Source organism: Marmota flaviventris, chromosome 6 (assembly GCF_047511675.1).
Source record: "Marmota flaviventris isolate mMarFla1 chromosome 6, mMarFla1.hap1, whole genome shotgun sequence".
Taxonomy (NCBI): Eukaryota; Metazoa; Chordata; class Mammalia; order Rodentia; family Sciuridae; genus Marmota; species Marmota flaviventris.
The window spans coordinates 125,667,530-125,722,291 of NC_092503.1; the positions used below are offsets into that span (position 1 = coordinate 125,667,530).

At 36.9% G+C, this 54,762-nt stretch overlaps 1 protein-coding gene and 2 pseudogenes across 1 annotated transcript; 1 reads left to right on the forward strand and 2 right to left on the reverse strand.

Moving 5' to 3' along the window:
- The first annotated feature begins 23,013 nt into the window (after window positions 1-23,013).
- Window positions 23,014-23,957, forward strand: LOC139706146 (olfactory receptor 1G1-like; annotated as a pseudogene).
- A 2,201-nt stretch (window positions 23,958-26,158) lies between these two features.
- LOC139706148 (olfactory receptor 11A1-like) lies at window positions 26,159-27,130 on the reverse strand. Its single transcript, XM_071613844.1, has one exon. The coding sequence runs from the start codon at window positions 27,128-27,130 to the stop codon at window positions 26,159-26,161; it is 972 nt and encodes a 323-aa protein (XP_071469945.1).
- Window positions 27,131-30,521: 3,391 nt separating this feature from the next.
- LOC139706149 (olfactory receptor 11A1-like) lies at window positions 30,522-31,507 on the reverse strand (annotated as a pseudogene).
- Window positions 31,508-54,762: the final 23,255 nt, after the last annotated feature.

Below are 54,762 nucleotides of genomic sequence, written 5' to 3' on the forward strand. Positions count from 1 at the left end.
CCCCTCAAATCAGCTGTAGACATCTATCTTGGAAGGACCCAGAAGGACACAATGGCACCTTTCAGCCTTATGTACTTGATTTACCTATCTCTTTATGGGGCCGTGATCTGATGAAAGACATGGGGTTCGCTCTTAGTAATGACTATTCCCCAGTGTCTCAACAGATTATGCAAAATATGGGGTATAGGCCAGGTCTAGGACTAGGAAAACACCTACAGGGGCGTAGGCATCCTGTGCAAGGTCATCAAAAGCTTAACAGATTTGGTCTGGGTTTTTCCTAGGGGCCACTGGGGCTCAAATACCCATAACATGGCTCACCGAGGAGCCTGTTTGGGTGCCTCAGTGGCCTCTTCCCTTGGTTAAATTGGCAGCAGCCCACGATCTAGTCAAAGAACAACTTGACTTGGGTCACATCCAACCTTCTACTTCTCCATGGAATACTCCCATATTTGTTATTAAGAAAAAATCAGGAAAGTGGCGCCTACTGCATGATTTACGAGCAGTTAATGCTCAAATGCAACTTATGGGGCCCATTCAAAGAGGGCTGCCTCTCCTCTCCTCTGTTCCTCAGGGCTGGCATATTATTGCTATTGACATTAAAGACTGTTTCTTTTCTATTCCTTTGCGTCCTAAAGACTCACAGCGTTTTGCCTTCACCCTTCCCTCGTGTAACCACGAGGAACCAGATCAAAGGTTTGAATGGGTAGTGTTGCCGCAGGGAATGGCTAATAGTCCCACGATGTGCCAGATGTATGTGGGGAAGGCACTCGCACCTCTCAGACATAAGTATTCCTCCATCAAGATCATTCATTATATGGATGATGTGTTATTGGCCGCTAAGTTAGAACAGACAGTTAATGAGGCCTATAAAGAATTAGTAAAGCTGTTAGCTCAATATGGGCTACATATCGCACCTGAAAAGGTTCAAACAGGGAATTCTATTGAGTATTTGGGAGCGATAATTGGGTATGACAAATTAAAACCACAAAAAATCACCATAAGAACTCAGGATCTCCAAACTCTAAATGATTTTCAAAAACTGCTGGGAGATATTAATTGGATAAGGGGATATTTACATATTCCTAATGGTGTGCTCCAGCCTTTGTATGCTACCCTTAAGGGTGATCCAGATCTTGCTTCTCCTCGTAGCCTCACCAAAGAGGCTAGAGCGGCCCTTATAACAGTAGAAGAAGCTATACAACATGCTACTCTATGCAGGCTCCAGAGTAATAAACCTTTCCAGTTATGTGTGCTTGCCACGATGCGGCAGCCTACTGGAGTACTGTGGCAAGATGGGCCTTTACTATGGATCCACCCACATATATCCCCAGGAAAATCCTTAGAATACTATCCTGATGCTGTTGCAGCGTTAGCACTTAAAGGGATTCAACAAAGCATTCAATTTTTCGGACAATCACCTTCTTCTCTTATTATACCCTATACTAAAGCTCAACTTAATGTTTTGTGTGCTACTCTAGACAACTGGGCTATTCTATGTTGCTCGTTTCAAGGGGATATTGATAATCATTACCCTTCCCATCCATTACTCCATTTTGTTAAAGAACATCCCATCATTTTCCCTAAGGTAACTTCACCCAATCCAATTCCGGGGGCTGTTAATATTTTTACTGATGGTTCCAAGTCTGGAATGGGAGCTTATGTAATTAATGATTCTCCCCCTGTTCAGCATCAATTTGCTCCTGGAAATCCACAATGGGTGGAACTGCAAATTGTTATTGAGGTTTTTAAACAGTGTTCTTTTCCTTTTAATCTTATTTCGGACTCCATCTATGTGGTACAAGCACTAAAAGTCCTGGAGGCCGTGGGAGCTATTAGTAATGCCCATAATGTATCTGCTTACTTTAATCAGCTTCAACAGCTTATCTGTAGCCGCACTGCTCCTTTTTATCCAACGCACATCCGGGCTCATACCTCTCTTCCTGGTCTGTTATCACAGGGTAATGCCTGTGCGGACTCAGCCACTAGAGGTCAGTTGATATGCTTGGCTTCCTCCTTAGAGGGGGATAAATTATTTCACCAGAATTTCCATGTTAATGCTTTAACGCTGCGCAGGCGTTTTTCCATTTCAAGAGCGGATGCTCGTCAGATAGTATTACAATGTCCCCATTGTGTCACATTTCTTCATCCCCCTACTTATGGAGTGAACCCACGGGGATTGAAGCCATTGGTTGTCTGGCAAATGGATGTGACGCACATACCTGACTTTGGTAACCTCAAGTATGTACATGTTTCTGTTGATACGTGCTCTGGAGTTATTCATGCTTCTGCTTTATCGGGAGAAAAGGCACGTAATGTTATTACTCATTGCCTAGAAGCATGGGCAGCATGGGGTGCTCCTGCATCCCTTAAGACTGATAATGGACCTGCTTATACTGGCAGACAATTTACATCCTTTTGTTCTACCATGGGAGTGCAACTTACTCATGGTCTGCCTTACAATCCTCAAGGACAAGGCATTGTTGAGCGTGCTCATCGCACCTTAAAGGAAACTTTACAAAAACAAAAAGGGGGAATAGGAGCTGAACACACTCCTAAAGAACGCCTGTCCTTAGCTCTTTTTACCATTAATTTTTTGAATTTGGATATTCATGGTCGCTCTGTGGCTGATAGACATGTGTCCCCTCAGCCCTCTGTGATTGGCTATGTTAAGTGGAAGGATGTTCTTACGGGCCAATGGAACGGCCCCGACCCCGTGCTGACATGGGCGCGAGGATCTGTATGTGTTTTTCCCCAGGATCGCACGGAACCGTTGTGGGTCCCTGAACGCCTGACAAGAAGAGTCTTGACATCAACCGACCAGCAACAAGAGATACCACAGCAATCCCGTGATGAGGATCTTCACTCTGCTACGTGTTCTGGTTCTGGTGCTGGTGCCGATGGCACAGACGACACCAATGCAGTGGTGGGCAGTGGCACGGGCTTGGCCAATGCCGATGCCGGTTCATGGTAATTCTAGTGTCCTCCCCACTCTTTTCTCTACCTCATGTGAGATGTCTGCTCCCTGTGCCTCTCCTAGAGGGGACATGGAGAGCATTTTTAATCAATCTCAAGTTAATCTCACAGGAGTTTTTTGTTTCAGCCTTGGAAACGCTAATTGCATTTGCCTTAAGACCAAAAATTTGACTAACTGGGAGGACCCATTGCGATCCAGTCAGGTCTCAGGGAGCATTATCAGTGCCGTACTGAGCCAAGTAGTTTCGGGGAAGCAATCAGGTTCAGGGACCCCCGCAAATAGCTCTGCTTTAAACATAACTACCTTGGCTATTATTTCCAAGGTACTAATCCCAGTGCCTCCTTCTTCTAATAGTACTTACAATGCCACTCATTTCAAGGCCTCCCCTTACTGTACCCCTAATCTTGGTTCCCCCCAACATTTACGCCTTGTCAGGATCATTCTTGGGAGAAACATCAAGTTTCTAAAGGTTTCTCCTTTTCCCCCTCTCTTAAGAGGTATGTTTATAACTTTAATAACAATGCCAACTCCTCTACAGGAGTAGGTTGGTCCTGGTTTCAATGGCTGATTTCCAATGAGAAGGGGGCTTCAGCTGATATTTTTGCATTGGCTCAATTGCTGGGAGCCAAAAGCTGGCTGGCTAATGTTTCTGGCACTGTTAGGGAGAGTGAACGAGGTAATAGACTTACATCTGTCTCGTTCAACTCTTTGCTATATAATGCCACATTGCCCCCTGCAATGGTCTGCGTCCAATCCCCGTTCTTGCTCCTTTTGGCTAATGACACCTCGTCGGGGATGCTGGATTGTTCTAGTATTACCTGTCTCTTATCTGAGTGTTGGAATGGTTCTTGGACTGTGGCAGTGGTTATGAAAATTCCAACTTTTGTCCCAATCCCAGTCACTGCGGACCCAGATAAATTCCCCATTGTTGAGCTACTTAGAGTCCGCAGGGATTTTGGAATTATGGCAGCTATAGTGACAGCTGTGGCAGTGTCTGCTGCTGCAGCGGTTACGGCCGGAGTGGCCATGGCCAGTCAAGTACAAACTGCTGCCACCATTAATCAAGTTGTTCAACAAACTTCCACCATACTTGAATCCCAAAATACAATTAATCAACATATTTTGTCAGGGATTTTAGCTGCCAACCAAAGAATAGATTTACTCCAAGCTCAGGTAGAAGAATTGGCCGACTTGGTGCTTTTGGGTTGTGTTGACCAACGTGCACATTTATGCATAACCTCTGTCAGATTTAATGATTCCAGGAATGCCTCCCGCATCATTGGCGAATATTTGGCCGGAAATTGGTCCATGGCAGCGGAAGACATGATCCAGTCTCAACTAACCCAGATAGCTGTCTTGAACAGTACCCGTGTCGATCCCGTGACTTTGGGTCAATTCACCGATTGGATATCTTCTGCTTTTTCCTTCTTCAAAGAGTGGGTGGGAGTAGGCATTTTTGGTGCAATGTGTTGCTTCGGTATGTTCCTCTGTTTGTGGTTTCTCTGTCGCCTTAAGGCCCACAGTACTCACGATAAGGCTATGATCATACAAGCTCTTGCAGCTTTAGAAAATGGCAACTCGCCTCAAGTCTGGCTTGCGCATCTTAAACAGTAAACCTTTGACATGGTCGTTACACCCCAAGTTATTATAACATTGCACTGGGATCGACATGACTTTCCTTGTTATTCTCTTAGTGTTGGAAAGCCCTTGCACTCTGCCGGTCTTACTGCCATTGCACGCAGATGGGTTTCCACACTAGTACTTTTCTATTGTCTTAAAGTCTGTGCCTTTCTTTCAGGGTGCTGTCAACTTGTTTGTCGTTATAAACAGCCACAGTTCAGCCTCAGCTATCCCCCTTCGTCCACCATCGTCACGATACAGGATGCGAGGCAAGGCACTGCACTTGAGTGATCCTTGACGTGGACCTCAAGGAGAGCATGTCCTATTGCATGCGGGTTAGACGCGTCCACGCCCCGCCCCACGAAAAAAGGCGTCGGCTGATATGGCCTCAGATCTGGGGAAGGGCCCTCCTTAGGACTGAGTCATACTATGCAGCCACTTCTGCACAGTGGGATAGGACCTCTACTCTCGCCTGTATTGTTTTAAGAAAACAGAAAAGGGGGAACTGTGGTGAGCTGCTTCTGCTGTTTCTGCAGACTATGGTCGCCATTACAAGATGGCGCTGGCTCCGCTGTGGTCTGTGACAAACAACTCCTTATTTGGGAGAGTTGGCACATGATTTTTCACCACCCTATGAGAAAGCTCCACATGGCAGCTTTGCATTGGGGCTTGAGATGCTTTATTAAGGCTGGGAGGGGCATCCGAAGGTAAGAAGAAGAAATATCAAGGGCCTGAATAAACTGCTGAAAGAAGATTCCTGAGTTGCGTCTTCCTTGCGGGCAAGGGGTATCGACAGTAAATGACACTCATACATTGCTAGTGGGTGGGACTGCAAATTGGTGTAGCCAATATGGAAAGCAGTATGGAGATTCCTTGAAAAACTGAGAATGGAACCACCATTCAACCCAGCTATCCCATTTCTCCATCTATACCCAAAGAACTTAAAAACAGCATACTACAGGGACACAGCCACATCAGTATTTATAGTCGCACAATTCACAATAGCTAAACTTTGGAATCAACCTAAATGCCCTTCAGTTGATTAATGGATAAAAAATGTGATATATATATATATATATATATATATATATATATATATATATATATATATTATTTATCATTCAAAGAGAATGAAATCGTGGCATTTGCAGGTAAATGGATGGAGTTGGAGAATATAATGCTAAGTGAAGTTAGCCAATCCCAAAAACAAAATGCTGAATGTTTTCTCTGACATAAGAATGCTGATTCATAATGGGGTTTGGGGGGAATCATGGGAGGATTATATGAACTCTGGATAGAGCAAAGGGGAGGGAGGGGAAGGAAAGGGAATTGGGTGTAGGAAATAAGGTGGAACAAGATAGACATTATTACCCTAAGTACATGTATGAAGACATGAATGGTGTGAGTCTACTTTACATACAATCAGAGGTATGAAAAATCGTGCTCTTTATATATAATATGAATTGTAATTCATTCTGCTGTCATATATAACAAATTCAAATTTAAAAATCTGGGTCTTTTAGGAAATTCATAAATTTTATGATAATTTTTTCTATTTGTAGAAAAAAACTGAATGCCACTGAGATTTTGATAGGGAGTCCCTTGAATCAGTAGATTGCTTTGAGTAATGTAGACATTTTAACAATAATAATTATTCCATTCCATGAACAGAGTATTTCTTTCTATTTGTTTGTGTCTGCTGTAGTTTTCATCAGTATTTTGTAGATGTCAGTGTGTAAATCTTTCACCTTCTTGGTTTACCTTATTCTAAATTTTTATTCCTGATTCAATTTTAAGTAAGATTGATCTCTTATTTCATTTTTTGGATAATTCATTGTCAGTTTATAGAACCCATCTGATTTTTTGTGTTGATATTATATCTTAAAACCTTACTGAATTTATTTATTGGTTCTAAGAGATTTGGGGAGTTTTAAGGCTATCTCCATATAATTTTACTTCTTTTCTGATTTTAATGCCTTTTATTAATTATGATAGTACAGCATAAAGTCAGACATAGACCAATGGAACAAAAAAGAGTACAGAAATAAAACCACATATAATTAATATACATGGGAGTCAAAAACACATATAAGGAAAATGACAATTTCTTCAATAAATGGTGTTGGAACAACTGAATATCCATGTGCCAAAAAAAATAAAATTGGATCCTTATTGTAGGCCACACACATATGGGCACACAAATCAGCTCAAAATGGATTAAAAATGTAAACTGAAGACTTGAAAAAGTAAAATGCCTAGAAAAAAATGAGGAAATGTTTTGGCACTGTTATTGGCAATGATTTCTCAATTTGACATCAAAAGTTCAGAAACAAAAGCAAATATAGACACGTGGGACTATGAAAAAGTAACAAGTTTCTGCTCAGCAAAGAAAAGAGCTAAAAAAATGAAAAGACCATCTAGGAAATTAGACAAAATATTTGCAAAACTATGTCTCATTTACAGGCTAATATTCAAAATACAAAAGAATCTCCTACTAGTCAATATTAAGGAAAAAATAATCCATTTAAGAAATGGGCAGAGGATCAAAACAGTTGTTTTCTCAAAAGAAGATACACAAATGACCAACATGTATGTTTAAAAAATGCTCAACATCACTTATCATCAGGGGAATGCAAATTAAAAGCACAATGAGATATCATCATACACCCGTTAGAAAGGCTTTTAAATTTCTATGCTTTTATTAGTGTATTAAAGTTACACATAATAATTGGTTTCATTTTGATGTAATCATACATGCTTGGGATTAAATTTACTCCATTTCAGTCCCCAGTGTCCCCTTTCCTCTCCCCTATTCTTCCCCATTCCCTTTCCTCTACTCTACTAGTCTTCCTTTTGCTCATTTATATATTTTTAATTGGTGCTTTATAGATATACATATAGGTGGAATTTACTGTGCTATTTTATACATACACATATTATATTTTTTCAAATTCATAATACATTTTCTTCCCTTTCCTGTACTTTCTTCCTTCCCCTCAATATCCCTTTTCTGCTGCACTGATCTTTCTTGTATCTTTATGTTACTCATCCCCCACTTCTTACTTTGCTGTAGCTCTTGCATGTCAGAAAAAAATATTCAACTCTTGATTTTCCAAGTCTGGCTTTTTCACTTAGCATGATATTTTACAGTTGTATCCATTAACCAGCTAATGCCATGATTTCAATTTTCTTTATGATTGAATTAAAATTCTTTTTTGTGTTTGAGTAAATATAAATATACTTGAGTAAATACAAATATATATGGTTATATATGATATATAGGATCTATATAGGATCCTATATATCATATATAGGATCTATATGCAAATATATATATATATATATATATATATATATATATATATATATATATATATATATATGAATGGGACAGGATATGAAATGGGAGAAAATGTATAATGAATTTGACAAAATATACTACATGTATGTATAAAATACACAGTAAATTCCAACTATATGTATATCTACAAAGGATCAATTAAAAATAAATAAATGTTTTTTGTGTGTTTGTGGTGCTTGGGATTGAACCCAGGGCCTTGTGCATGCAAGGCAAGCACTCTACCAACTGAGCTATATCCGTAGTCCTACATACCAAGTCATACATACCAAGGAGTAGGATACCTGAGTCATATGGTGGTTTCATTCCTAGTTAGAGGAATTTTTCATTCCTCTGCTTTCCAGAGTGGTTGTACTAATCTGCAGTACTACCAAAAATTATGTGTATTCCTTTTTTTACCTCATATAGGAAGCAACAAAAAATCTGTAATTGCCTACTTGCAAATTATCCTTCTAATGTGCAAGTAAAAAATTCAAAAATGTTAAAATGAGAGACAAAAAATTACACAGATCAGAAATTTAGACATACATAAGAAATGAGATCATGGAAGAAGGGATTAAGTGAAGGTAAATGAAAAACTTTTATTCTCTTCTTCATTGACCTAACAAAATTTTATCCAAAATAACAATAGTGCAAGGTTTTCAATCATGTATGCTTATAAATGTATCATGTGTGTTGTTGTTACTGTTTGGAGGAAGAGACTGTAGAACCCCTCCATCAGAAATAGAAAGATTCAGCAGTCAGAAAATCAGTAAGGACAAGAGTGAGTATCATAACACCATCAATCAATTGGATATAACTGATAGCTGTAGACTACTTTACTCAAAATACCAGAGTATGTGTTCTTCTCAAACTCACATGGAGAATTCAACAAGTAGCCCATATTCTGAGCTCTAAACGTACATCATAATGAATTTAAAAGAATGCAAATCATCCAATATCTTCTCTCAGACTATAATGAAATTTAGCTACAAATCAATAACAGAAAGATAATTGAAATATGTCTACATTTTGGGGTGAAATAAACATAGCAAAGTTACTTTAAAAAAACAGAACACTTAATGCTTATATATACATGCCAACTAACAAATGAAATAATATGATGGCTCAAATTTGCTTTAAAATAACATAGGCAGCATAGGGAGTAGTGGGAGGAAATACAAATGAAAGAACATTTTTGGCATGTTTGAAATTTAATTAAAATTCATAGCTAACATTATCCTTCTATACCCTGCCTAGTGTATTAGTCAGGGTTCTCTAGAGAAATAGAAGCAACAAGAGGTATGATTTAAAAAGGAGATTTATTAGATTGTCTTATACAACCAGAAGCTGGATAGTCCATAATGGCTGTCCGCAGGCTGGAGAGTTAAAGGAACCAGTCCAAGAGACTGAAGCCTCAGAACAAGAGGAATCAACCCTTGTCTGAGACTGAAGGCTTTGGAAACTCCCTGAAGAATCACTGGAAGAGTCCTCTTTAGAAGAATAAAGGAGTGAGAGTTTGATATCCTCAGGTGATGGCAGCAGCAATCAAGAACCCATTCAAGAAGAATAAAGCTTGCATCTGCTGCTGCTTCCTTGTTATTCCAGTTTTTATTCCACTCAAGCTATCATCCTCTTGGATGGTGCTGCCCATGCTTAGGGAGGGTCTCCATTTCAGTTCACTATCCCACATGCCAATCATTCCTAGACAACCCTCATTACACACACAGAAGCCTCTTAATCTTTGGCATCTCTTAATCCAGTCAAGTTGACAATTCAAATTAACCATTACAACTAGACATTAATGAACTATGTCTTATAACATCTATGAACACCCTTATATCACTGTGATCATTCCCTAGATTTCTTAACAGCTTAAAACAGGTGTGAGAAGTGCTGGGGTGTAATATTGGATAAATTATATTGTTATATTGTGTGCATGTGCAAATATGTAACAACAAATACCATCAAAATTTACAACTATAATATACCAATTTAAAAACTGAGGAATGAGCATTGGGTTCTGCCAATTAGCAATATCATACATGTGGAAATGTCTTCTCTACATGGGGCAGTGAAATCTGGTTCGCCTAGAGCATGAGTGACAGATCTAGAATTTAGTCCCAAGTTGTCTAAAAGCTACTTTTCAATGGCAGAGATATTTTCTCCAGACAGACCCTCTCAACATTCCTTGGTCTAACTTTTAACAGAAAAATTTAGTCTGAATTTCATTATTTCCCAGGACAGTCTGTGAGCTGCCAAATATGATTAAATAAATAATGATCAGCTTACCTTAGGCAAAATGAATTATGTTGTTTGCAACTAAGATCACACCAAGAAAATTCACACTCCTTTTCAACAGCACACTCTTCATTTTATTTACACACACAGTAGATGGAGCCTCATTAATTTTTAGCATAAACATCTGGTTCATTGAACTTGGAACATCTAATAACAATAGCTCTGTCTTATCTGAGAAATTGTATCTCCAGGAGAAGCTTTTGTTGAATCACTGGTCTGCTTCTCAGAGTGCCCTTGTGATGAGTGATTGATTGCTTTTGTCTTAAAAGTGGTCAAATGAAGATATGAAACTGGATGGTGAAGGAGACTGGTCCTACCACTAAAATCTCTAGCCATGTCCTGTTAACTTTATCCTTACCATTGTCACTTCTTTTCCTATCTTTGCCTCACAGATTGAAAAGAATCCCCTGATTATAAGATGGTCCCTGACTTTCAATGGTCTGACTTATGATTTTTTTAATTTTATGATGGTGAAAAAATACACCCTTACAACCATGCTGTTTTTCAGTTTCAGAGCAGTACTTAGTAAATTACATGCTCTATTCAGCACTTTATTATAAAGTAAGGTTGTGATACATGATTTTGTCCAACTGTAAGCAATATAAGGGTTCTGGGTACATTTAAAATATGCTGCTCTGACATCAAAGCTGCGTACAAAATGTATTTTACTTACACTATTTTCAATTTGAGATGGGTATATCAAGATGTAACCCCAACATTGGTCAAGGAGCATTAGTATTTGTTCATGTTAGGTGGAATATCACTAGACACCTGCCATGTGACAGGCCATATCCTCTTAAAGGAGTTAAAAATATACACCCTGGCAGATTGACAATTTTTTGTTAAAGTCACTTGAAAAACAGCAGATATAAAAAGATAATTCTGACCCCTGTAATACACTACATCATATCTATAGAACCAACCTCTGGACTTCCTTTGTATGAAAAAAAAAATAAGCTTTTACTTATTTAAAACTCAACAGCTAAATATGGTTTCTAGCTGACTTCAACAAATGATATACTATAGAGCCATTAGTTAAAATGCTGAATATTGGTGAGAAAGAAGAAAGATAAAAGGGGTTGAAACAAAAGTTCTCATTTAGATAGAATTAAGTTTGAGATGCATCTGATGTCTAAGCATGGATGACAAAATAGGCAACATGAATATTTGAATGTATATATTTAGAAGAGGGCAACCCAAAATATGCACATTAAATAGAGTGGGTTCTATTAAAGTCTATAAAATGTTATGGCCATATGTCCACCATTCAAGTTTTTCTGACTAAAGGAGGCAGTGTATGACCAGAGATAGGCTGTAAGTTTTAAGTAATCTTTCCAATTTCCCTCCTAAATCATCATCAATGTTATGCTTCTGTTTAATTTGAGATTTTACTCCTCAAAACCATCTACAGGCAATTTTTTCAATGGAAAATTCTTCCAGATTTGCCACTAATGAGTAACTCTGGGAACTGGGTCTCAAAGGCCAAGAAATATTCATTCTATATCTAAACCCCTTCTGATCCCAAGAGAGACAAAGTTGGGTAATGTTCAGTTTTCAAACTGTATCATCTCCACCTTCATACATGGTCTCAGCAACATAGGCAAATGGCCTGGCTTCTTGCCTGTTCCACTGGTCCAACAGCAGCACTGGATAAAATTAATATTTCCAAGGTCATCACTTATGAGGTAGAGATTTAGGGAAGTCAGTAGGTAAGTGTCAAATATGGTATTTGACAGAATAATGGACTCATATTTCATAGTAGAACATAGAAGGTGCAAATGAAAGGACATTTTATTTATGTGTCTGTTTCCAAAGTAGTATGTAAGCCAGATCTGCTTTAAAAAAAAAAAAAAAAAATATATATATATATATATATATATATATATATATATATATATATATATATATAAAATATAAAAATATAAAAATATAAATATAAATATATAAATATAAAATATAATAAAAATATAAAATATAAAAATATATTAAAAAATATATATATATATATTTTTTAACATGGTAAAATTGCTTCTGTAGAAATATCTACTAGGAAGTTTTATATGTATATACACATATGTTTTATATATATATATATATATATATATATATATATATATATATATATATATATATATATACACACACACATACATATACATACACATCCAGAGCTAAGGAAAGAAGTTGGAATTAAAAACATAATGGGAGTTATTTGTTTATAGATATTTAAAGCATGAAACTAGATGACAGAGGTAAGGGACTACAGTAATTAAAAAGAGGAACAGAAACCAGCCAAGAAGATTGAGGAGGAATCATCAATGATATTACTAGAAACCCATAAGAGTATTGTGTGTATTCTGAAAATTACAAAGAAAGTGTTTGAAATGGGCTGCGGGTGAAGCTCAATGGTAGAGCACTTGTCCAGCATGTATGAGGTGCATAATGGATCCCCAGTATCACATAAACCCATGCAAAAAAAGATGAAATATAGAAGAATCAACTGCATTCAGTCTTATTAAGAGACCAAATATAGACTGACCATTGAATTTTGACATTAACAAGAGTGATTTCAGAGGAATGATAATTTCAAAAGTTTAACAGGGTTTATGGGAACATGGAAAAAAAAATAAAACAATTAGATTGGAAAGCAATGAGTGCAGGAAATAATTAGGGTTTTGATGTATTTTTTTATGTCACAGAAAAGTGTAGCAAGAGCTGTTGAGGTTTGGAGGATACCTCAGGGTATTCAGATTGGTCCATCAGAGGATGAAATTTCACAGATGGATGCCTAGGATCTCACAACACTTAGATGCTGAAATATTACTCAGCCATCCTCAATACTGAACCACACCTGCCCTGAGATCCAATGTGAACAATATATGTTCTGTACGAATTAGCCAAAGGTGGACATAGAATTAGAGTATTCAAACAAAATCATCAAAATGATCCAATCTACGGAGAAATGTGAAAGCATGAGAGGGACAGAACAGTCTTGGCTGAAGGAAGTATTGTTCTTAAGAGATCAAAGAGTAAGTGTAGACTTCATCTTGCATGAGAAAAAGAAATCTTCCAATTCTCAATAAAATGGGAAGGAAAATGAAAAGAGATGGAAAAGAGTGATAAAGTTATGGTTGATAGAATGCCCTACATTTTTTTCTACATTTTCATTGATGTGTAGTAGTTGTACAAAATTATGGAATGTGTTGCTACATATTTATGCATACACACAATATAACAATATAATTTGGCCAATATCAGAATGCCCTGCATTCTTTTAAAGTTTATTATAATTTTTTATATATGACAGCCAAATAGAATGTTCTACATTTTTAATTCAGCTCAGCTGACTAACCCCATCAGCATCACTGGATGTTAGAAACACAAATTCTCACATCTCACCTCAGGCCTACTAAAACAGTCTCTAAGATGGAACCATATATCCTTGACTGAACTAGGTTTCCATGCGATTCTTAAATACGTGAAAGTTTTAGATTCTCTGCTCTTATATAGTCAAAAATGCCCTGCATAAAGAGGGGAAAGACAATGTCCCTTTATCCTAAAGCACTTGTCCTTTGGAACATCTAAAGGTTGCTACAAACAAGGAGGCAATAAATATATGAATGGAAAAAGAGAAGAAAACTGTGTCTGTCATGAGATCCATCATAAGCCTTCAATCACAGATGCTTCATTTTATTTTATTTTTTTGTTTGTTTGTTTTTTTTGTTTTGTTTTGTTTTGTTTTTTTTTAATTTTTTATTGTGGGTTGTTCAAAACATTACAAATTTCTTGACATATCATATTCCACACTTTGATTCAAGTGGGTTATGAACTCCCACCTTCACCCCATACACAGATGCAGAATCACATCAGTTACACATCCATTGATTTACAAATTGCCATACTAGTGTCTGTTGTGCTCCACTGCCTTTCCCATCCTCCACCCTCCCCCCTCCCCACCTCTCCCCTCCCCTCCCCTCCTCTATCTCTACCTCCTCCACTGTATAACCCTGAGGGTCTCCTTCCATTACCATGCAATTTCCCTTCTCTCTCCCTTTCCATCCCACCTCTCATCCCTGTTAAATGTTAATCTTCTTCTCCTGTTCTTCATCCCTACACTGTTCTTAGTTACTCTCCTTATATCAAAGAAGACATTTGGCATTTGTTTTTTAGGGATTGGCTAGCTTCACTTAGAATAATCTGCTCTAATGCCATCCATTTCCCTGTAAATTCTATGATTTTGTCATTTTTTAATGCAGAGTAATACTCCATTGTGTATAAATGCCACATTTTTTTTTATCCATTCGTCTATTGAAGGGCATCTAGGTTGGTTCCACAGTCTTGCTATTGTGAACTGTGCTGCTATGAACATCGATGTAGCAGTGTCCCTGTAGCATGCTCTTTTTAGGTCTTTAGGGAATAGACCAAGAAGGGGAATAGCTGGGTCAAATGGTGGCTCCATTCTCAGCTTTCCAAGAAATCTCCATACTGCTTTCCAAATTGGCTGCACCAATCTGCAGTCCCACCAGCAATGTACAAGTGTACCCTTTTCCCCACATCCTTGCCAGCACTTGTTGTTGTTTGACTTCCTAATGGCTGCCAATCTTACTGGAGTGAGATGGTATCTTAGGGTGGTTTTGATTTGCATTTCTCTGACAGCTAGAGATGGTGAGCATTTTTTCATGTACTTGTTGATTGACTGTATGTCCTCCTCTGAGAAGTGTCTGTTCAGGTCCTTGGCCCATTTGTTGATTGGGTTGTTTGTTTTCTTATTGTCTAATTTTTTGAGTTCTTTGTATACTCTGGATATTAGGGCTCTATCTGAAGTGTGAGGAGTAAAGATTTGTTCCCAGGGTGTAGGCTCTCTATTTACCTCTCTTATTGTTTCTTTTGCTGAGAAAAAAACTTTTTAGTTTGAGTAAGTCCCATTTGTTGATTCTAGTTATTAACTTTTGTGCTATGGGTGTCCTATTGAGGAATTTGGAGCCCGACCCCACAGTATGTAGATCGTAGCCAACTTTTTCTTCTATCAGACGGCGCGTCTCTGATTTGATATCAAGCTCCTTGATCCATTTTGAATTAACTTTTGTGCATGGCGAGAGAAAGGGATTCAGTTTCATTTTGTTGCATATGGATTTCCAGTTTTCCCAGCACCATTTGTTGAAGATGCTATCCTTCCTCCATTGCATGCTTTTAGCCCCTTTATCAAATATAAGATAGTTGTAGTTTTGTGGATTGGTTTCTGTGTCCTCTATTCTGTACCATTGGTCCACCCGCCTGTTTTGGTACCAGTACCATGCTGTTTTTGTTACTATTGCTCTGTAGTATAGTTTGAAGTCTGGTATCGCTATACCGCCTGATTCACACTTCCTGCTTAGCATTGTTTTTGCTATTCTGGGTCTTTTATTTGTCCATATGAATTTCATGATTGCTTTCTCTATTTCTACAAGAAATGCCGTTGGGATTTTGATTGGCATTGCATTAAACCTATAGAGAACTTTTGGTAATATCGCCATTTTGATGATGTTAGTTCTGCCTATCCATGAACAGGGTATATTTTTCCATCTTCTAAGATCTTCTATTTCTCTCTTTAGGGTTCTGTAGTTTTCATTGTATAAGTCTTTCACCTCTTTTGTTAGGTTGATTCCCAAGTATTTTATTTTTTTTTGAAGATATTTTGAATGGAGTGGTTGTCCTCATTTCCATTTCAGAGGATTTGTCGCTGATATACAGGAATGCCTTTGATTTATGCGTGTTGATTTTATATCCTGCCACTTTGCTGAATTCATTTATTAGCTCTAATAGTTTCTTTGTAGACCCTTTTGGGTCTGCTAGGTATAGAATCATATCATCTGCAAATAGTGATAATTTAAGTTCTTCTTTTCCTATTTTTATGCCTTTAATTTCTTTCGTCTGTCTAATTGCTCTGGCCAGTGTTTCGAGAACTATGTTGAACAGAAGTGGAGAGAGAGGGCATCCCTGTCTTGTTCCAGATTTTAGAGGGAATGCCTTCAATTTTTCTCCATTCAGAATGATGCTAGCCTGAGGCTTAGCATAGATTGCTTTTACAATATTGAGGTATGTTCCTGTTATCCCTAGTTTTTCTAGAGTTTTGAACATAAAGGGATGCTGTACTTTGTCAAATGCTTTTTCCGCATCTATCGAGATGATCATATGGTTCTTATTTTTAAGTCTATTGATGTGGTGAATAACATTTATTGATTTCCGTATATTGAACCAGCCTTGCATCCCTGGGATGAATCCTACTTGATCATGGTGTACAATTTTTTTTGATATGTTTTTGTATCCGATTAGCCAGAATTTTATTGAGGATTTTTGCATCTAGGTTCATTAGAGATATTGGTCTGTAGTTTTCTTTCTTTGAAGTGTCTTTGTCTGGTTTAGGTATCAGGGTGATGTTGGCCTCACAGAATGAATTTGGAAGTTCTCCCTCCTTTTCTATTTCCTGAAGTAGCTTGAAAAGTATTGGTATTAGTTCTTCTTTAAAGGTTTTGTAAAATTCTGCTGTATACCCATCTGGACCTTGGCTTTTCTTAGTTGGTAATCTTTTTATGGTTTCTTCTATTTCCTCAATTGATATTGGTCTGTTTAGGTTTTCTATATCCTCCTGACTCAATCTGGGCAGATCATATGACTTAAGAAATTTATCTATGCCTTCACTATTTTCTAATTTGTTGGAGTATAAGGATTCAAAATAGTTTTTGATTATCTTCTGTATTTCTGAAGTGTCTGTTGTGATATTGCCTTTTTCATCCCGTATGCTAGTAATTTGAGTTCTCTCTCTTCTTCTCTTCGCTAGCATCGCTAAGGGTCTGTTGATTTTGTTTATTTTTTCAAAGAACCAACTTTTAGTTTTGTCAATTTTTTCAATTGTTTCGATTTCATTAATTTCAGCTCTGATTTTAATTATTTCTTGCCTTCTACTTCTTTTGCTGTTGTTTTGCTCTTCTTTTTCTAGGATTTTGAGATGAAGTATGAGATCATTTATTTGTTGGTTTTTTCTTTTTTTAAGGAATGAAATCCAAGCAATGAATTTTCCTCTTAGAACTGCTTTCAATGTGTCCCATAGATTCCGATATGTTGTGTCTGTGTTTTCATTTATCTCTAAGAATTTTTTAATTTCCTTCTTGATGTCTTCTATAACCCATTGATCATTCAGTAACCTATTGTTCATTCTCCAAGTGATGTATGCTTTTTCCTTCCTTCTTTTATCGTTGATTTTCAGTTTCATTCCATTATGATCAGATAAGATGCATGGTATTATCTCTACTCCTTTATATTGTCTAAGAGTTGCCCTGTGACATAATATATGATCTATTTTTGAGAAGGATCCATGTGCTGCTGAGAAAAAAGTGTAACTGCTTGATGTTGGGTGGTATATTCTATATATGTCAATTAGGTCTAGGTTATTAATAGTGTTATTGAGTTCTATAGTTTCCTTATTCAACTTTTGTTTGGAAGATCTGTCCAGTGGCGAGAGAGGTGTGTTGAAGTCTCCCATGATTATGGTATGGTGATCTATTAGACTCTTGAACTTGAGAAGAGTTTGTTTGACGAACATAGCTGCACCATTGTTTGGGGCATAAATATTTATGATTGTTATGTCTTGTTGGTGTATGGTTCCCTTAAGCAGTATGTAGTGTCCCTCTTTATCTCTTTTGATTAACTTTGGCTTGAAATCTATTTTATTTGATATGAGTATGGACACTGCTGCTTGTTTCCGAAGTCCATATGAGTGATATGATTTTTCCCAACCTTTCACCTTCAGCCTATGTATGTCTTTACCTATCAAATGCGTCTCCTGTAGGCAGCATATTGTTGGGTCTTGTTTTGTGATCCATTCTACTAGCCTGTGTCTCTTAATTGGTGAGTTTAAGCCATTAACATTTAGGGTTATTATTGAGATATGGGTTGTTCTTCCAGCCATATTTGTTTATTTCTGTTACTAAACATGGTTTGTTTTCCTCTTTGATTATCCCCCCCCCCCTTTACTGTCCTACCTCCCACTGTTGGTTTTCATTGTTATTTTCCATTTCCTCTTCCTGTAATGCTTTGGCAAGGATGTTTTGAAGAGATGGTTTTCTAGCTGTGAATTCTTTAAACTTTTGTTTATCGTGGAAGGTTTTAATTTCATCCTCCATCCTGAAGCTTAATTTCGCTGGATACACAATTCTTGGTTGGAACCCATTTTCTTTCAGTGTTTGAAATATGTTATTCCAGGATCTTCTAGCTTTCAGAGTCTGTGTTGACAGATCAGCTGTTATCCTGATTGGCTTACCACTAAATGTAATCTGCTTCCTTTCTCTTGTAGCTTTTAAAATTCTCTACTTATTCTGTATGTTGGGCATCTTCATTATAATGTGTCTAGGTGTGGCAGATGCTTCATTTTAAAAGAATATGATAGTCACATCTTAATGAATCTTGTCTTCAGTTATAATTATTTCCAATTGTCATAACATTACCTATTTCTTTGTTGAGTATGATCTAAAGGACACTTTCTCTCCCACTTATACATGTGAATTAGACAATCTTATTGTTAGAGAACAATGAACAGTAATCCTTGAGATAAACTATGTGTTTAATTCTTTGACTGCTACTATAAATAACATTTAAAAATAAAATATGGTTCTGACTCTCAAGGAATTTATAATTTAATTGAGAAGAGAAAATTTATGTCAGAGAAATTGGAAAGATTATTCAGATAGTATCCAATTAAGGACTATGTCATTCTACCTATATATTTAAGAAGACATGAGATAATGAGGGATAGAATATTAAAGGATAGCTTCATAGAGGGAAGGGAGGTAAAATTATAACTAACCATGAAGGCCTGATAATATTGGGTGAAATAGGAAAAACACTAAGAAGAAAACTGGGGTTAAAGCCAATAGGAGTAAGTGTAAAAGGTTAGAAATGAGAATATTAGTGGAACTATATGTGATCAGCCAAAGAGAAAGGAAATTGGTGAAAAATGTGAAGTCCTGTTTGGTAGGTATGAGAACCATATGTAGAAGTTCTTGATAACCAGGCACAAATGGGCACATATGATCAATAAGAAATAAGAAGGCTAGAGGTATTTAAGCAATGAAAAATCAGGCCAAACAGAAAGTTTTATAATTTCTGTGAAATGCTTGCAGCATTAATCATAGTGATTAGAGAATATGAAGTCAGTGGAGCCAGTTAAACTTCTAATGAAATAAGCTGGGAGTGAGTTCATGAACCAAAGTTAGAAGGTTTACAAAAGGTGATAAAAGACTGAAGTGAAAATCATTTTTTAAGAAAAAATATGTAAAACACTCAATTTGGACTTGAGAGAAATGAAAGAAATAGATAAACCAATGTTTCCAACACATGCTACTGGGACAATACCTGAAGAAAAGGAGTTTTATCCTTGAAATATTGAAATGGAAAGGAACTACTTGTGCAGTACAATGTATTGTCCTCTCCTGCCTTTCATCTCCATCAATTAACTTATATATTTTGTGACAAATACTTCCTGTCAAGCACAGGGAGTACCTTAGAGAGGACAACTAAATGAGCTTTCTGCCACAATGTATCTCAGTGCCTTGTGAAGGATACTGATATTAACTAAAAATCCTAAATGTTTAAAGAAAATAAGTATGACAGCGTCCACTATATTACAACTGTGGTAATCTATAAAGGTATGATGTAGGGATATAAAGGGTAGGTGTGATGATCAAAAAATCAAAATTCTGTAATAAAGACACCAATTAAACTGAGATTTCAAGGATAAGTACTGTGGTTTGAATGTGTTTTTTTACCTCTGAAAGTAATATTGCAGTTTAATATTCATTGTGAGATATTAAGAGGGTAGAGATTAGTCTAAGTATGATATTTAGAAATGGGCCTTTGGGAAGGTCTTTAGGACAAGATAAGGTCATTAAGATGCAGCTCCCATAATTGAATACTGGTGGCTTTATAAGAAAAGAACAGAAAACACACACACACTCTCTTGCTATGTGATGCTCTGTACCACCTTAGGACCCCACCAGCAAGAAGGCTATCAAGGGATACAGCCGCTCAACCAGAACTGTAAGCCTGAATAAACCCCTTTTTTATAACTTTTTCTGTGGTGTTGTGTTATTAGAAACATAAATCAGACTAATATAGAAAATTGGTACTGATAAAAAAGGCTGTTGCTAGCAAAGAATACTTTAAAATGTGGAAGTGGCTTTGGAAATGGGGCACAGATGGGAAGAATTTGGAAGAGCAGGCTATAAAATGGCTAAATTCTGATGAGGGTTTAGAAGAAGACACAAAGACTAGGGAAAATCTTGAACATCTTACAGGTGGGATAGGTGGTATGATCAAAACACTGATACAAATGAGTGGTTTTCTATTGGAAATTAAAGTAAAGGCCACACTTTCCACACCACTGCAAAGAACTTGGCTGGACTATGTCCATACCACAGAGGCTTATGAAAGGATTAAAAGTGATGAACTGGGATAGCTGGTGAAGAAAATATCTAAACAACATTACAAAATCCATTCATGGTTTTTCTTGGTAACTTTTAATTGTATACAATAGGATTCAGGAGCAATGGTAAAACCTGAAGGCAGACTCAGGCACATAATTAAATGGAAAAGAAAGCCAAAAGCTAAGAAAAATTCAAAGTCTGACCATGGAAAGAAAGAAGAAAAAGCATGCAACCCATGTGCCACTTTCTAAAGAAATTAGCATGGATAAAAGAGGGCCAAGTGCCAAAATCTTCAGGACAAGGGGAAAAGGCCTACCAGGCATCTCCCATCACAGGCCATCACAGGTGGCAGAGCTCTTCATGGCCTTACTATCCAGGGCCAACGTGGAATTTGGCTCCCTGCTCTCTGGTGAAGCACACCACAGCCGCTCCAGCCATGGTTCTAGCAGGTTTACCATGACAATGATGAGGTCATAGCCACTTCCACTGAGAGTTCAAGGAAAGCCTAGGAGGCCAGACAGAGGCCTGATACAGGGGCAGAGCTGCACAGAGCCCCCTGGGACAATGACTAATGAAGCTGTGGGAACAGAATCCCCAAGACCTCAGAACTGTAGCCTGAGAGAACTGCAATCATGAGGTTCCAAACCAAAAGAGCTAAAGTATGGGATAAGCCCAACAAAGCCATGGAGGTGGGGCTTCTTGAGGCCTTGTGAGGCCCAGCCCTAGTCCCACTGTGTGCTAGATGCCAGAAATGACACTTTAAGAGTGAATGTCTATCTTCCTGGGTTTTGAACTCATTTTGGGTTGGTTACTCCTTATACTTGCCTATTCTTCCCTTTTGGAATGTAATGTTTACCCTGTGCCCACTACTGAATATTGGAAGTAAATAATTTGTTTTGATTTTATAAGCTCATACTTGGAAGAAGTTAGCCATAGTATCAAACGAGACCCTAAACTTTGAAGTTTTGAATTAATTCTAGAAGGAGTTAAAGACTTTGGACTGTTTGGATGGAATCATTGTATTTTGTATGTGAGAACGAGTCACGGGGAACAGGGGTGGAATACTATGGTTTGAATATGGTTTGCCACCACCCAAACTCCAAAGAACAATTCATTTAAGATATGAATTCTCATGCGAGGTAGTAAGAGAGTGATTATGGTGTATAGAGGTGGGACTTTGGTAGGTCCTTAGGATTAGAAAAGGTCATTATGGTGGAGCCCCCATGATTTAATACTGTCAGTATTATATGAATAAAGAGAACAGAAAAAAAAAAAAGAAAAAGAAAAAAAAATAAAATAAATAAAATAAATAAAATAAAAGAAAACAGAAAACACACACACACACACACACACACACACACACTTCTTTCTATAAGATGCTCTGCACAAACTTGGGGCACTGCCAGAAAATCCATCACCAGACACAATCCCTCAAACTTAGCCCAGAACTGTCAGCCAAAATAAACCTTTTTTTTAATAACTTACTCAGTCTATGGTATTGTGTTATTACCAACAGAAGACAAACAAATATAATGAGTAGAAGCTAAGAGTGGAAGGAAGCAAGAGGGTATGCTTGAGGGAGTGCAGCACATCCACTGGGGCTACAGAACAGAAAATGAATAGACTGCGGTGCAATATGAGGCTGGGGAGGTACCTCAAAACCAGATACACTGAGGAGGACTGGGAATAAAGTGCAAAAGTAGAGCCCTTGTTTAGTGTACAAGGCCTTGGATTTGATCCTCAGTATTACAAAAAAAAAATTAAATCAAAGCCATTGAGATTTGTAAGACATGATAAAGATTGTGCATTTTTTCATAAAAGCAATGGTTCTGTGGTTGCCTACCTAAACAAAATAACATATTTCTATTTTCTTTTTTGAAAATATAATTCTGTCTGCATTGTGAACAACACATTAGATGGGGCAAGAATGAGCATGGTACACCAGATGGAAGGCTGGTGATATTCTAATCAATCAACCAAAGCATGAACCAGAATAGATACCATGTAGACAGGAACATTTATTGAGCTGCAACTATTAGCATTGAGATAAATACTGAGATGCAGCTTTTGCCTTCAAAAAAAATCATCTTCAAAAACAGAATCACAAACAAGTGGTTATAATATCACATATATCCTCAGTTGACTGTCCTTTCTAAATTCCAACTCTTGTCCCTCCCATTGATATCTTAGTTTACAAGCCTCAGTTGGTGTAAGAGAGACACATTGACAGAAGACAGAATCCAGGCTACTGCACACCTGTGTCTTCAGGGAGTACAGACATTCTCTTCACACCAAATCCTTCTTGAAGCACAATAAGGACCAGAATGAACTGCAGCAAGACTCCTGACTTTGTCCTCTCAGGGATGTCCAGGATCCAGAAAACCAGCAGTTCCTCTTTTGTCTCTTTATTGCTCTCTATTTGTTGGTCCTCCTTGGGAACTCACTCCTTCTGCTGGCCATTGGCACTGACATTCACCTTCACACTCCCATGTACTTCTTCCTCAGCCAGCTCTCCCTGGTGGATCTCTGCTTCACCACTACCATAGCCCCTAAAATGCTAAAGGATTTGTGGACCCAAAATGGATCCATCTCATTCTCTGGGTGTCTGACCCAATTATACTTCTTTGCTGTTTTTGCTGACATGGACAACCTACTCTTAGCGATCATGGCCATTGGCCGCTATGCTGCTGTTTGCTATTCACTGCATTACCCACTTGTCATGAGACCTTCCAGATGTGGGGTGCTTGTGGGTATGTCCTGGGGAGTAGCCCACTTGGTCTCTCTAGTCCATATCTTGTTGCTATCCCAGCTATCTTTACATGTTAATGAAGAGATTCCTCACTTTTTTTGTGATTTTGGCCCTCTCTTATGGCTTTCTTGCTCTGATGCCCTACTCAATGAGGACCTGACAATGGCTTTGGCTGGGGTTTTGGGAATCAGTACTCTCTTCTGTGTTATAAGTTACTATACCAGTATTTTCCATGCTGTGGCCAGAGTTCCATCAGCACAGGGGAAAAGGAAAGCTCTGGCTACATGCAGCTCCCACCTCTCCATGGTCATCCTCTTCTACAGCACAGTATTTGCCACCTACCTGAAGCCCCCATCAACTTCTCACTCCTCTGGGGAGCTGGTTGCTGCTGTCATGTATACCCTGGCAACTCCCACTGTAAACCCTTTCATTTATAGTCTGAGAAATAAGGATGTAAAGAATTCATTGAACAGGATCCTGGAAATGGAGAATTCTCAGGATTATGGATCATCCCAATAACCATGTACTTTTAGAAAAATTACTCCCTATTTCACTACTACAGTAACAAACAGAGTTGGTCAAAATCATGGCTGTGCTAGAGCATGATATGATCCACTGAAAAGAACACTGGATTGAATTGGATGTTCTTTAAATAGCTTTTGATTATACATTCACATCATTACAACATTTGATAACCATGAGCATTTCTCTCTGGGGTTTAATACTGAAGTTCCTCCCCATCACTTTTCTGTAGTCAAAGTCATTTTTGCTGTCATCAACAAAGATAATCCATGTTATCAGTACCATCATCAATAATAAGAGAAAGGAAACTGGGCCAACGCCAAACTTATTCCCCCTTTAGTTTCTCTCTTTTCAGAACGTTTTATATATCCATGTGTTTGTGTGATGTTTGTGACTTTCTGATTAGTTTCTGATTCTATGGCTGAGAATTGGAAGACAGCTAAAACCATGAGGGCTTTTTTGAAAACACTTATTTTTTTGAAAATAGAACAAATGAATATTTATTACATATGTTTATGTGTTTATTAAGTTTTAAGTGCAAAAAATAAAATAGTTTATTGCTTTATGAATGAACTGATCCTTCAAATACAGACTGACCATGGGTGATGTGGGTGATATCTTTGCATTATAAAAACAGTACACACTATTTTTTTAGTCATTATGATGTTTTTGGCCTGGGTTCCTTTATACACCATATACATTATATCAAAAGAAGAATATGTGTTCTATTAATTTGTATCATCCACTGTATTTCATATTATTGCACATTATGAATTATGTGATCAGTTGAAATACTTAATGATTAAATCTATTTGGGTGAATAACTTGATACATGGGTAGATATAACTTTGCCTTAAGAAGAATACTTCTGAAGTTCTCAGACTACATTCTCTTATCCGTGTTCACATCTGAGTCTATGATTTCTTCCTGGCTCATCTAGAAGTTAATACCTTCTTTTCAATTCTAATCGAATGACTTTCCAGAGCAGGTGTTCAGAAATTATTTTCAAGCAAATAATGATTGAATGGATAATCCAAGCTGATATATCCTCTGGCTAATTTAAAGAAATTATTTAAAGATCAATGGTGAAATTTGAACATGTCTTGTGTATTAGATGATATTAAGGAAATATTGATAATTTTGTTAAGTACTCTAATGTCCTGGTGGGCATGGTTTTTTAATGTCTGTATCAGGAAAGGAATATACTAAATACATGTGGAATATATATGTGCACAACATATTTACCCAGCATCTGGGATTTGTTTCTTTCCTTCCCATTGATAAGACAGAATGCATTACTTTACATCTACTTTTATTTGTGGGGTGCTATTTTCTAGCAAAACAAACAAGCAAAAAGGAGCTGTAGGGAATTCAAACAAAGTTAGCCAAATGTTTATGTTGAAGCCAGATGGCAAATTGGGACTCACTGTGCCATTCTCTCTATTTTTGTATACATTTTAAATCTTCTACAATAAAAAAATTAAAAATAAATAAGTAAAATGAATTCATCTTTAAATATTTTTAAATATACATATCCTTAGACCTAGAAATTTATGTCCAAAAATGTATTACAGAAAAACCTGAATGTTCACAATGTACACATAATAAAAGAACTAATTACAACTAAAATATTCCTACCAATAGAAGATTATTTAAGCAAATCATGGTTAGCAATACTATAAAGCCCAAAAGAATAAAGAAGTAGATATTTTTAATACAGGAAGGTGTTCATGACAGAGTGCTCAATAGAAACCAGATTTCAAGCTCTATGATACATAAATAAGTAGAAAGAAATTTTGAAATATCATCTACAAATAATATAGTTAATATTTCTAAATTTGTTTTGATATTACTGTTTTGCTTCTCTATTTTCATTTTTCTTATTATTATTTTACCTATCTATATTTATGGGGTACAATGTGATAATTCAATTCATATATTCACATTCAATACATATATAGCATATACTATGGGTAATGATCAAATCAGGGTAATATTCATGGCATATTTAATAAAAAACTAAAATAAGTTTTTAAACTAACATTTGAAAAGTACTGCTCTGCATCTTCTTTTTTGTTGTATTTTGGTTAAACTACAGGAGAGCCAAAGGGGAAGGTTGGAATAGAACTGTTATTCCTTTCCAGCCAATTCTGGAGACTTCTCAGTGGAGACGTCCAAAGTCCAAAATAAAATCTTCACTACCCTCTTTCTTCAACCAAATGTTTCCTTTTTTTTTTTTTTTTTTTAATTTGAAGAAGCCTTTGTAGTGCCTGATGAACCTCCTTGTTCCTGAGGGTGTAGATGACAGGATTGAAGATGGGAGGAACCACAGTATAGAGCAAGCCAAAGACCTTGGAGAGGAGCTGGGAGTGGACAGGTGAGGGCGCAATGTACAAGACCATGAGAGTTCCATAGAAGGTGGACACTACAGCAAGGTGGGAGGAGCATGTGGAAAAAGCCTTTCTCCTGCTGGCCTCAGCAGGAACTCTCAGCACAGTCACCATGATGTGAGCATAGGATGTCAGAATCAGTCCAAATGGAACAGTGAGGAAGACTACAGAGAGAACAAATGTTGTCACCTGGGCTACTCTGGGATGTGAGCAAGCCAGGACCACCAAAGGCATGAAGTCACAGTAAAAGCAATCGATGTGGTTGGAGCCAGAGAACCTCAGCTGGGCCATCAGGACCACAACCAATCCATCTACCATGAAGCCAGACAGCCAGGCTGTGACCACCAGCCCCATGCACCATCTAGGCCCCATCAGGAGTAGATAGCGGAGTGGGTAGCAAATTGCCAAGAAGCAATAATATGCCATAATAGCCAGTAGGAAGCATTCTGCTGTGGCTAGAGAACCAAAGATGAAGAACTGGGTCAAGCAACCAGTCACAGAGATGGCTGCCTCCTGCAAGAAGCCCTCCAGCATTTTCAGCACCACTGTGGATGTATAGAGGATCTCCAGGAAGGACAGATTAGCCAGAAAGAAGTACATGGGCGTGTGCAGCCTCTGGGAGCTAATCACTACCACAATGATCAGCATATTCCCTATGACAATGAAGGTGTAGACAACAGTGAACACAATAAAGAAAAGGAAATGCAGCTCAGGGATGTCATAGAAGCCAAGGAGGACAAATTCAGCAACAGTTTGGTTTTCTAAGGAGGCAATATCCATGTGGATCATCCAGGTTTCTATTTGGCAGTAATTGGAGAAATTTTAGTGCATCTCTAGGAGAAATTGTTGTACATCTCTATTTCTTCTATAGCAAACAAGATTCATAGGACTTAAACAAAAAAGGATGAAAATGAGTCTTCAAATGAGGATTACTTTTAAAAAGTCTTTGTCTATACCCTCTTCATTTGTTACTCATTCTCCAGCTCTCTTTCTTCTCTGCCTTCCTTAATTGTGCATGTTCAAACACAATTTTAGTCTCTCAAAACCCTTTGACCTACTAATTTCACCTGCTACTATACAGTGAATTCTACCAGCCAAATCTGTATTACCAGTCATGGTTTCCTTCATCTGCACCAGTTTTATTACCTCCAAATGTCTGGTAGAGATTTTCCAAAACAATAGACCCTTTTATCCTCCACAGTTATAGCCAGCATTTTTATGAGTGGCTTTAAAGTTCTATGTGAATCCCGTGGTCACTCTCTCAGAGTCATCTTATTTCAACACCCTTTTTCCTTCTCCATCTACAATCAGTGAAATTTCATCAACTATTCCCTGGGAAATTTATATATATATATATATATATATATATATATATATATATATATATATATATATATATATATTTCTCCCTCTCTTCCTACTCTTACGTGAGGCTGATGATCTACTGTGTAGTCATCTAGTCTCTGTTTATGACTCTCTCTTACCAAAATAACTTTCTTGAACTACTAGCTTCATTCTTTCAATACTGTGCAAGAGTTAATAGTTAAAATGTGATGAATAATTATGAGCGGGAAGTATGGGTGCAGAGAGAGAAAAAAAAAAAAAAACACGATCAAGGCTGTGGGGCAAAGGGTATAGGAATCAAGGTCAGGGATGTCTTCCTGAAGAATGCAACTTATAGGCTGTTTTGAAGGCCAGGTAAGAGAGGACCAGGCAAAAGGTAGGGAATATGGAAAGCAGTATGGAGATTCCTTGGAAAGCTGGAAATGGAACCACCATATGACCCAGCTATTCCCCTTCTCAGACTATTCCCCAAAGACCTTAAAAGAGCATACTATAGAGATACAGCTATATCGATGTTCATAGCAGCACAATTCACAATAGCTAGACTGTGGAACCAACCTAGATGCCCTTCAATAGAAGAATGGATAAAAAAAAAATGTGGCATTTATACACAATGGAATATTACTTAGCACTCACAAATGACAAAATCATGGCATTTGCAGGGAAATGGATGGCATTAGAGCAAATTATGCTAAGTGAATCTAGCCAATCCCTAAAAAACAAATGCCGAATGTCTTCTTTGATATAAGGAGGGCAACTCAAAACAGAGCAGGAGGAAGAGCATGAGAAGAAGATTACCATCAAACAGGGACAAGAGGTGGGAGGGAAAAGGAGAGAGAAGGGGAATTGCATGGAAATGGAAGGAGACCTACATTGGTATAAAAAACTACATATAAGAGAGGTGAGGGGAAAGGGGGGGAAAACAAGAGAGAGAAATGAATTACAGTAGATGGGGTAGAGAGAGAAGAATGGAGGGGAGCGGAGGGGAGGGGAAGAGAGGGGGGATAGTAGGGGATAGAAAATGCAGCAAACAAAATACAACAGACACTAGTATGGCAGTATGTAAAAATGTGGATGTGAAACCAAAGTGATTCTGCAATCTGTACACGTGGTAAAAATGGGAGTTCATAACCCACTTGAATCAAATGTATGAAATATGATATGTCAAGAGATTTGTAATGTTTTGAACAATAATAATAAAAAGAATTTTTTTTTTGCAGAAAAATATACACGACATATGATTTTGTGTATCGTATAACAGTACCATATAATGTATGTATGGGGGTGTTTAGAGCTGTTTGTCAAGTCTTTCTACTGTTCTTTAATCTTTCATATGCATTTCCCACATAAAACCTCCACTCAGCTCCTCCTCATGTAACCCAGGCTCAGAATCAGTTGTGTATCTTTCTACACTTTGCTCCATGAATATGAAAATACTTTTATAAATAAATCCTCACACACATGTACAGGTACACATGAATATTTCTGAAGTTCTCAGACTGCATTCTCTTTTCCACGTTCACATCTTAATCTAGACTTTCTTCCTGGGTCATCTAGAAGTTAATACCTTCTTTTCAATTCTAATCTAATGACTTGCCAGAGCAGGTGTTCAAAAATTATTTTCAAGCCAATAATGATTGAATGGATAATCCAAGCTGATATATCCTCTGGCTAATTTTAAGAAATTATTTAAAGATCAATGGAGAAATTTGAATATGTCTTGTGTATTAGATGATATTAAGGAAATATTGATAATTTTGTTAAGTACTCTAATGTCCTGGTGGGCATGGTTTTAAATGTCTGTATCAGGAAAGGAATATACTAAATACATGTGGAATATATATGTGCACAACATATTTACCCAGCATCTGGAATTTGTTTCTTTCCTTCCTATTGATAAGACAGAATGCATTACTTTACATCTACTTTTATTTGTGGGGTGCTATTTTCTAGCAAAACAAACAAGCAAAAAGGAGCTGTAGGGAATTCAAACAAAGTTAGCCAAATGTTTATGTTGAAGCCAGATGGCAAATTGGGACTCACTGTGCCATTCTCTCTATTTTTGTATACATTTTAAATCTTCTACAATAAAAAAATTAAAAATTAATAAGTAAAATGAATTCATCTTTAAATATTTTTAAATATACATATCCTTAGACCTAGAAATTTATGTCCAAAAAATGTATTACAGAAAAACCTGAATGTTCACAATGTACACATAATAAAAGAACAAATTACAACTAAAACATTCCTACCAATAGAAGATTTTTTAAGCAAATCATGGTTAGCCATACAATTAAGCCCAAAAGAATAAAGAAGTAGATATTTTTTAATACAGGAAGTTGTTCATGACAGAGTGCTCAATGGAAAACCAGATTTCAAGCTCTATGATACATAAGTAAGTAGAAAGAAATTTTGAAATATCATCTAGGGATAATATAGTTAATATTTCTAAATTTGTTTTGATATTACTGTTTTGCTTCTCTATTTTCATTTTTCTTATTATTATTTTACCTATCTATATTTATGGGGTACAATGTGATAATTCAATTCATATATTCACATTCAATACATATATAGCATATACTATGGGTAATGATCAAATCAGGGTAATATTTATGGCATATTTAATAAAAAACTAAAAGAAGTTTAAATAAGTTTTTAAACTAACATTTGAAAAGTACTGCTCTGCATCTTCTTTTTTGTTGTATTTTGGTTAAACTACAGGAGAGCCAAAGGGGAAGGTTGGAATAGAACTGTTATTCCTTTCCAGCCAATTCTGGAGACTTCTCAGTGGAGACGTCCAAAGTCCAAAATAAAATCTTCACTACCCTCTTTCTTCAACCAAATGTTTCCTTTTTTTTTTTTTTTTTTTTTTTTTAATTTGAAGAAGCCTTTGTAGTGCCTGATGAACCTCCTTGTTCCTGAGGGTGTAGATGACAGGATTGAAGATGGGAGGAACCACAGTATAGAGCAAGCCAAAGACCTTGGAGAGGAGCTGGGAGTGGACAGGTGAGGGCGCAATGTACAAGACCATGAGAGTTCCATAGAAGGTGGACACTACAGCAAGGTGGGAGGAGCATGTGGAAAAAGCCTTTCTCCTGCTGGCCTCAGCAGGAACTCTCAGCACATTCACCATGATGTGAGCATAGGATGTCAGAATCAGTCCAAATGGAACAGTGAGGAAGACTACAGAGAGAACAAATGTTGTCACCTGGGCTACTCTGGGATGTGAGCAAGCCAGGACCACCAAAGGCATGAAGTCACAGTAAAAGTGATCTATGCGGTTGGAGCCAGAGAACCTCAGCTGGGCCATCAGGACCACAACCAATCCACCTACCATGAAGCCAGACAGCCAGGCTGTGACCACCAGCCCCATGCACCATCTAGGCCCCATCAGGAATGGATGGCGAAGTGGGTAGCAGATTGCCAAGAAGCAATCATATGCCATAACAGCCAGTGGGAAGCATTCTGCTGTGGCTAGAGAACCAAAGATGAAGAACTGGGTCAAGCAACCAGTCACAGAGATGGCTGCTCCTGCAGGAAGCCCTCCAGCATTTTCGGCACCACTGTGGATGTATAGAGGATCTCCAGGAAGGACAGATTAGCCAGAAAGAAGTACATGGGCGTGTGCAGCCTCTGGGAGCTAATCACCACCACAATGATCAGCATATTCCCTATGACAATGAAGGCGTAGACAACAGTGAACACAATAAAGAAAAGGAAATGCAGCTCAGGGATGTCATAGAAGCCAAGGAGGACAAATTCAGCAACAGTTTGGTTTTCTAAGAAGGCAATTTCCATGTGAATCATCCAGGTTTCTATTTGGCAGTAATTGGAGAAATTTTAGTGCATCTCTAGGAGAAATTGTTGTGCATCTGTATTTCTTCTATAGCAAACGTAAGATTCATAGGACTAAAACAAAAAGGATGAAAATGTGTCTTCAAATGAGGATTACTTTTAAAAAGTCTTTGTCTATCCCCTCTTCATTTGTTACTCATTCTCCAGCTCTCTTTCTTCTCTGCCTTCCTTAGTTGTGCATGTTCAAGGTTCAAGAGAATTAAACACAATTTTAGTCTCTCAAAACCCTTTGACCTACTAATTCCACCTGCTACTATACAGTGAATTCTAGCAGCCAAATCTGTATAATCAGTCATGGTTTCATCTGCACCAGTGTAATTTCCTCCAAATGTCTGGTAGACATATTCCAAAACAACAGACCCTTTTATCCTCCACAGCTATAGCCAGCATTTTTATGAGTGGCTTTAAAGTTCTACGTGAATCCCGTGGTCACTGCCTCAGAGTCATCTTTAATTCAACACCCTTTTTTCTTCTCCTTCTGCTATCAGTGAAATTTCATCAACTATTCCCTGGGAAATTTATATATATTTTTCCCTCTCTTCCTACTCTTATGAGAGGCTGATGATCTACTGTGTAGTCATCTAGTCTCTGTTTATGACTCTCTCTTACCAAAATAACTTTCTTGAACTACTAGCTTCATTCTTTCAATACTGTGCAAGAGTTAATAGTTAAAATGTGATGAATAATTATGAGCGGGAAGTATGGGTGCAGAGAGAAAAAAAAAAAAAAAACATGATCAAGGCTGTGGGGCAAAGGGTATAGGAATCAAGGTCAGGGATGTCTTCCTGAAGAATGCAACTTATAGGCTGTTTTGAAGGCCAGGTAAGAGAGGACCAGGCAAAAGGTAGGGAATTGGGTAAGGTACCCCTAACAGGAGAGCATATATGAAAATCAGGAGGCATAATTGAGCATGGCATTTTTTAAAGATATTAAAAATGAATTTGTGTACCATTAGGGTGGATTTTTGGATACTATCCAAGATGATGTGTGATTTTTACTAAAGACAGTGAGAATATGTTGTATAATTCAGAGCAGAGGAGAATAATAGAGGAAAAAATAGGGTTAATCATTTATGTTCACATGTATAAAATTTAAGTGTTGATTTCTATATTATGAGATTCATAAACATATTTATCATCACATAAAATGTAAGTTCTTTAATGCAAACAGCATAGAATGGCAATTACCTAAGAGGTGGGAAAATGAATGACTCAGGGCCAAAGGCCCTGGGAGACTTCTCACTGCATGTTATTTTAAGACCAGTTCTGCCTTTGGCAAGGAATCCCATTTTCCACTCCTCTGCTCACTGTTAAATCTCAAAGACCAGCTTAAGTTTCATCTCCCCAAGAAGCCTCCTTCACTAATGGAGCCCTTTATTTCTTGAGTAATCAAGTACTAAGTATCTGGTCTGTAGAAGATGGTACACTACTTTCCAAGGATACCAGGTCAAATAAATTGAGTCCATGATCTTAAGAAGTTTATAATCTTACGTAACATCATCAGATAATGGCAATACACTGAAAGAAAGTTAGGGAATTCAACCTGAAAGAAATCTTCCAGGAGGAAGTGAGGCTAGACTAACTCCCCATTACTCTGGAAAATGGAAATAATGGAGATGAGAGCATTCCAGGTAAAAAGAAAATCATGAGTAGACACTGAGGCCAAAACTAGCAGAAAGTGAAGAGGAAAAGAGGTGGGGGTTAAACTCATCTCTGAGGGAGCATTGGGATGCAGGTAAATAATGAGAGAGGAGGGCCAGCAGCAGCAGCTGTATCCTAGAGGCAACAAGGTACAGCTGAAGGCTTTTAAACAGTAGAGTGGAATGTTTCAGCCTATATTTAGATCAGAGGCTAAATCCCAGGTAGCAAGAAGGAAAGAAAGGCTATCCCCACCCAACTGCTACTTGGTGTGCAAATACATGCTGCCTTAAATTCTTCATTCATTATTTTATTGTATGCACTTTTTGTTTCCCAAAAGATTACAAATTTACTTAGGATAGGAAATAGAATTTTATATCTACTACAGTATGCAACAAATAGAAAGTTCATTACTTTATAGACCAAAAAATCCACAGATTCTGTTACCATTCTCCAACTCCTACCTCTAGAAGCTATTCCCTTACCCTCTGTTCCCATCTGTGTTTCCTTGTGATATGAATTTAGCACTCCTCTGGGATTTCCTTTGACTCCTAGATTATTTTATCTGGTCCACATCCAATCTGCCATTTGGATTATTTATGCATTATCCTTCACAGAAGAGAAGTGAGTATACAAATCAGGCTAGAACACTTTCAGCAATAAAAAGTTCACCACCACCATTCCCCCAATGTCATCATGGATCACACTAATGTTTGGCAATCTGTATCTAAAGTGAGCCAGGTTTTGCTTTCCTAGAGTTTCCTCTCATTTATGCTCCAGTTCATAAAGAAAATTTCTTTTTTTGTGAAAGCCCTTTAGTTCTATGAAATTTGTAAGAGGTGAGATAGAATAAATGGTAGTAAGGATAAATGAAAATTTCACAATTATTTTTTGTAAATCTGACCTGTGCCTATTCCAATCTACTTGATGACTTTGCTCAAAAGAAACCTTTATCATCACTCCCATTCCAAACATTCTGGACAGTCTTTTTCAAGATATGCAAAATTAGGACAAAAGCAAGTCAGAAAATAAAAAGAATACATTTCATTAACTTCTAAATGCAAAAGTAAAGAGAGTTGGAAATTGAAGTCATCTATCCAGGGTGACAATCCATAAGACACCACAAAGACTGCAATCTTGAGGATTTCACCCTTCAACCAATATGGAAAGAAAAAAAATTGCAATATCTCCAGGCACCACTTACCTTCATAAGCCATTGAACAAGGCTAAACAATAATGATTTGTTGTTGAAAAACAACAGCTTATAGGAATAAAAGTAAAGAAAAAAACTTGAAATATAAATTTTATGGACAGTGTGTTAGTCCTGGCTTTGATCAAAATACCTTAAAAGAACAATTTAGAGGATGAAAAGTTTATTTGGGGCTCATGATTGCAGAGCAATGATCAGCTAGTTCCATTGTTCTGGGCAGAACACATGGGCAGAAGGGTGTAGCACAGGAAAGTTTCCCAGCTGAAGGAAACCAGGGGGGCTGGGGGCAGTGAGCAAGCGTGAGTGCACAGGAACAAAATAAAAACCTCACTTCTTTTTTTTTCCCCTGTTGCTGTGGGTATATACATGACTGCATGACCAGTGTAATTCTGCAACCTGTACACTCAGAAAAATGAGAAATTATATCCCATCTGATTCAAATGTATGATATGTCAAGATCATTGTACTGTCATGTGTAACTAATTAAAACAAATTTTAAAAAATGAAGAAAAAAATAAAAACCTCAAAGGCATGCCCCAGTGACCTTCTTTCTCTAGCCACACTCCACTTGCCTACAGTTACCACCCAGTAAAGTAGTCTTTACAAACCGATTAATCCACTGAATTAGGTTATAAGCTTCATAATCTAATAATTTCACCTCTGAACATTAGTACATTCCACACATAAGCTTTCAGAGGACACCTCACATCCAAACTATTATAGACAACTTAGGGTATGAAGCAATTTTTCAAATAAGGCCAAATTAGCATAACCCATATGCACAAGAGCTAGTCACCCTCAAACAAACAACAAAAACTTATACTTTCTATCTCCAAATTGGACTCCTAATTCAAATGTGTGTGTGTGTGTGTGTGTGTGTGTGTGTGTGTGTGTGTTCATAGTCTGCGAACAATGTAAATGTATATATGGCTGTATTCATCTTCATAGCCATATTGTTCTTTGAAGGTGTAAAAGTTCCTCCATATGTATATTATTCTCATGTAAGAAACAAGCATCATTCTGAATTTTTAGAACACCATATTTCCAGCCCTGTTGAGAGCCTGTACAGGGGAGTCGGAATGGCCCCTGGCATTTTGCCAGAAGTAATGGTTGAGAGGTGAGCCATTAAGATGATGTTGGATTGATTCAATTGTATATAGACCCCTGCTGTCTGCCTCAGGTCTCCTGCTACTTTGGAGTTCTTGCAGGGATTCCTGGGGAGTAGAGTTGGTTGGTGAAGTTCTGGTGGAGGGAGTTCTGGTTGGTGTGGTGTGCCAGAGAGGGGCCACGTGGGTGGCGTTCCGGAGAGTTCCCGGGGAGTGTGCATGGAGTGCTGTTGGAGTTCAGGCAATAAAGTTTCCTGTTTGAACATACAAGTGCTTTGTAGCCGCTCGGTGATTTGTGCCCAGCCAGACTGCAGCATTTGGTGGCCTGTGTGGGGGACGCCTGAAGCTTGGGGGTAAGTAAAATTGCTCACCCCTGAGGAAGAGTGAGAGAATGGGTGACCATTTCAAAAAACAATGTGTTCTTGTTTTGATTTCTTTTGTTTTTGTTTCAAGCTGCCTGTCCCTAGAACTTTCTCAGGCAAACTGGGGAAAATGGTTGGCTCAAGGTTTGAAGTTGTTTGCCCCTGAGATAGAGATAGAAATAGACCACGAATATACATTTCAAGAAAACAGAAAATGCATTTTTGTTCCGTTTTGGTTTCATTCTGTTTCGGTTTTGTTTTGTGTTATCTTGTTGGGTTGCATTATCTTTATAGTAGATTAGAAATTAGTAAAAAACAAACTGAAAGAGTGTTAAGTAAATTGTTAGAGGTTCAGACTATGGTAGAAAACATGTTAGATCAAGCAAAAGAGAAGGTCTCTCGAGCTAGTCAGACAGAGGAAGAAAATTTAAAGGAGGAAGGACCATCAGGAAAAAATTTACAACAGGAAACTTTATTGCCTGAACTCCAAGAGCACTCCATGCACACTCCCCAGGAACTCTCCCAAACGCCACACACACGGCCCCTCTCTGGCATACCACACCAACTGGAACTCCCTCCACCTGAACTTCACCAACCAACACAAACTCCCCAGGAATCCCCGCAAGAACTGAGAACTCCAAAGTAGCGGGCACCTAAGGCGAACAGCAGGGGTCTATATACAATTGAATCAATCCAGTATCATCTTAATGGCTCACCTCTCAACCATTACTCCTGGCAAAATGCCAGGGGCCATTCCCACTCAGCTGTGGCTCTCAACACAGCCCTACTGTTCAAAGTGTTGGGAGTGAAGAGAGGACAAAGTAGAAGGTAGTGAGATGTGAGGACTATAAAGAAACAGGAAACACATAGCAACAGCGGGGTGGATGAACGGCCTTAATAACAGAATGTGATCAAGCAATAGCAGAAGCTGCAGAGTTGTGAAATATCAAGGAATGCAGCTGAACTTGAAAAATCCAAAACATGTAGGAAAAGTTTGAAATCAAGATGAATTTTAATTGGTGAAATGGTGGCACACACCTGTAATCCCAGGAACTTGGGAGGCTGAGGCAGGAGGACCACAAATTTGAGGCCAGCCTCAATGATTTAGCAAGACCCTAAGCAATTTAGCAAGAACCTGTCTCAAGATAAAAAGGGCTGGGGATGTGATTTGGGTTCAATCCCAGTAACCTGCCCCCCCCCAAAAAAAAAAACACAATAACACATTTAATAACACAATTAATAACCTAGACTTAATTGACATATATAGAATATACCACCCAACATCAAGCAGTTACACTTTTTTCTCAGCAGCACATGGATCCTTCTCAAAAATAGATCATATATTATGTCACAGGGAAACTCTTAGACAATACAAAGGAGTAGAGATAATACCATGCATCCTATCTGATCATAATGGAATGGAACTGAAAATCAACGATAAAAGAAGGAAGGAAAAAGAATACATCATTTGGAGAATGAACAATAGGTTACTGAATGATCAATGGGTTATAGAAGACATCAAGGAGGAAATTAAAAAATTCTTAGAGATTAATGAAAACACAGACAAAACATATCGGAATCTATGGGACACATTGAAAGCAGTTCTAAGAGGAAAATTCATTGCTTGGAGTTCATTCCTTAAAAAAAGAAAAAAACAACAAATAAATGATCTCATACTTCATCTCAAAATCCTAGAAAAAGAAGAGCAAAACAACAGCAAAAGAAGTAGAAGGCAAGAAATAATTAAAATCAGAGCTGAAATTAATGAAATCGAAACAAAAGAAACAATTGAAAAAATTGACAAAACTAAAAGTTGGTTCTTTGAAAAAATAAACAAAATCGACAGACCCTTAGCCATGCTAATGAAGAGAAGAAGAGAACTCAAATCACTAACATACGGGATGAAAGAGGCAATATCACAACAGACACTTCAGAAATACAGAAGATAATCAAAAATTATTTTGAATCCTTATACTCCAATAAATTAGAAGATAGTGAAGGCATAGATAAATTTCTTAAGTCATATGATCTGCCCAGATTGAGTCAGGAGGATATAGACAACCTAAACAGACCAATATCAATTGAGGAAATAGAAGAAACCATCAAAAGACTACCAACTAAGAAAAGCCCAGGACCGGATGGGTATACAGCAGAGTTTTACAAAACCTTTAAAGAGGAACTAATACCAATACTTTTCAAGCTACTTCGGGAAATAGAAAAAGAGGGAGAACTTCCAAATTCATTCTACGAGGCCAACATCACCCTGATACCTAAACCAGACAAAGACACTTCAAAGAAAGAAAACTACAGACCAATATCTCTAATGAACCTAGATGCAAAAATCCTCAATAAAATTCTGGCCACTCGGATACAAAAACATATCAAAAAAATTGTGCACCATGATCAAGTAGAATTCATCCCTGGGATGCAAGGCTGGTTCAATATACGGAAATCAATAAATGTTATTCACCACATCAATAGACTTAAAAATAAGAACCATATGATCATCTCGATAGATGCGGAAAAAGCATTCGACAAAGTACAGCATCCCTTTATGTTCAAAACTCTAGAAAAACTAGGGATAACAGGAACATACCTCAATATTGTAAAAGCAATCTATGCTAAGCCTCAGGCTAGCATCATTCTGAATGGAGAAAAATTGAAGGCATTCCCTCTAAAATCTGGAACAAGACAGGGATGCCCTCTCTCACCACTTCTGTTCAACATAGTTCTCGAAACACTGGCCAGAGCAATTAGACAGACGAAAGAAATTAAAGGCATCAAAATAGGAAAAGAAGAACTTAAATTATCACTATTTGCAGATGACATGATTCTATACCTAGCAGACCCAAAAGGGTCTACAAAGAAACTATTAGAGCTAATAAATGAATTCAGCAAAGTGGCAGGATATAAAATCAACACGCATAAATCAAAGGCATTCCTGTATATCAGCGACAAATCCTCTGAAATGGAAATGAGGACAACCACTCCATTCACAATATCTTCAAAAAAAATAAAATACTTGGGAATCAACCTAACAAAAGAGGTGAAAGACTTATACAATGAAAACTACAGAACCCTAAAGAGAGAAATAGAAGAAGATCTTAGAAGATGGAAAAATATACCCTGTTCATGGATAGGCAGAACTAACATCATCAAAATGGCGATATTACCAAAAGTTCTCTATAGGTTTAATGCAATGCCAATCAAAATCCCAACGGCATTTCTTGTAGAAATAGAGAAAGCAATCATGAAATTCATATGGAAAAATAAAAGACCCAGAATAGCAAAAACAATGCTAAGCAGGAAGTGTGAATCAGGCGGTATAGCGATACCAGACTTCAAACTATACTACAGAGCAATAGTAACAAAAACAGCATGGTACTGGTACCAAAACAGGCGGGTGGACCAATGGTACAGAATAGAGGACACAGAAACCAATCCACAAAACTACAACTATCTTATATTTGATAAAGGGTCTAAAAGCATGCAATGGAGGAAGGATAGCATCTTCAACAAATGGTGCTGGGAAAACTGGAAATCCATATGCAACAAAATGAAACTGAATCCCTTTCTCTCGCCATGCACAAAAGTTAATTCAAAATGGATCAAGGAGCTTGATATCAAATCAGAGACGCGCCGTCTGATAGAAGAAAAAGTTGGCTACGATCTACATACTGTGGGGTCGGGCTCCAAATTCCTCAATAGGACACCCATAGCACAAAAGTTAATAACTAGAATCAACAAATGGGACTTACTCAAACTAAAAAGTTTTTTCTCAGCAAAAGATACAATAAGAGAGGTAAATAGAGAGCCTACATCCTGGGAACAAATCTTTACTCCTCACACTTCAGATAGAGCCCTAATATCCAGAGTATACAAAGAACTCAAAAAATTAGACAATAAGAGAACAAACAACCCAATCAACAAATGGGCCAAGGACCTGAACAGACACTTCTCAGAGGAGGACATACAATCAATCAACAAGTACATGAAAAAATGCTCACCATCTCTAGTAGTCAGAGAAATGCAAATCAAAACCACCCTAAGATACCATCTCACTCCAGTTAGATTGGCAGCCATTATGAAGTCAAACAACAACAAGTGCTGGCGAGGATGTGGGGAAAAGGGTACACTTGTACATTGCTGGTGGGACTGCAAATTGGTGCAGCCAATTTGGAAAGCAGTATGGAGATTTCTTGGAAAGCTGGGAATGGAACCACCATTTGACCCAGCTATTCCCCTTCTCGGTCTATTCCCTAAAGACCTAAAAAGAGCATGCTACAGGGACACTGCTACATCGATGTTCATAGCAGCACAATTCACAATAGCAAGACTGTGGAACCAACCTAGATGCCCTTCAATGGATGAATGGATAAAAAAAATGTGGCATTTATACACAATGGAGTATTACTCTGCATTAAAAAATGACAAAATCATAGAATTTACAGGGAAATGGATGGCATTAGAGCAGATTATGCTAAGTGAAGCTAGCCAATCCCTAAAAAACAAATGCCAAATGTCTTCTTTGATATAAGGAGAGTAACTCAGAACAGAGTAGGGTTGAAGAGCATGAGAAGAAGATTAACATTAAACAGGGATGAGAGGTGGGAGGGAAAGGGAGAGAGAAGGGAAAATGCATGGAAATGGAAGGAGACCCTCAGAGTTATACAAAAGTACATACAAGAGGAAGTGAGGGGAAGCGGAAAAATAATACAAGGGGGACAAACGAATGTCAGTAGAGGGGGCAGAGAGAGAAGAGGGGAGGGGAGGGGAGGGGAGGGGGGATATTAGAGGATAGGAAAGGCAGCAGAATACAACAGACACTAGTATGGCAATATGTAAATCAATGGATGTGTAACTGATGTGATTCTGCAATCTGTATATGGGGTAAAAATGGGAGCTCATAACCCACTTGAATCAAATTGTGAAATATGATATATCAAGAACTATGTAATGTTTTGAACAGTTAACAAAAAAAAATTAAAAAAAAAAGAAAAAATAGGGTTAATCATTTATGTTCACATATATAAAATTTAAGTGTTGATTTCTGTATTATGAGATTCATAAACATATTATATTTATCATCATATAAAATGTAAGTTCTTTAATGCAAACAGCATAGAATGGCAATTACCTAAGAGGTGGGAAAATGAATGACTCAGGGCCAAAGGCCCTGGGAGACTTCTCACTGAATGCTATTTTAAGGCAAGGAATCCCATTTTCCACTCCCCTGCTCACTTTTAAATTCTCAAAGACCAGCTTAAATTTCATCTCCCCAAGAAGGCTCCTTCACTAATGGAGCCCTTTATTTCTTGAGTAATCAAGTACTAAGTATCTGGTCTGTAGAAGATATTACACTAGTTTCCAAGGATACCAGGTCAAATAAATTGAGTCCATGACCTTAAGAAGTTTATAATCTTACGTAACATCATCAGATAATGGCAATACACTGAAAGAAAGTTTGGGAATTCAACCCCGAAGAAATCTTCCGGGAGGAAGTGAAGCTAGACTAACTCTCCATTACTCTGGAAAGTGGAAATAATGGAGATGAGAGCATTCCAGGTAAAGAGAAAACCATGATTAGACACTGAGGCTAAAAAAAAGCAGAAAGTGAAGAGGAAAAGAGGTGTGGGAGGGTTAAGTATCCAGTATTAATTAAACTTGTCTCTGAGGGAGCATTAGGATGCAGGTGAATAACAAGAGAGGAGGGCCAGCACCAGCAGCTGTATCCTAGAGGCAACAAGGTACAGCTGAAGGCTTTTAAACAGTAGAGTGGAATGGCTCAGCCTATATTTAGATCAGAGGCTAAATCCCAGGTAGCAAGAAGGAAAGAAAAGATGCCCCCTCCCAACTGATACTTGGTGTGCAAATGCACGCTGCCTTGAATTCTTCATTCATTATTTTATTGTATGCACTTTTCTTTCCCAAAAAATTAGAAATTTATTTAGGATAGGAACTAGAATATTGTATCTACTACAGTATGCAACAAGTAGAAAGTTCTTTACTTTATAGACCATAAAATCCACAGATTCTTTTACCATTCTCCAACTCCTACCTCTAGAAGCTATTCCCTTACTCTCTGTTCCCATCTGTGTTTCCTTGTGATATGAATTTAGCACTCCTCTGGGATTTCCTTTGACTCCTAGATTATTTATCTGGTCCACATCCAATCTGCCATTTGGGTTATTTATGCATTATCCTTCACAGAAGAGAAGTGAGTATACAAATCAGGCTAGAACACTTTCAGCAATAAAAAGCTCACCACCACCACTCCCCCAGTGTCATCATGGATCACACTGACTTTTGGCAATTTGTTTCTAAAGTGAGCCAGGTTTTGCTTTCCTAGAGTTTCCTCTCATTTATGCTCTAGTTCATAAAGAAAATTCCTTTTTTGTGACAGCCCTTTTGTTCCATGAAATTTGTAAGAGGTGGGATAGAAGAAAGGGTAGTAAGGACAAATGAAAATTTCACAATTATTTTTTGTAAATCTGACTTGTGCCTATTCCAATCTACTTGATGACTTTGCTCAAAAGAAACCTTTATCATCACTCTAATTCCAATCATTCTGAACAGTCTATTTCAAGAAATGCAGAATTAGGACAATAGCAAGTCGGGGAATAAAAAGAAGACATTTCATTAACTTCTAAATGCAAAGTAAAGAGAGTAGGAAATTGAGGTCATCTATCCAGGGTGACAATCCATAGGACATCAGAAAGACTACAGTCTTGAATATCTTACCCTTCAACCAATATGGAAAGAGAAAAATTTGCAATATCTCCAGGCACCACTTACCTTCATAAGCCATTGTACAAGGTTAAACAATAATGATTTGTTGTTAAAAAACAACAGCTTAGAGGAATAAAAGTAAAGAAAAAACTTAAAATATAAATTTTATGGACAGTGTGTTAGTTATGGCTGGGATCAAAATACCTTAAAATAACAACTTAGAGGATGAAAAGTTTATTTGGGGCTCATGATTGCAGAGCAATGATCAGCTAGTTCCATTGTTCTGGGCAGAACACATGGGCAGAAGGGTGTAGCACAGGAAAGTTTCCCAGCTGAAGGAAACCAGGGGGGCTGGGGGCAGCGAGCGGCACGTGTGCACAGGGACAAAATAAAAACCTCACTTCTTTTTTTTTCCCTGTTGCTGTGGTATATACGTGACTGCATGACCAATGTAATTCTGCAACCTGTACACTCAGAAAAATGAGAAATTATATCCCATCTGATTCAAATGTATGATATGTCAAAATCATTGTACTGTCATGTGTAACTAATTAAAACAAATTAAAAAAAAAGAAAAAAAAATAAAAATCTCAAAGGCATGCCCCAGTGACCTTCTTTCTCTAGCCACACTCCACTTGCCTACAGTTACCACCCAGTAAAGTAGTCTTTACAAACCGATTAATCCACTGAATTAGGTTATAAGCTTAATAATCTAAGAATTTCACCTCTGAACATTAGTACATTCCACACATAAGCTTTCAGAGGACACGTAACATCCAAACTATTATAGACAACTTAGGGTATGAAGAAATTTTTCAAATGAGGCCAAAGTAGTAAACCCGCTTGCACAAGAGCTAGTTATCCTCAAACAAACAAACAAACAAACAAATCCTTATACTTTCTATCTCCAAATTGGACTCCTAATTCAAATGTGTGTGTGTGTGTGTGTATGTGTGTGTGTGTGTGTGTGTGTGTTCATAGTCTGTGAACAATGTATATGGATATATGGCTGTATTCATCTCCATAGCCATATTGTTCTTTGAAGTGTGTAAAAGTTCCTCCATATGAATATTATTCTCATGTAAGAAACAAGCATCATCCTGAATTTTTAGAACACCATATTTCCAGCCCTATTGTTCAAAGTGTTGGGAGTGGAGAGGAGGACAAAGTAGAAGGTAGTGAGATGTGAGGACTATAAAGAAACCGGAAACACATAGCAACAGCGGGGTGGATGAAAGGCCTTTGTTCCTAAAAACAGAATGGGGTCAAGCAATAGCAGAAGCTACTGAGTTGTGAAATGCCAAGGAATGAAGCTGAACTTGAAAAATTCAAAACATGCAGGAAAAGTTTGAAATCAAGGTGTATTTTAATTGGTGGAATGGTGGCATAGACCTGTAATCCCAGCAACTTGGGGGCTGAGACAGGAGGATCACAAATTTGAGACCAGCCTCAGTGATTTAGCAAGGCCCTAAGCAATTTAGCAAGAACCTGTCTCAAGATAAAAAGGGCTGGGGATGTGATTTGGGTTCAATCCCAGTAACCTGCCCCCCTAAAAAAAAAAAAAAAAAAACGAATTTCATCACAATAACTGGTAAGAAAATGAGAATAGTGCAAAATATCTGTCTATTCCAATTGTAAACAAGCCTAGATAAATCCACAGCCCTCATCCAACCCAGATTTCAAGAGCCTTCATTTAAAACTATCACTATTTCTGGAAGAAAAATTTAAATAATATTCCAGAAAAACATATTTAAAGAAATATATACCAAACTATACATTTCAATTTATCTTCAGGAAATTAAAAAAAAAAAAAAAACTTATTCTCATGTATTTTTTCAATGTCTGTTGAACATGCTTTTATAAACAGAAACAATCGTTAAATAAACTTTAATTTAGTTTGATTTTTTTAATCTTTTGATTCTTTAGTTCTCTTTGGCAATTACTACATAATATAGCAAAAATACATGTTAATGGCTTTAAAAGAAAACTTTATCATTTTAAGCACAACCCAATTTTTTTCATGCTATGAAGAAGGACAAATTTCCACCACGAAAAAATTTTTTTTTTTTTGAGAGGGCCCTGCCTCTTTCTATACCACAGCACATGAACTAGGGGTTGGAGAACATGCATAGCTATAATTTCCCTCTCCAGGAGAAAGAAGGGGGAGGGAGTAAGCTAGTACAGCCAGAAGGATTACACATCAACTTCTGAACTCCAATGAAGGAAATACCAACATTAGGATTCTGAAGAAAGACTGTGGGATTTCAAAAAATGCTTCTTTAAATAGAGATATTTGGACTCTAAATTAATTGAAATTTGTTACTATTTAGAAGAGAAATGGCTATAAAGACCAACCATTTAACTTTTTTAAAGGATCTATGTATTCAAAAATAGGATGCTCACCTGAAATAGCATCCCTGCTCTCTAAAGACAAGACTGTGCAGAGGAGACGACCTGCTGAGATTGGCTAAGACTTCAGAATGGTGGAGTTACATACTTTCAGCTCCCTCCCTTTTTGAGTTCAAACTGAAATAATTCAGGATAAATATTAGCCTTTTGACCCTCCACCCCTGAGCCATTCTCTTCTCCAGCCTCCATCCCCTTTTCTAGCTCCTAAACTACTTTGTCCTTTGGAAGTCCTTGCTTTTATCACCAGGGAGGGTTGGCAATTGCTGAGAAGGGAGAGGCCCCTGAGAACCAATTATGGCTTTACTAGACAGTAGCCTTAAATAAAGATGTAACAACCCCTAAAGTTCTTGTTTTGTTTTGGGAGAAGTTCCTAAACTGTTGACTTGACCAAAAATGGAGCAGAAACCAAAAGAGCCATGTGGCAATCTTCCTTTTCATCCCCTTGGGGACAAATGCTGTCAACTTCTCCAGACATCTTTTCCCCTGATTCCCAAACTCTTCCCCATCCCTCCCTCTGAATATCTCTAATTTCCCTGCAGCATCCCTAAATGCTCACCACCAGTAGCAGTCCTTCCAGAGGCCTGATTTCAACTCTCATTCCAGCCCAGGCCCTCTCAGCACCTCAGGCTACTATTTCAATAGATGTCACCTTTGGTCGGGGTGTTCTATACAGATCATCAAAACCCCACCAATGCCCATTTTAAGGAGAAGGAAGCGGCCTGATGTTTCAAAGTCCAGTTCAATAGTTATGTGATGTTTTAATATCCTCCAAGCCCTCATGTTTGTCTGATAGCTCATCTTCCCCTGCTCCCTCTTTGAACCTTCCACAGAAGTTGACTAATCTTTTCACTTGCATTGGCAGGAGTGTTTTCCAGGCATTTCTGGGATACTTATAAAACCCAGACTCTTACTGAGACCTGCTTTTCTTGGCCAGCAAACCAAAAGAGAAAATTTACTTCTTGAAACTCCTAAGTCTACTCTCTGTGGCTCACAGTAAATGCCACCTAACTTCATTTTGGGCCTCCTCTTAACCATTGCTTCATTAAATTGTAACATATGATAAATGGAAACACGAAATCCATGTGTCCTGAAAAAAAACTTGTGGATAAGAAATGGTTTTCTTTTAGTCATACTAAGTTACTGTAATTTAATTGACAAATAAAAATGTATACATTTATGGTGTAAAGCATGACTTTTTGATATAGGTACTTAATGTGAAATAGCTAAATGAAGCTAACTAATATATACATTAATTCACATACTTGTCATTTTTGAGGACACTTAAAATCTCTTTTAGCAATTTTCAAATATATAACACATTGCTATTAATTATAGATGCTCTATTGGACATTAGATTTTTTCATTTATTCACCCTATCTAAAACTTTATACTCTGTTACAGTATCTCCAACTTGTCCCCTTTATTGTTCGTAGCCCCTGATAACCATTATTCTGCTCTCAGCTTCTATGAGTTTAAACCTTTTTGTTTCCACACATAAGTGAGATCATGTGGTGTTTGTCTTTCTGTGCCTGTCTTATTTCAATGGACATTGTTTCCTCCAGATTCATCCATGTTGCCACAATTGTCAAGATCTTCTTCAAGGCTATGTAGTATTTCATTGTGTATGCATACCACATTTTCTTTGTTCATTCTTCTTTCATGGGCACTTAATTGATCCCATATCTTTGCTATTATGAATAGTGCTGCAATGAACATGGGCATTCAGATATCTGTTCAAGATATTGATTTCATTTTCTTTGAATACATACACAGACAAGGGATTTCAGAAACATATGATAGTTCTATTTTTTTTTCAGGGATCATTATGCTGTTTTCCATAATGACTGTACTAATTTACATTCATACCAACAGTATACAAGAGTTTTCTTTTCTCCACATCCCAACCAGCACTTGTTATCTTTCCTCTTTTTGATAATAGCCATCCTAGCAATTATGAGGTGATATCTCATTGTGGCTTCAATTTGCATTTCTCTGATGATTAATGGTGTTGATCATTCTTTCATATATCTGATGGCCATTTCTATGTTTTATTTTAAGAAATGTCTATTCAGTTCTTGTGCCCATTTTCTAATTGAGTTATTTTTTTATCTTGCTATTGATTTCTTTGAGTTCCTTATATGTTTTGATATTAGCCCCTTATTATAAATACAGGTTTGCAAGTATTTTCTCTCAACCCATGAGTTGTCTCTTCACTCTATGGATTATTTCCTTTGCTGTGTAGAAGATTTTGTTTGATACAATTCTTTTTGTTTATTTTTGCTTTTGTTCCTGTGTTTTGGGGATCATATCCAAGAAATCTCACCCAGACCAATGTCATGCAATTTTATCTTTTTGTCTAGTAGTTTTACAGTTTCAGTTTCACATTTAAGTTTTTAATCCATTTAAAGTTTATTTTTGCATAAGGTGTGTAATCAGGGTATAAGGTCATTCTTCAATATGTGGACATGGAATCAAATTTTCCCATCACCAAAGTGACTATCCTTTTTCCATTGCGTACTCCGTTGAAGTAATTATTTAATTTTGATCATTCTGCTTATGTTAAATATCATATTTATTGATTTGTATATGTTAAACCATTCTTATATTCCAAAGATCACTTCAACACGCTATTGAATTCAGTTTGCTAGTGTTTTCTGAGGATTTTTACATCTGTGTTCATCATGGATGTTAGCCCATGAACCACCCTTTGTTTTTTAATTCAGTAGTTTAAATCATAAATGTGATGCATCCTTATTGTAACAATTAAAATAAAATACTATTTTCTTTTTTCCATATTTTATTGGTCCATTAAAGTTGTACATAAATGGTGGAATTTGATGTTTCATATTCATACACACACAATGTAATAATATAATTTGGCCAATATTAATTATCAGTACTTCCCCCTACAATACTATTTTCTTTTTTATTTTATTTTTATTTTTTTTATTAGTTGCTCATGACAATACAATGATCTTGACATATCATACATTTTAAAATACTATTTTCTAAGAAAAATTAGATTTACTCTTTCTCCTCCCCTGAACATTTCAACTGATTGATGAAACCGGTCAAGATATTGGTGACTGTCTTTCATATTTTTCCCTTTATTTTTATTTCCATAAGTAGCAAAGTGTTCAACGATTTTTTAAATGAAAAAAAGGTGAAAAACAGCATGTTTTGGTGTGTTCTCATTTGTGTTTATTTATGTATGTATACACACACACACACACACACACATACCGTTCACATATGTTTGTATATGCATGGTCAAGAAACTACTATCTCTAGGGCTGGGGCTGTAGCTCAGTGGTAGAGCACCTGCTTCACACGTGAGGCACTGGGTTTGATCCTCAGCACCACATCAAAATAAATAAATAAAGATATTGCATCCAGATACAACTAAAAAAATATATTTAACAAAAAAAGAAAGAGATTACTATCTCTAGGTGTGCCTAGATTCCTGTTAAGAGTAGCAGAGATCTGGAGTATTAAAAAGATAAAACTACTATTGAATGTATTCTTAACGTTTTACCATGTAAAAATGTTTCTACATTTTTTACTTGTTAACTAAAAGTAAACTAGCTCTTTACTTTTTTAGTTTTTTTAATTAAAAAAGTAATAATTACATTACACTTTTAATTCTTTCCCCTCCAGCCAATGGAAAAGTCTAGTGGGACTCTTTGCATATTTTTACTTTAAACAAAGATAGATAGTGGTAGATAGGTAGGTAGGTAGGTAGGTAGGTACAGACAGACATTTTGAATAAAATAGTCCTAAAGTAAACTGAATATTACCTCATTCTTCTTTATAAATATTTCATCAAACTTATAGTCTGATGGTACACACACACTCACACAGACACAGGCATTACTTCTCTTACCTGGTGAATTAGTTGTTGACTTCAGTGTTCACATGTTTCTTTTCAACAAAGTAGGTTCATAATATACATGGTATAATAATGTTTACTTCTTGCACTAAACAATGTATATATACCTCAACATATCATAGGTATCCTTACAAAGTAGTAGAGATTTTCTTGTTAAAATGTCTCTTTGCAGAAAAATATACACGAAATATGATTTTGTGTATCATATAACAGTACTATATAATGTATGCATAGGGTGTTTAGAGCTGTTTGTCGAGTCCTTCTTTTTGTGACTTTCTACTGTTCTTTAATCTTTCATATGCATTTCCCCCATAAAACCTCCACTCAGCTCCTCCTCATGTAACCCAGGCTCAGAATCAGTTGTGTATCTTTCTCCACTTTGCTCCATGAGTATGAAAATACTTTTATAAATAAATCCTCACACACATGTACAGCACTGATATGGTTTTAGTTCCTATATTGAGTCTTTAACTTGAATATACCATATTGAACTCAACCATTTCTCTAAGACTATATATTTAGATCATTATAAGTATATTTTATTACAAACAGTGATGCACTAGATTTCCTGTTCTATAAGTCTTTATCTATCAATCTCTCCTTTTCAGCAGATAAATTTTCAAAGTGATTCTTGGCTCAAAATACATGCACTTTCATAATTCCAATAAGTATTGCCAGATTGCAATTATAATTCTCAAAAGAACATAAAAAGAAATTCTCAGACTTTTCATAAGCATCGGGTCTTAATACAGTTTTCATATTTGCTAATCTAAATACATTGTCTAATCATTGTTTTTATATGCATTTCCAATAAGCAATGGTAACCTGAATATCTTCCTCCATTTGTTTATTTTGTCTTTCTGTGCTCACTTTTTCATATCTTTTACCTATTCTGATATGGATTATCTTTCTTATTAATTTCAGAATTTCTTTTTGTATCAGGGAAAGGCCTATCCTTTGTCCAAGTACAACCCAAGTTCATTTAGAGAATCAAATGGTTTTTTTTTTTTGTTTGTTTGTTTGTTTTTAATTTTAGCACCTAGAACAGTTCTGTACTCTAAGAACATGGAGCGTGGACTTAAACCAGTCTGATTTCAGTCATAGCTCCACCTCACTGCCCCTGCCCACCCTATAAAATACAAACTCACTGGGGCATGGTGGGGGGTAGATGGGGGGAGGGGGGAGAGGGGGGAGAGGGCTCTGTATCAAGACTGGAGTGGGAACCACAGACTTACTCTCCCATTAGTTTCACATACATTGTCTAATTTCATTCCTCAGCAATTTGTGGTTGATAAAAGAACCCTAATCTTAGTAGACTAAGCAATTTGTACATATTCCAAACTGAAGGAATTTCAAGATTATTGGCCTCCATTTTATTTTCCTAACATGGAGCAGGTCTGCAAAATTGGTATTTGTAACCCCCAAGTCAACTTTCCCAATAATGCATGGACATGGGCATGAGCAGAGTACAAAAGGTTTGAACCTTGCAATATGTACTCTCCCAGCTAGGGGTAGAAGGAGATGCTTTGCCTTCTTGTTTCAGCTCTCATACTGTAAGCAAGTGTCCTTTTCATAGTATAGTTAGTGTTACATTTTGTTTGTTTCAGTTTTGTTGTGATTTCGCTGATTAAAACGGCCCTGTGTGTGATGCTGAAATGCTGTCTAGTGTTCCTAAGCATGGATGGGCCTTACTGAGAAAATACATGTGTTGGATAAATGTTTAATCTAATTTTTATTAGTGCATTACAGTTATACATAATATTGGGTTCATTTTGACGTAATTATACAAGAATGGAACATAATTTGCTCCAATTCAGTCCCCAGTACTTCCCCTGTCCCTCTTTTCCTCGGTCCCCCTGATCTCTTTCCTCTATTTTACCAGTCTTCTATTATTCATAGTTTTTTTTTTTTTTTCAATTAGTGTATTATAGATAAATATAAGGTAAAATTCACTGTGGTATATTCATATATGTGGGACTTCAGTGTTCACATGTATAAGTCTTTACCTATCAATCTCTCCTTTTCAGCAGATAAATTTTCAAAGTGATTCTTGGCTCAAAATACATGCACTTTCATAACTCCAATAAGTATTGCCATATAGGAACTAAAACCATATCAGTGCTGTACAAACTTATATCCTATATTCATATAGGATAGTTTTCTCACTTTTATTTCACTGTTATCTCTATTCTCATCCCTCCTCTGTCCCCTTCAATCTTCTTCTTCTTCTTCTTCTTCTTCTTCTTCTACTCCACTGATTTCTCTTCGATTTTTCATGGGATCCCCCCACCCCCACCTTTTTTATTTCCTAATTTTGCTTTAGCTTCCATATACAAGAAAAAGCATTCACCTTTTGACGTGCTGAGTCTGGCTTACTTCACTTACCATAATGTTCTCCAGTCCCATCCAGTTTTAAGCAAATGTCATAATTCATTCTTCTTTATGGCTGAAACTCCATTATATACATGTATTACATTTTTTATCCATTCATCTGTTGAAGGGCATCTTGGCTGGTTCCATAAGTCAGCTATTTTGAATTGTATTGCTATACTATACTGATTTTAGTTCTTTTGGATAAATATCATGGAGTCAGATAACCAGGTCATATGATGTTTCCATTTCTAGTTTTTTTTTAGAAAACTTTGTACTGCTTTCCAGAGAGTGGCTATCATAATTTGCAGTCCCACCAAGAATGTATGAGTATTCTGGCTGTAGTGAGATGAAGTCTAAAAGTAGTTTTGATATGTGTTTTCCTATTTCTAGAGATGTTGAACATTTTGTCATAAATTTGTTTGCCATTTGTATTTCTTCTTTTAAAAAGTATCTGTTTAGGTATTTTGTCCATTTATTAATTGGGTCATTTGGAGGTCTGGAAGTATTAAGTTTTTTGAATTATTTAGAATATATATATATATATATATATATATATATATATATATATATATATGGAAAGAGAGAATACTGACATATTCTATATATATTCTGGATATACCCTTTCTGGGAGCAAGTGGCAGAAATCTTCTCCCATTCTGTAGGTTGTTAGAGAGACTTGAGTCATGAGTTCAATGTTAGTCAACAATATTTATTAAATAAGGTGTCTTTAAGCAGAAAAACAAACATGGCTATTTATTAATCAGTTGATGAAAATGTGACCATAGGCCCACAGGAATCTAACCCTGCATTTTCACTATATCAAGGCAGGATTCGATACTGGCTATGTCCATGTTCAAGGGTACTGTATAAAGCATAACTGCAGCAAATAATAAGTTCTATTTTCACTTTAACGAAAACTCAGGAGAGTAAAGTGAACTGTCCAACCTTACAGAAAGGGTCAGTCATACAGCTAGAATTTGATCTCTGGACAGGATCACAGCTCTCTGCTTTATTTATAGCTCTCTGCTATATCCTAGGATGCAATAAGAAAAAAAGAAACACAGAATAGGGGAGAGGAGAAAGAGCATGCATCAGATGAGCTTTTGTGTACTTCCAGTTTCAAAAAGGGTTGGCTTTAAAACAGCCTCCTAAATAGTACATTAAAAGTATTATCTTAGACATTCCATGCTTACGTAATTATGTCAAAATGTATTCTACTCTCATATATAAGAAAAAAGAACCAATTTTTTAAAAAGAAAATCCATTTATTGATATCAAGTAGCATATGTTTCTAAAACATGCATATAACTGTTATGTCAATAGAGGTCAAAATATTAATAACTTTGGGTGGTACAGATTGGAAAAAGTAAATAAGATGTTACCAATCATGGAAATTGAAGTCTATTGCTTTGACATTGAAACTATTGTGATATGCCAGTAATAGTAATTTTAATCAATTAACTTTATAAGGGTCTAGGCAGAAATGAAGTGAATGAGGAATGTATAAAATTAGCTTATATGTTGCCCTCAATTATAAGCATATGAAAGAATTATCAGATAACTCTCATAGAATTTTGTTAAGACAGGTTATCAAATTTGGACAAGATACTTAGTGGAACAAAGAAATTTAATGAGAAGTAGTAGAGCTCATGAAGATTCAACATTAAAATTTACAACAGAAATATCCCCTCCAATATTATTTTCCAGCTTGGCTTAGTCCTTAACTATTTAAATATTTAAAATAAGGAGTCCCTTAAGTTTTTCAATACATGGTACTCACTTCATTGCTTTTTTAAAAAATATTTTTTCAGTTGTCAATGGACCTTTATTTATTTATATGTGGTGCTGAGAATCAACCTCTGTGCTTCACACAGGCTAGGCAAGTGCTCTACCATTAAGCTATGACCCCAGCCCTACTTCATTGCTTTTTGAATGTCTGTTTATGTTCTTTTTTTTTCGTGCTTTATCTAGTTTTATTGAATTTGAAAATAAGGACAATTGTTTAGCCTATACACTCAGACCAGAAAATTATGCATGAGCATATGTATGTATTCAATATCACAAAGACATTGTATTACATCCCATTTGTTTCATATGTGTCTTTATTGATCCTGTGTCATAGTATATTGATGGAAATTTTTTTCTGTTAATAAGGTATAAAATATTAAATTTGGCTACACTATTGAATTTATACTTTGTTTTCTGGGAACTACAACAAAAATATTAGGATTATAGTATTGTAGTTTTTCATATGGTGGTATTTTTTTCTCAAAACTATAGGATAGCAATTAAAAATGATATAGGATACCAAATTATTTTAGTAAGTCAACTCTTCTGACAAAGAATATTGTATTAGAAAAAACTCTTGTAAAAGTTCATCTGAGATTACCAAATAAATAAAAATGCTATTTGCCAATTATGCTCTGAAAATCCCACCAAAAATAACATCCCTGGTTTTAAGCTTGATGCAATCTCTATAAAGAACACCATCATTTAATTCTTCAGAGGATCCCTTCCTATTTTTTTTTTTATTTTGTTTATTTACTCTAATTTGTTATACATGACAGCAGAGAGATAGTTTTAAGTAATGTAGGGGAAGAGAAGAATTCTATAACATGACTTATAAATATGAAATGCTAACAAACTGGAATCCTGCTGGGCCATTATGGCCCTTTATTTTATAAAACGTAGAAAAACATGTATCACCATCAAAAAATGGTCACCACTCAAACATATCCTGAGGAAATTGATTAAAGTTTAGGTTCCAAAATTGGAAGAAGAAAAAAAGAAGAAGTATCATCTTAGAGTAAATAATATAACATTTACTGTAATGATCCTTCTTCAGACTTGGTGGGGGGTCTTCTGTTCCTATCACAGATCTGCAGGAAGGATTTCTTCCTTCAGGGGCTCAGGGAAATGGCTGCTGATTTTTCCATGCCTTCCTGACTGTCTTTATTCCCACAAAGGAATGTTTTGCCTAATGCCTAAGAGAAAATATTTGTTTTCAACACCAAAAGAAGTATCAGATGCACTTCCCATTAATAAACGTCATTAGTGATTGTAGCAGAAGATCCTGAAACTACAGGACCCTGTGTGGGGTGGGCTTATTCAGTGGATGTGGTTGAAGAACAAAACATCTTACGGAATTCAAGAACCTGTAGTCTCAGTGCTGACATTTCATAAAGCAGGAGAGAAGAACTTGGCCCAATAAGCCTGCTCCCCACAAGGACAGGTAGACGTGGTCCCTCTCCAGAGAGCAGCCTGCCCTGACAGGGCTCTTTGTCCCTGAGGAAGGTGTTTGTCTGCCAAGTTTCTGACAATCATCTCTGTGTGCCACCTCTGTGTGCCTGGGTCTTGGGAGGGACATTCCCCCAAGAAGAATCTCACACCAATAACAATCCACACCCAGGGCAACCATCCCAGAGCTTGAAGGCTTGATAAATGAGAAATAAACTGGAAGAATTTTCTGAAGATTCACATCCTCAAGGAGCC

What these genes read in the sequence shown, in the direction of transcription:
- LOC139706148 (XM_071613844.1), bottom strand. Translation starts at nt 27,130, where the DNA reads ATGGATATTGCCTCCTTAGAAAACCAAACTGTTGCTGAATTTGTCCTC.